This window comes from Marmota flaviventris, chromosome 1 (genome assembly GCF_047511675.1).
Source record: "Marmota flaviventris isolate mMarFla1 chromosome 1, mMarFla1.hap1, whole genome shotgun sequence".
NCBI lineage: Eukaryota > Metazoa > Chordata > Mammalia > Rodentia > Sciuridae > Marmota > Marmota flaviventris.
In genome coordinates, this window is record NC_092498.1 from 45,550,818 (window position 1) to 45,622,906 (window position 72,089).

Genomic DNA, 72,089 nt, shown 5'->3' on the forward strand with positions numbered 1-72,089 from the left:
TCAATTAATTTCCATTTTCTTCTGCTAGTCCTAAATAAAAGTTACATGTTTTGTTTTTCCTCTGCTACAAATGTTCCACTTAAGTCTTAAAACTTTAGCCCTGCCAGGCATTCAAATATTGATTGCAGTTTTTCTTATTTTCCAGGACCTCTGGACCCATCTATATGCTGATCACCCTGAGCTTCATTAGACATTCCAGTGATGAGTGAAATATTCTTTAAAAAAATTAATTTGTTTTCATTAGTTATACATGACAGTAGAATGCATTTATGCACTTTTATATATCATACATAGATGGGATATAATTTCTTATTTTTCTGAGTGTACATGTTGTAGAATCACATTGGCCATGCAGTCTCATTTATACATAAAATAATAATGTCTGTTTCATTCTACTACCCTTTTTATCCCCACATCCTCTTCCCTCCCTTCCCTTCACTTCCCTCTGTCGTATCTAAGTTAAATCTTTTCTTCTCTAGTGCCCCCCTGACCCTGCTTTGTGAATTAGCATCCACGTATTAGAAAAAAAAAAAAAAAACATTTAGCCTTTGGTTTTGGGGGATTGGTTTATTTCACTCAGCATGATCTTCTCCAACTCCATCCATTTACTGGCAAATGCCTTAATTTCATTCTTCTTTAAAGCTGAGTAATGGAAAGCACTATGGAGATTCCTCAGAAAACTTGAAATGGACTTGAAATGGAACCACCATTTGACCCATTTATCCCACTCCTTGATTTATACCAAAAGGACTTAAAATAAGCATACTACAGTAATGCAGCCATGTCAATGTTTATAGCAGCTCAATTCACAATAGCTAAACTATGGAACCAACTTAGGTGACCTTCAGTAGATGAACAGATAAAGAAAATGTGGGGTGTGTGTGTGTGTGTGTGTGTGTGTGTGTGTGTGTGTTTGTGTGCATGCATGCACATGTGTATGTATCCAATGAAATATGACTCAGCTTTTAAGAAGAATGAAATATTCTTACATGGAAATATTTTAGGGTAAAATCTAAGCTCATAAAAATCCTCTTCTTAGTCAGATCTTTAACTATAGGAAACTGATAATGGTACTTCTTTTCATTTGATTTTACTCTATACTTCAACTGGTGTAACCCCTAATCAAACAACTTAGCTTGTAGTGTGCTGAAGCACTGGGATCCACATAACTAGACATAGGATTCTGGGTTTCCCTGCTCACAAATAGAAAGGCAAATATTTGGTTCTCTAACTACCAGACCTGCTCTGAGAATTAAATGTGGTGAGAAAGCAGTTTGTGCATGATATGAATGCAAAAAAATACTAAGTAAGGTGAAAAATTACATAAAAGTCCACAACAAATATTCCTTCAATGATTCTTAATTTTTTTTCAAAAGGGAAATAATTATTCCAAAGGGAAAAGCCATCATCTTTTCTTTGGCCCTACTTAGGTAAAAAGTGCATCCTCTAGTGTTCCAAATCTTAATTTCTAATTCCTTCCTTTTTCAGATTGTGCTCTAAGGTTTTGTGGTGACCTCAGTTCAAAGTTTATGAAATGGAGTCAGAAATGGGAAGGCTGCCCAATACATCTAAATTTCTGGGGGTAGAGGAGAATCTGGGGGACAGCCACCCAGATCAGGAATCACTTCTCTGAAAGGAAAAAGAAATCCTCGTTACAAGTGGGTTCCCCAGAGCAGAGGGTCTTGGTGCAGGGAATCAGGATGCTTTATATTTTCAATAGAATTCCAAAGGACATTGGGTTGTTTGAAGTTTTTGTTTGACCAAAACTTTCTCCACCTTAAGGAAGGAGGGATCGGCAGATCCATTTTGCTACTAGGTCTTTACCACCGAGGAGACCCCCATGGGCAGTGCTGAACTGTGGCTGACATTGTTCACACTTCTTCCTGGGACTAAGTTCATTGTCAGTCCTCAAACATGATGACTAGGGGAACAACATGGCAGGTGCATGACTGAAAATTGTGTACTATTTAGAAATAGATATGAGGGTGGGCAATTCCCATATGTTCATATGTATAATTCTTAGTGGGAAAGATGGATATCTACAAGTATCGATATATACCAAATCATATTTGAACACATTTTGCCTGGACAAATAAAGACTGTATAGAAAATGTAATAGGTAAACTGGCTTTGATATTGAGGAACACAAGTAGCAAAGAACTATGGGAAAACCTCTAGTTCAAGGTTACATAAAGATTGTGATTATGGTACTTTATAGAAGCATGAAGCCCAAAGAATAAAACATGTAAATGAAGAATAGAATAAGTTTATTTTAATACTAGATTCAAAGTATGCTGTCTTAATGCAGAAAGGAAACACAAAACCAAAAAAAGAAATACATATTAACCAAATTGTCAGACTTAAATTTTAAGATGCATGAAAGAAGGCTGGTATGGTTTAGATATGGCTTGATTATGTCCCCTGAATGTTCATCTGCTGTAAGTTTGGTACCAGTGTGGCAACATTGAAAACAAAGGCAATGGAACCTTTAAAAGATGGGACCTACTGCAAGATAACTAGGTCAAGGGGGTGTACCTTTGGAAAGGGTTAATATAGTTTTCATAGAACCTCAGTTGGTTCCCACAAGAGTGGGTTGCTATAAAAAAAAAAAAAAAAAAAAAAAAAAAAAGCATATGGCTTCTGAATTTGTCTGTCTTCCAACACATCCCACCATGTGTTGTTATGCATGCATTACTGCCATTGTGATGCTATCCATCATGATGCCCTCACCAGAAGAAAACAGATGAATTATCAGATCTTGGATGTTCAGCCTCAAAAATTTTGAACTAAATAAACTTCTCTTTTTTAACATATTACCCAGCCTCGTGTATTTTGTTATAGCAATAGAAAATTGGCTAAGTCCAAAAAAAGTGTAGAAATGAAAATTTAAAGGCCCTTTCATCATTAAAGGTCCCTTTTGTCATTTTATATCTATTAACTTCATCAGTATTTTAAGACTGCATAACGTAAACAGTCATAGGGAATGCTACTTTCTCCACATTTTGTAATTACAGATACCATAGGCTCCCATGTCCTCCTCCCCAGTCTACTAAGCAAAGCATCTGGTCAGCATGAGATCATCAGTGCAACTAAATTAAGTTGAAAACATCAAGGAAGCACTTCCCATGTTAGCAAATGGAGTTCACATAAATGTTCTAATTGTAGTACATTTTTAAAAAATATTAAAAAAAAAACTTTAAGGATTCCATGAATCCATATGAAATGCAGGGTTTTCAAACTAAGAACCAGCACTTTAGGATATCTGAAGATGCAGATTTAGAAATCTCTTGGTTACATTGTTTTCTAAATAGTTTTTTGTTAGCTTTTATGTGTTTTCTTAAAAAGAAAATACAAGCTATGTTTTATGGATTATTTATGTTTCTCTTTGGTGAATTTACATGGAACACAATGGTTTCAGTAATAAGAAGCTGGTGAGCATGATAAATATTTTAAAATACACTTCTTCATGAAGTTGAGTATGTAATGCAAAATTTATCTGGTTCAAGTGGTTCTGCATCCTTCATTCCTCCTGCATCATCAGGAGAGAATTTTTCATTTCAAGAGTAGCCTGAGAGGGCTATTAAACAAGGTGACTCAGGAATAAGGTATTGAATATAATCTTAAGTTAATAGTTGAGATAAAAAATGTAAAAATTGTTATTCTGAAATGAGGCTATTTCTCAGAATAACCCCCAAAAGGATAAAGGAACATAGAATTCATTCCACATAAATAATTACAAAAGCCACTCATACATTCATGCAGAGTTGGTGTTGAGATGAACCTTCATTCTTGACTTCTGACATGATTGGTTTCTATGTCTTGCATTTCATGTAAGGACAAGAACCCGGCACAAATATTAATCCATTCTATTGTTAATACTAAGGAGAAAACAATGATACTTATTTGACAATAATAAACACTAGAAAGGATGTGGAAAAAAAAGAACAATTTTAACACTTTTTGATATGATTGTAAATTAGTACGATTACTATGGAAATCAGTGTGGAGATTCCTCAAAAGTCTAGGAATAGAACGAGCCACCCAGCTATTCCACTTCTTGGATTTATCCTAAAGAATTAAAGTTATCCATATGATACATGTGTATCCATATTTATAGCTGCATAATTCACAATAGCCAAACTATGGAACCAGCCTAGGTGTCCATCAATGGATGAATGGATAAAGAAAATGTAATGTATATACACAGTGCAGTTTTATTCAGTCATAAGCTAAAATAAAATTATGTCATCTGCAAGAAAATGGATGGAATTTGAGTGAACTATGTTAAGTGAAATAAGCAAACTCAGAAGGTCAAGGTTATATGTTTTATATGGAAGCTAGAAAGGAAAAAGGAAAAAAAAAAGATGGGGAGAGATCTCAAGTAAATTGAAGGGAGATCAGTAGAGTAGAGGAAGGCAACCAGGGGAGAAAGGAAGGAAAGGAAAGGGAAAAGGGACATACTGGAGAATGATATTGGCCAAATTGTATTGTTGTATTGAGTCCATGTGCAAATATATAACATCAAATCCCTCCTTATGTAAACTATAGTCCACTATTAAAAATAGGAAAAAGTCTATAAGAAAGAATATGGGTTTGATAAAACAGTTCCTATTTTGAATATAAAATCATGTTCCAAATGACTTTCAAATAGAAATATGGATGAGTGTGAGCCTGTTTATTTTGGGGGAGAGCCATACCTTAAGCATTAATGAGCATTAATTTCATAGTGGATGGTGGAATGTGGCAGTATGATTTTAACACAAGACATCAGAATGGTAACACCACTGCAATACAAATACTTATGGTGTTTATTCTCCAACTTATTCTGTAGACCAAACATTTGTAAAGGCAGAGCAGCTAAATATATAGTTAATTTCTTATCAAAGAAATAAACTGTTCTACATTGACCAGCCTGGACAAACACATGGAGAACAAAAGGGTAATAGATAATAAAATGTTCATTATTTTCATAACCATGTGCATTAGTGGTGCACCTACATTACTTGAAATACTTAGTTCAGCTGTTTTAAAGACACTTGATACACTCATGCAGGAGGGCATATAAAACTCATCTAATAAAGTATATAGTATTTGATATTTGAAATATGATTATCAAAAAATGAATAATTGAACTGCCACAAACTTATTGACTACTAATAACCTCTTATCTTTTAAGTTCAGTGTAATATATGTTAAGGAACAATTTTAGTGTCTAGAGAATAAATTCTATAAATTTTTTATAGAATTTTCAAATTCCATTTGGGTATATATACACAGTAGTTTTTTTTTTTTTTTTTCATTTTATGAACTACTGAAAAAAGATTTGAAGCATGTAGCAAGAATTTACCAGAGAATATCAATAAGTTAGAAATTACAAGAATATTGAGCTAAGGGAAAATCAAAACTAAGGACAAATTTTAATTCATGATAAATTTAATAAGACTGTTCTTTGAAGGCAGGTTTTGCTAGCTTAGCAGTTATTAAACATTTTGTTTTAAAAGATATGGTGATTAAGTTTCCTCTCATAAAATGCATAAATTCTTCTTCATAAAATTTGGCTATAATTCAAAAGTGTAATATTTTCTACTGACTTCCTTAATTATTAGGTAAATTAATTCTGTATATTTTAGAGTAGAGAGAAAGCCCATGCTCTCATTTAAGCCCACTCTTTCTTTTATATTCCTCTTATACTCTCTGTTATACAGTGTCACTCTTCTTCCTAAGGAGAAAACAATGATACTTATTTGACAATAATAAACACTAGAAAGGATGTCACTTTTCTTCCTCACTCTTCTTCCTCATCTTCCATATTTGTTATGTCACTCTTCTTCCTCATCTTCCATATTTGTTATGACTTTTTAAAATGAATTTTTCTCTTATGGGTGACTAGGAAAAATATATACACATTCTTCTAGCTGTTCTTTCTGATTGCTAATTCCTTTCCTCTCTTACTGCCTACGTAAGACATGTTTAGTTTTACCAACATTTCTACATATCAATACTATAGATACATTTCTGTTAATTATTATATTCAAAAAAAGTTTTACAAAGGTCACAAAAAATGGTCATTTCTTTCTGAAAGCATTGTCATTTATAAAAGTATATGTATGATGCATGGGATTAGGAGATAGCATGTTAAACAGCAAGAAAACAATTAAAAAAATAAAAGGAAAACCCTACACTTTGATGCTTTGGAAAAGGTTTTGATTATTGTCCTTCAGTAAAATTCTACTTTCTGTTCTGACATGACTATTTTTCATCTAATACAGTAAGACATAAAGCATATAACATAACTTGTAATTTAATTGTTATATAATTTAACAGATTTCAAATGGCTCCATTTTTTTCTTATGTGGATGAGAAATAATCATTAGTTTATTAAACTTGGCTTGGGAATATTCTGGAAAAATATTATTAAGAATAATTAGTATCAAACTGGACTGAATAACATCATATTCATCTTTACTACATAATCTAAGCTAAAGAATACAGATTTGAGTTTAGACATAGTTGAGATCAACTGCAATAAATAGTTTAGCTTTGCAACCATAAATTAAGTCATATGATTAGATGAATATGCTTAATCTGTAGCCTGAAAGTTATAGATAATTGGAGGTGCAATCAATCAATAAAATCTGATAAATACTTTTTTCTCCACATGAGGAAAAAATTGGTATTCAGAATCTCTAGAGTTTCATGGGGTTAGAAGAGATATATTTAATGATGGTACATGGTCAAGGGTTAAGAAATGTTGAGAAATTATGATCTAAAATTTTAATCTAAGCTCACAATTGGAAAATGGTAAGCCCCCTCATCTGCTGGGGATATGTTCCAGGAAGCCCAGTGGATGTCTGAAACCATGGATAGCGCTGAATCCTATGTATACTGTATTTTCCTAAACATACACATCGATTGTTAGCATGATTGCAGCCATCTTCCTTTTCACCACCCCCACTTTATGAATACAGTTCTTATTCCCAAGAAATAGAAAGTAGCGCGAGATAGAACCTATTGGCCTGGAGATGTGCTGGTCTCTCCCTGTTCTCTCATTGAGAGTTAGGAGACAACTTACTGGCCCCTGAGATGGGGACATACTGGTGTTCCTGTTCTCTCCTTGAGAAGATAAAGAGACATGGTGCCAGTTTCCCTGTTTTCCCTTTGAGAGATAGGAAAACTGCCTGTCTCTGTTCCCAAGAAACAAACTTCCCTTCCACAAGATTAGGGGATGCTTACTATGTCAGTAAAGACTAAACCCGCCCCTAGCTGGCTGTGATTCTAGCCTCAAAAAAGATAACTTTCAAGGGGGAGTTGCTACTGCTCTCCCTGCTTGCTGCTGCTGTCCCTCTCTGTGCAGAGCAGTTTATTGTCAGACTCCCCTGACAATAAACCCGCTTCTTATCCCAGGTGTGTGTGTGTGTGTGTGTGTGTGAGCAGTCCTGTGCCACTTTTCTTTCATGATAGAGTTTAATTTATAAATTAAGCTGAATAAGAAGTTAATGACTAATAACAAAATAACAATTAGAATGATATACAGTTATAAAAGCTGTATGAATAATTTCTCTCAGAATATTTTTTTGGGGCTGTCACCTTTTCATTTAAAGTAAATATTTCATAGCTTCTCTTTGGCATATCCAAAATGCCAACCTCACAAATCTTCCACCTTGGGGCCATTATTAAATTAAATAAAGGTTACCTGGGCATGAGCATTTCAATACCATAACAGTCAATCTGATAAATTTAATATTTTCAGACTGTCGTTGCCCTCAGGTAACTGAAACTGCAGAAGACAAAACCATGGATAAGGAGGAACTACTATATTATTTAAACCTGATAACTTAGCTGTCCCTATTAACTCTTCTTAGATGTCCAACCTATGTCCCACTTGCCTTACTACACTCCCAGCCTGATGTACTAGCAAGAACTTCAAGGGTCTCAAAAGAGAACTCAGCATAAAAGTATGGGCGATGATTTGGGTTCCACATAAAGTCCTGAGTGAACTGGGGGGATGTTTCAGGAACAATAGAGCACTTCACTACATACTAAAAGAACTGAGTCTTAGAATGCGAAGTGTGGCTCACTACTCAAGATTGGGAGGGATCTGGGCCCACACTAATGAATAATTTATCCTTTCCTTACTAATTTAAATGTCACAATAATCAGGTACTAATTCTTAATATAGTTGAGTGTGTTTTAGACTTTCTATTCTATTCCATTCATTTGTCTATTCTGCCACCAGTCAAATAACATATAATTATGTTATATGAAATACTTTTTATCAAAACTTTTCTTACTATATTCACAACAGTATATAACAGAACATCATCACAAATAATTATAAAGTCCCAACTTTTTGATTTGGTTTACAGAAATTTGTTAGAATAGTAAGGAAAAAGTTCACATTTTTTCAAGATAAATAAGTCATTTTGTTCAAGAAGGGAAGCATCTCTCTATTCCAATGTGTTTTTTTTGCCTAATACTCATTAGTAAAGTACATATTTGCACATTGACATGTGTGTATAAAATGTCTGTTTATTAAAGCAATACAAAGATTATACACACCAGTTAGAATGGCCCAAATTCAGAACACTCATTGACTGCTGGTGGGAATGCAGTGAATCCCCATTTGGATTTTAACAGCTTCTTAATAAAATTAAACATATTTTAGTATATGATCCTGCAATCACACTCTTTGGTATTTACCTGAAAGAGTGGAAATCTTATATCACCCCCAAACCTGCACAAAGATGTTTTCAGCAGCTTTATTCATAATTGCCAAAACTTGGAAGCAATCAAAAGGTCCTTCAGTAGGTGGAGGATAAGCTGTAGTACATTCAGAAAATGGAACCTATTTAGTGTTAAAAAGAAATGCATTCTCAAGTCATTAAAAATCATGAAGGAATCTTACATGCATATCACTAAGTGAAAGAAGCCAATATAAAAAGTTTCCAAGCTGTGTGTTTCCAACTGTAAAGCATTCTGAAAAAGTCAAAACTCTGGCTACAACATTCTTCTCTCAGCTGTGGCCTCCCACCAGGCTCCCCAGAGGCGCTTCAGTATCCTCAAAATTCTACTTGCTGGACCCACTGAATACCAAACCCGATGGGCTGAAAGTTGGGTTTGGTATTCAGTGGTACCACCTGCTTCCTCTGGTTCTAGCTCATCAAACAACATCATGAAGATGTTTTAGAGTAGAAAAGAAGAAATTATTCAGAATAAACTTTGAATATCAGTATAGTTTATACTTTGTAGCACCAGATTCTTGTCTATTGCTCATTTATGAATTACCAAATGGAAACCACCTGCATTGCTGGACTCCTAGGTAAAGGGGAGAGAGCCTTCTCAGAAGGCAGTGAAGGCTACAGCATGGGAGGCTAGGAGCACCTCTCCCCAAGTCCATGGATCAGCAGAACTTATAAAATTACATCTCACTTTCTTTTTCAGGCAGGTCAATCATAAAGCAAATCAACACCTACCTTAATGAGTGTATAATTCTCTGAAATACTCAATACAGGAGAATATGGAGAATATGCCTTGACATTTTACAATTCTAATTTCCATGTTATAGGTTTTCCATAAATTGATTAAGTGTGGTAGAGCATTTATCACCACTCCTCCATCATACGTTCATGAATTTCTGTTTTCTGTTGATTGAATTTTTTTTTTTAAATTAAGTTTTCTTGGTCAGTTTAAATTCAATGTTAATATTTCCAAGGTATTGCTTCATAAATAAATGTGACAATTGAAAATGATCTCATGCACTAGCTTTCAGAGACATATGTGAGTTGGTTCATAAAAATATCATTTAAACTTGTTTTTTTTCTTTCTTTTTAAAGTTGATCTCGCTCTCTCTCTCTTTTTTTTTTTTAGTTGTTGATAGACCTTTATTTATTTTATGTGGTGCTGAGAATCGAACCCAGTGCCTCACACATGCCAGGCAAATGTGCTACTTCTGAGCCCCAGCCCCAGCCCTAAAGTTGTTTTCTTTCTAATTGACAAGAACTAGATGAAATCAATAGAAGTTTCACTCAGTTTTGCTTGTACTTAAGCTCTTTTTCATCTTGTGAGGCTTGTTCAAGGATGTATATCATTGAAACAAGGCCTAAGCTCTCAGGATTCTTACTCATTCTGTGGTATCTGTTCTCCCAGCATTGTTGTAAAAATGTTTTTTTTTTGTTTGTTTGTTTGTTTGTTTTTTTGCTAATTTTTTTCTTTTCTTTCAATCTCCTCATTGCATTTATAAAATACCTCCCCAAATACTCAGAATACATAATAAATAAATTATAATACATTAAGAGAAGAGGAACAAAATCCCCTCTACTCTGAATAATGTGTGTGTAAAGTTAACTATTTTATTCTAGAGACAACCAATTTAGTGAAGTGACACTAGGAGTAGAAACCTCAGGCCAATGATTCAAGACAGGTAGTGCTAAGACCCTGGTTTGATTTTAGAGCACATATTTGGGGGTAGGCAGATCTTCGTAAATGTTTCAATTAATTCATGGAGATTTTATATAGTACTCCCTAATTGTGTCCACAGATTGGAAACTCAGGCTATCTTCACACCTAATATATATTTTATTTTATTCTCTAATGAGGGTTAATATACCCAGTTGTTATGTTCTCAGCTCAGTTGTTCCAGGGCAGTGTAGTAGGCTGTGGAGAAGCCAAAGAATGTGCCTGGATATGTGATGTGAGGCATATGACTCATTAGGGGAGAAGCTTATGAGAAATCAGTGACTGCTCTAAGAATAGTTTAGTGGAGATAGTTTAGATCTTCTATTGAAATCAGAATGATTTGATGTCACTGAGTTACAATATGATTTTAAGAGCCCATAGAACATGTCCAAAGACATCTGCTATGTCATCTGTTTCTATCAAGTAGAGAAATCTGCTTGATTGACTTATAGTGCAGCAAGTTTAAAAATCAAAACTGAGGAAAATGGCTAAATTGGATGCTTGGCTGCTGAGTGAGGTCTCTATAAGTCCTCAAGAAAGGATCATGTTTGCTCATAGGATTAATACCTTATTTATCTCTCATGGTAACACTTGGCTAAGTTCTTGCTTCCCAACTCCATTTATAAAGTTTTGAGCTATGCATTTAGTTCTCTCCATGTTTTTAATAACTTGGCATATTCAAAAGCAATTGAGCCTGAACTTGTCACTGAAACTGGGGAATAAAGTGCTGGGTTCAATCATTCCTAAAAGACACAGTAAATTTTCGTAAAGCCCCAGAGCCCTGAACACAACTGCATTTCACGTTCTTCTGTATGTGCTGTTCTCAGCATGAAACAGTTCCAAAAGACATTAGAACTGTGATATTCAGGAAAACTTTGGATAAAGTAATTACCATTTTCTTTATTATATATAAATTCAGTATGGCTTCCTTTTGTTTTTCTTGAGTATAAATGGTACTGTAGTTTCTATTTTTTCCCCTAGAAACATTTGGAATGTGTTTCTGTTCAAGGTGATCTGCATCTGCTTACATGACCAAATCTTTCTTTTATTAATTTTTTTCTTGGTTAACAGTTGAAGGTTGTTATTTGGGAGTGAGAAGACATATAAGGTCAGATTATTTTCAAATATTCTGTTCAAGAATGTCAGGTATTCTTTAACATGATTCCACTGAATGTATCTTCTATTTTTCATATACAAGGTTACAGTGATACAGTAAAACATACACGCCCACTCACACATTCACAGATATACACATTGCTCACAGGAACAACAGAACAGAAACCCACATGATTACATGCCATGTTTTACCATGCCTTGATAATTTTTCACCAACATATAAAAATTTTTATAATTTAAGATTTATACAGTTAATAGAATTACATGATCACATGGGATGGAAGTATTATTGCATCTCCCAGTGAGGTAATTGGGAAAGGATATAAAGGATGAAGGCATATTCCTTGCTCTTGAAGATAATGCTACACTGATGTATGAGAAAGATATAAAACACACTAATAACAGTGAGGATAGGAGTCACAGTAGAGACTGTGACCAGCACTATCAGAGCAATCTATACAAACCCAGTGGGCTGTGCTTAGACAAAATTTAAAGGAACATAAAAATCTCTTTCTCCAGCAAGAAGGAGATGAATTTTAGACAGAACCACTGTCACATGTAAAATTCAATGAACATGAAAAATGGACATTTAGGTTACAGCAGGACATTCTTTAGGAACACTAATGAGTAAGTCTCAGAGAATAAAAGGCAAGTGTAATAAACACAGACTGTTTAAGAAAAGATAATAGTATCAACTTTTCTTAAAATAGGAAAACCTTCAGTTGAGTTTTAGAATTAAAAAAAAAATAAGGTTGAGGACCAGACCACAGTAATAAGAACAAAGAGTGTTCCAACCTAGAAGCAGAGTAAAAAAATGTATGGCAGAGGTAATGTTATCATGAGGCTAAAGATGCATAATTTCCCCAATCCTTCATTTGCTGGACTTGTGACAAAATTCAATATGTTAAAATTTTATTATTCTGAATGAATATTCAGTACTTAATTTTGCATTTATAATTTTGTAATTTTTTTTTCTTAGAGAACACCTTCAAATTGCATAAGTTTTGGGCTTACAAATTCTGGAGTCATCATCCTATAAGCTAAGTTCATGTTAGTATAAGAAAGGAATAACTAGAAATGGGTGTGTCAAAGTAATTGATCATTTTTGAGAGTTATGTATATATGAATATATATGTATACATATATAAAATGTATATAAACCTCTCTTTCTCTCTCTCTCTACTTAATGGTAGAGTTAATTTCAGGTCTAGTTTTAGGGTATACATATGTAAGTGAATATATATGAATATATTCATGAATATATATTAAATATGTACATAGATACACACATGAATATATGTGTGCATTTATACATGAATATGATTTCTTTTAGGGGTAGCTTTAGAGCAATGGTTAGGCTTAGATAAGAATATAACACAAGGAGATTCTGGAAGATGGCAGAGTGTTTGAAATTGAGATTACCCAGGGATTATAGTTATCATTAAAGACAAATTAGCATGTAATATGGAATCGAGGATGGGAGGAGGTTGGAGGCAGAAGAAGAAGGTAAATCTTGTAAGAGTTCAAGCCATGAGCTCTATCCTTGAAGAAGAGGCTGTCTGTAAGTCAGTAGGATTTTTTTTTCCCCCAAGGGCTCATGAAGATTGCAGAGGAAACAGGTAGTAAGGCCAAGGTCAGAGGTGAAAATCCGGTCCTGGAACTAGGTCATAACCACGCTGGGCGTTACCAGGCAACGGAGGGCTGAAGCCTGCAGCTCCAAGTCTGCACACACCTGCATTTCTGATGGGGCTGGAGTATCTGGGAGCCAGTGGAGCCACAGGAGGAGGTCAGTTAAAGAGCCCTAGGAACATCCTGATCTGACTAAGGACCTCAACAGCCATGAAGAAGCTTTTCAACTTCTGGAAGAGGAAGGATGAGTTTTCTAGCCGCTCCTCATGCCTGCCCACAGGCCAGGACTACACTCCCCGAACTAGGTACTTAAAGAAACTCCACAAAGCCGCTTCTGATGGGGATTTGGACAAATTGAAGGAGTACCTTCAGCTCAAGAAACATGACGTGAACATGCGGGACAAAGAGCACAGGTGGGCAAAACCGAAGAGCCTCAGGGAAGGGCCATAGTGGTGGGACGCTGGGACCACTGGGCCCTCCATCCCGAAATGAGACGTGCCTGGGCCGTTTTACTCTTGTCACTCTGGGTTTCCCTGGACAGAGAAGTGGTCATGTGCAGGGGCCATGATTCTTATTTAATTTTTTGTGAATGCTTACCTGCATGTTTGAAGGTCTTTCTGCCCTCCCTGATTTCCTCCACAACTCCCTTGGTATTAATTCCTCAGTGCACTCCCTCTGTCCTTGCCCCATTTTGTTGTTTGGCTCTCTGGTATAGGTTGTCCTTAGCCATATAGTCTTTTACTAATGGAAGACTAGGAACAGTGAAGAGGCAACTACCTAGGACAGTATTTTTTAAGATTTTAAGACTTAGAAACATCAACAATTGACATACATTAAAAAGAAACTTGTTATCAAACTTTTTGGACAGAGGATGATTTTTGCTGGTTTTTTTTTTTTTTTTTTTTTTTTTTTTTTTTTTTTTTTGTTGTTGTTGTTTTGGTTTGTTTTTGTTTTAAAGCTTTATGTTATGTGGTGCTGAGGATTGAACTCAGTGCCTCGCATGTATGAGGCAAGTGCTCCACCGCTGAGCTCTAGCCTCAGCCCCGGTTTTTGCCTTTTCTATGTTGCACAATCCTTAGCATTAATTTGCTTAGCTTTGAATTAATTTACTCAACAAATTTATGGGGCAAATATATGTAACCACTATGTAAACAAAGCAGAGTGTTAAATTCGGAGATAAAAATGGTGAATAAGCATGACATATTTTCAGTAACCACATTCATTTCCATGGAATTTAGCACAGAGGCTGTAATAGCCCAAAGGGCCCTTGACCCAATGCATTCAACTAAATACTGTCAGTGACACCATTGACCTTACTTTAGTTACAATGTTTCAAGAAATTTCCATTATCTCCAGACTCAAGGGCTGCTCTTTAGCTTGGTTTGATAAGTAGAAGGACTCCCAGGTAGGTGTATATATACAAGCTTAGCCCTATAAGAAGTAATTTATAGCATCTGTCTTGTACTTCAGAGTGCAATGTTTCAAAACAGGAAGTTCAACTACTTGATCAATAAAAATGTAATCAGCCCCCATCTACAAATTTTATGATGGGCAGCAGAATTTATTTTAGTAAGAACATTTAATATTTGACCTACTCTCTTAATTGATCTTTAAGTGTACAATATATTATTTTCATTATCATGCAATGTTGTACAGCAGATCTCTAGAGTTTATCCTAGAGATAAAGTTTCATCCTGCTTTACTGAAATTTTTTGCCCTTTGATAACTCCACCTTTCTCTATATAAAATTATGTCAATTGCAAAGAGGGCCTGTTTTTCTTCTTTTCTGATGGTGATGCCAGTCTTGAAAATCAGGATTGAGTCCCTGTTCCTTCCGTGTTGAAGATTAAACACCCAAGAAATGCCAAGGCAAGAAAAAATTTTTTTAAGTAACGGAACAGAGAGAGAAGAGGGGTAAAATTCCTTTGGAAAGAAGGAGTTCCAGAGCTGGTGCCTGAGGGAATGGGGGTGTCCTGCTGCTTTATAGATTTTAGGTTTCCTTTTTATTCATGCCTACATGACTAAAAGGCAGGAAGAGAGCCATCCAGGGGGATTGCTTATGTTGGAAAGTGTGACCCTTTCCCCAGAAAGGGAGAAGGAGGGCTGTTAGCAACAGATTGACAGGAAAGTGCTATCTACTGCATTTCCTTTGCCCTGGTCTCAATTGGATGCTTTTTATTTCATTTCTTGTCACTTTCCCCTGACTAGGACTTCCAATATTACATGAAATAGCATATTTGCCTAATTCCTGATCTTGGGGAAAACTTTGAGGGTTGTTGTTTTGTTTAGAAGAAGAGTTTTGCCATGTATAGTATTCTTGATTGGCAGTGTCTCTTTTTTTTTTTTTCAACACTTTGAATACTGTTAAGTTGGGCTTTTATATATTAACCTAATACTAAAGAGGAAGAAATACTTCCAAATTCATTTAAATACTTCCAAATTCATTTATATGCCCTTATTATATTTAGGTAATTTCTCTCTTTTCCTAGTATGTTGTTGTTATCATAAAAGGACTTTCTCAAAAGCTCTTTCTGCATCTAATGAGAAAATCATGATTTTTATTTTTATTCTGATAATGTGGTTGATCACATTAATTGACCCCCCCCTTTTGTTTGTTGAACTATCCTTATATTTCAGGTGTAAATATCAGAATCCTTTTAATGCATTGCTGGATTTGGTTTGCTAGAATTTTGTTGAGGGTTTTAGCATCTATATTCATCAAGGATGTTGGCTCATAGATTTCTTGTAGTTTCTTTGTCTAGCTTTAATATTAGGATAATGCTGGCCTTGGAAAATGAATTTGGAAATATGTCTTCCTCTTTAGTATTAGATAGATATTAATTCTTCTTTAAATATTTGGTATGATTCACCAATGAGGGCTATGGCTTTTGGTTTTTCTTTGTTGGGAAGTTTTGTGATTACTGTTTCAGTATCCATACTAGTTATATAGTTCTGTACAGAATTTTAACTTCTTAATGATTTGGTGTTGGTAGGTTGAATGTTGTTAGGAATTTATTCATTTCTTCTTAGTTACCCCTTTGTGGGTATATAATTGCTCATAGTAGTCTCTCATGGTCATTTTTATATTTTTCATATCAGTTGTAGTTGTAATGACTCTTTCATTTCTGATTTTTAAAAATTTTTTTTATTATCTCCTTTTTTCAGGTCTAAGAGTTTGTCAGTTTTGTTAATGGAAGACCCTTAACTTCACTGATTTTTTATATTAGTTTCTTATTTTCTTCTTATTTATTTCCTATAAACTGTTATTTATTTCCTTCTAGTAACTTTAGGCTTATTTTGTTCTTTTTTTTTTAGTTTTTTTTTTTAAGTGTAAAGTTAGGTTATTATTTGAGATCCTTTAGATTTAGATTTCTGGTTACATATGTTCTGTGAGTTAAGTAACAATATAAATTAAAGTCTTACACTGGATAAATATATATTGATAAAAGTTGAGGATTTTTAGCAAATGGAATAATATTGATTTAAAAGTATTTCTCAGATATCTATTAATGCCTTCTGCATTCAGCTGTTTTTAAAAACATGTAATTTTTTTTTTACTATTTTTAGTTGTAGATGGACATAATACCTTCATTATTTTCTTTTTTAAATTTATTTATGTGGTGCTGTGGATCAAACCCAGTGCCTCTCATTCATGCTAGCCAAGCACTCTACCACTGAGCCACAACCCCAGCCCACATTTTTGTTTTGGATATTGGGTGGAAAACACTCAGCCTCAAAGCATATACATATACAGTATATACATAAACAGTTGGAAAAGAGGCCACAAGAACGTTACATGCTGCGTACTCCACTTGTGCACTCTGAAATTTAAGGATAGTTAAACCTAAAAATTTAAATGAAATGAATGCAAATGTGAAACCCATATGTTATTAAAACATTTTGTCTTTTAAACCAGGATGACTCCTTTGAAAACCTGCCAAATATTCTAAGTAAAAACTCTTTACAAGATTGTCTTGAAGATTTTAATGATATTACAAACACTATAGTCTTCCATATTTGCTCAAAACAGATTAATTCTTGTTTCCAGAGTTTGCGTAAAAGACCACAAAATATATTACTCAGTACTTCTTTAGAAAGCTGGATACTTCATGGCTATTTTATTTGATTGAATTTGTGGCTAATTCCCTAAGTTCGTTGGAGCACATCAAGGATTTAATTGTGAAAGTAGGTTTTAGACTTCAACTAGAAGAGTAAAATTATCCACGGGGGTGCAACATCAACTTTTAGAAGATGCATACGTTCCTGTCACTGATGTGATCAATTAGTTGCTGGGCTACCTCAGTCACTGGGGGTAGAGACGTGGAATCAGCACACCGACTCTGGGAGCTGGTGAGAGAACTGGCAAGAGACAAACCTCAAGTTGTCATCCAGTAGCTCAGTTTATTTTTGGAATGCACACAACTGTTATAGTATTGGAGTGGGGCATGCCCGTCAATCATACATAAGCAAGACAATATCCATAAGCCAATCATCTTCTACTTAATGTAACTGCACTGTGAGGAAACTCTAAATAATGCTGTCATGGTGGAAAGCAATCTGGAAGGGTCTTTGTCCCTAAGGGAGGAGGCTTACTGAGTCAGGGATTTCATGCCCTGAAGCCCCCGACTCTCGGTTTCCTGGCCCACTAGTTTGGCAATGCTAACCACAGGTGTTGAGTATATGGTTTCACCCCATCCTGCAGGCCCTCCTGTCAGGCTTGAAGGAACGTGAATATTTCAAGCACTTCTGAGCTGCTCATAGCTGCTAGCTGCGACTGAAAGTTACTACAACAAGAAGACATATTGGAGATTAGCCAAATACTCTTTTCATTCTCCTTAGAGATAGCAGTATAGCATTATTTTGTTGTTGTTCTTCTTGTTGTTGTTTTGTGTTTAATAAATTAAAAATCAGAGTTTATACAGAAGTAGATCTAATGATAGATAGAAATCACCAAAGTTCCTTGGGACTAAATTCTTAATATATATGTAATTGCTATTACAAGAAGAAGTCTTAGATATGATGAAAGCTGTTTAGCCCTGTATATTTGGAGGAAGACTCTAAAAGCTTACAATTACTTACGGAAGTTCATCCTACTTATGGAAGTTCATCCTTCATCCAAATCATAAATATTGACACCAACTAAAATCAAAACAAAAACAAACAAACAAGAAATCAACCAGCGCTTTCTTGTATCAGGATTGTTGAGAAACCAAATTAGTCACCAGAAATTTGCTTAGTAAGGATGAAATCACAGCGAAGAAAGGTAGGTAGTTTTGAGAGATATTTCATCTAGACGTAATGTTTGAAAAATCATTTTTTTGATTTACAACAAAGCATTCCTTTCTTATAGCTAGGAAGTTTGTGTTCCTTAAACTTAGATTGTCTTTTCCATGAAGGATGTTGATTATTTATGAATAAACTCTGGTTCCATTCTGCCATTCAAACTGATTCCTCTTCTTCCTGTAAAGTCTTTTTTATCTAAAGAATAATGGATTAGAGTTCTGCTTTTTATATTTTCAAAATGTTATAATCTTTCCTTTTGTTCAACTATACTGGACTGAAATATAGCATTCCAAAACTGTTGAAAGTTATTTTCATACTTTCTTAGTTTACTCGCATATGTGGTAAGTTATGTCTTTGTATACTGGTTTTGTTAGTTTAGGTTTTTAAAAATTATCTTATTTTTAAGTCTTTGAGAGGCATCTTTTTGCTACTCCTTTGTGTCAATAACAGGTCAGTTTAGACACCTATGAAGTACTTCTGAGAAATTAAAGTAAAGCAAAAAAAATGACATAAAAATGTCATTTTGGGACCATGGGCCATATATATACTCTTTATTATGAAATTTTATAAATACAAAGATAAAATAATAAATAAATAATAAACCTTAATAAATAAATAAATAAAAGATTAGTAAGGGCCAGTCTGGGCTAAAACTTGCCAAATTCAAATGGGTATAATTTGTATTCTTCATAATTCACAGATATGTGCTTGGTTTCTGGTAGATTATTTATAGTAGGGTTCTTTGAGAAATAGAAATTAGTATAATTATTTAAAATTAGGTTTACATCTAAAGTTTAGAGAGTACTTCAGCTTTTACTGTATTTTTTTTAGATGCAGATGCCAACTTTAATATCTGAACAAAGAGAGAGAAACATACAATTATTAGGGGTAGCTTGCCATTGAATAAATAGTCAATGTCTCTTCTCTCTGTTATCTATTAGTTATATTTGAGGGTTTTGAGATCATTTCTAAATTTTATAGTGATATCCAATCTTATCATATTTCTAAGGTCCATATACTATTTTGGCATTTGAAAGAAACCTATTCTAAACTCAGTAGGGTTCAGTTTACCCTTAAGTGAACATATTAAATATTTGCTCTTCACAGCATTTTCACATAATTTTAAATCCAGTAAAAAGCAATTATAATTAATTTAAATTTTGTATAAATATAAATAAGCACATGAAGCAAATATTCTAACATAAATTTAGCTTTTGGGGGGGTATAATGAGAAACTTTACCAATGAGACTTATATTTAAATTCATGTTTCATTATATTGATATAGAACACCTTTGCATCTGGCCTGTACTAGTGGATATACACATAACAGCTCTCTCTTAACTAAGAAAAAATGCGAAATAAATGTTCAAGATGATGAAAACAAATCTATACTGAAGGTATTTTCTAATTTTTTTCCTTTTCAGTTGTAATATATTTGAGTTCTTTCAGTTAACTATTATTGATTTTCATGCTTTAAAACATAGTATTAAACATTAATTTAATATATCATATCCTGAGTAGTAAATTGATTACTCATCTATTCTTGTTGTATTGATAGGCGGTTCAATTTCGAAAGGAGAATTGTGCTACTATTCTTCTAAGCCATGGTGCAGACCCAAATCTGGTGGATTTTTATTATAATACTGCTCTTCATTATGCTGTGTGTGGTCAAAATGTCTCATTAGTCAGAAAACTACTTGAACACAAAGCAAATCTGGAAGCTAAAAATAAGGTAGTTTTCTATTAAAGAAAAAACTTGCATTTTAAAAAGCAACTAAAGAGAACATTCATTTTAGATAATTCATTTAATAGTGATGCATGTTTTATAGAGAATTAATTTTCCAAACTGAAACTGGGGAGAAGGAGAGATTATTAAAAACTGATAACATTTTTTTCCTTTTTTAAAGTCTCCATTTAATTGCCGACTGAAACTCTGACCAACAAAGTAATATCATATTTAACCATAATTGTTCAAAGGTCCATATCAAATGAGAACTATCTGATTACCATATAAATGAGTGTTGATAAAATCTGAAGCCCCATTTTTTCTATTTTATTCATATACTTGTGAATAACAGGTGTTAGTACACTAAAAGTAATCTAACTCACCTTTGAACTATTTTGAATAACTGATGAATATTTTTTTAAAAAGCCTCTTAGCACTTGAGTTTGCTGATATTTTGTCTGATAGCCCCAAATTAATGCCAGTCTAGAAGTGAAGCTCTAAAGAAATCCAATTATTACATTATGAAATGTGAATTAAATGATAGGTACTCATCACTTAATTACTCCAGGCTGTTCTTACCCACAATTTAAATCAAGCCTAAAATAGAAATTCAGTTTTTAAATGGCTCAACTCTAAGTTGCTCTCTTGATCTTTGAAATCATATTTTGTTCTGTATAAAAATATTTTGAGATTTGAAGTGTATATTCAGAAGTTTCTTATAAGCACTCACTTTTTAATAGAATGAAATTTAAAAGGCACTTGATTCTTACACAATGTTCTAAATAATAACTTTGAAATAATTTTTATAGGATGGATATACCCCACTTCTACTTGCCATTGTTGAAAATAATGAAAATATGGTAAAATTTCTTCTGAAGAAAGGAGCAGATGTGAATGCTTCAGATAAGAATCAAAGGTATAATTACTAAAGCTAAATAATATTGCATATAACTGCAGCTACTTAAGAGAATTATACACACGTACACACACATATTTGGTATTGGGAAAAGATAGATGAGATTATACGACATGATTTTCTGCAAAATACTTAAGATTCTCAGAATCAGTTTTTTTTAATCAATAAAATTCAACAGTTGGACCAGATTGGTAGATTGTTATTACTGATTAATAATATTGGAGATTTATATAGAAGATCAAATGTTGTGTTTTAAAGGGGATAGTAGACCCAGGGTCACAGACATACTCTTTTCTGTGGAATTTTGAGACATCTTGAAAACACTAGCCTTCCAGGGAGCTGACACTTGAAGTCCATGCAGCTGGCTGTTTCTTAGGGATTCTTATCTTTTAGACTCCTTAATCTGTGATAGACAAACCTTTTTTGACGGATCTGCCCTACTTTTTACATTGTTGCCTTGGATTTTCCTAATGGAAATCCTGCATTAGGATGATAAACTCAGAAGACTAAATTTGTTTATCTCTTACTCTAGAACAGCCCTTATGATTGCTCTCAGTGAGGAACCAACAAGTTTAGTAAGTCTTCTTCTTCAGCAAGATGTTGACCTCTCTTGCCAAGATATTTATGGATTCACAGCTGAGGAGTATGCTTCCTTTAATGGTTTTACTACGTAAGTTGTGTTTATGTATTTTCATGTGATGTTTGATCTTAAGGAACAAAGAATGAACCCCAAAGATCAAAGTAGGAATAGGCTCAGCAGCAAGGGTAACCACATACAAACTCTGACCTATGAATCCAGAGATCCTTGATTTCCTACATTTGAAGGTTCCAGTTCATATAAGAAAGACAGGTGAGTTGAGTCAAAATTGAACTCCCAGTGGCATGGGAATTGGCTAAGGACAAAGATTCTCAACACCAGTAACATAAGCCATTAATAAAACATATGGGTAATTGAGTTAGACAAAAGATGATTAGTTCACACAATGTATTTTCATTGTTTTTATACCTTACAAATGTAAAGATTTTAAATATGTTTTGAATATTATTAATATTTTATTAACTAACTTCAGTTTGATAAATTTCCAGAATTCTTAAGTATGTTCTCATTATATATTTACCAGAACATTTTCCTGTATGAACATGCATTTCTAATTTTTAAATCAATGAAAAAATAAGATATAATGGACAGAATTTAATGAAGTCAAGCAATGTACAGAATATTTTTTATAATTTTATTTTAAAGACAATGTTAAATTATGCATAGTTTTTCCCCTTGTTTATTTTTTCTAGTTTACTGCTTTGTTCTTTCACTTACTTTATTTATATTTTAGAAATATCTCTTAATCTATTAGTTCCACATAAAAAGTGTGCATATTCAAAGGTTTTTTTATTTTTTTAAAGAGAGAGAGAGACAGAGAATTTTTTAATATTTATTTTTTTAATTTTGGTGGACACAACATCTTTATTTTTATGTGGTGCTGAGGATCAAACCCAGCGCCACAAGCATGATGCCAGGCGAGTGCGCTACCACTTGAGCCACATCCCCAGCCCCAAAAGATTTATTTTTAAAGTCTTAATTAATTTAATTTAAGACACTAAAAAACTCATATTTTATTAACTATATGAACCCTAATTGAATATAGTATTTTTTCTTTGTAATATTGGACATGAATATCTTGTTTTACCTAGGTTTTTTATACACACATGCATACACACACATTTAAATGAAAATAAAAAGATAAATTATTGGTGAATATGCATATTTTAAAAAGATTCTTCACTTTGTAAAAGAGATCTCTAACTGATCCTTTTAAATATGGACATTCCCCAACACATAAAAAGGTTTTTTAGTATGTGAAACTAGGTGACACATGTGACTTTTTAGTAATGTATCTATTAGTCAAAAATAAATACTTTACTTACATGTACAAGTTTTATGAAACCTTATTGGTTTTTTTATATGGAGGGCTCACAATTTTTCATTTCCTTCAATGTCTTTTTTAAGTTGTTCCATCATTAATTTAAGAATAAATAGAAGCATGCTTACTAGGAAATTTTTAGTCTGTCAATGTTGTTTTCATATTTCCAGTGTTGAAATTCTGAGAAATATACTATATATATATTTCTTTGAAGAAGTAAAAGGGAAGAGAGGTAACTAATAATGACTAAGGATTAACTTTAGGATGTGGGTACCCTCAGCATTTAATAAAAGCTGCAAATAACTTTTCTAAGGGACAGTCTAATTCCCCCTGTCCTTTTTTTTCTCTGTTTTTCTCATTTTAACTAAGTTTTCCACAGTTGTGATTTTATTGCTTGAGTAGCTGTTGCCTATCTAGCATACTTAAACACATGGCCTCCACTTTTTAGCATCATTTGTTAGCACTTCTCCCTGGTTTATAGGTTCTGTGGCTTAGTAAGAGTGGAAGCCTAGACAGTCTTTCTCATGTAGTTTTAAAAAATAAATGGAACTGTCTTAGATGCGAGAATAATATTTATTTTAAAGTTAGATTGAACTCATATACCTATTCTTTCCTGGCACTGAAATTCTGAAACTGTAAGCCTATTATTAAATGACTAAAATGAACATTTTGGGGAGTGGAGGAAAAGTATTCTTTACTGGATGTGTTTAGTCCCTGACCAAGTTAATTTGTTAAACCTAAATCATCACTTTGTTAACAATCTACTGAATTATGCATCCTCGAAATTAATGTTAAAGCACTAACCCCAGTACCTCAGGCTGTGACTTTTTTGGACATGGGCCTTTGAAGAGGTGATCAATTTAAGGCTAGTAGGCTGGACCCTAATCCAATCTGATTTGTGTCTTAAGAAGAGGAGATAAGGACAGAGGGACAACTTATGTGAGGAGAAGCAAGATGACAGGCATCTACATTTAGTAATAGTTGCAAATGAGAGGCCTGGGACAGATCATACCCTTATGGCCCTCAAAGGAAACAGCACCACCAGCACCTTAATTATGAATGTCCAGGCTAGAGAACTGTGAAAAAATAAATTCCTGTTTAAGCCACCCATCCAGACTGGTGTTTTGTTGTGACAGCCCTAGCAAATGAATGCATCAAGTATAACATGAAATCATTTTTTTCTACTTTGTTAGTGGCTCTTAAAATTTATATTCGTGATAGCAGAAAGAGAAGAAATGTCAGAGAATGAGAGTGCATGGGAAAAATGGTGTCTGTCAATAGGGTAGGCTTGCAAGGAAGCTTGAGGGAATATGTGATAGACTAGGAAAAAAATTTGACTTGATGATGATATGAGTTGAATTGAAATTTACGACTGTTGGAATTTTGGCATGTTTTCTCTTTGTGACTAGATATCATCAATTAACTGCTAATTATGAAAAGTAGAAGACAGTTGAACAAACACTCTGAAGATACAACAATGGTCACTACTTGTGGTTCAAGAGAGCTAAAGGAAGGTAAGCTAGTATTTGAGCAAGTAGTTTTTGTTGTTGTTGCTGTCTTTTGATTTTAGGAAGAGAAATAGCTTTCCTAATTAATATTTTTAAATTCAAAAATTAAATTTTTCTCTATTTTGAAATTGCTCTTAAGAACATTTGTGATTAGAAATATTCTAACACTGTATTGACTGAAAACGTAATATAAAGATGTGACTGATTAAGATCCTTTTAAATCCATAGTCTCTTGACTAGTCATAAAAATACCCAAATTTTGCATGAGACATTTCAGATAAATATATTCGATAATATTTAATATAATATGTACCAATTCTTTATGTAAACTTTACAGTTAAGTAACATTATTTGTGCCAGGAGTGGTAGAGCACATCTATAATCTCAGCAATTTCTGAAGCTAAGGCAGGACAATTGCAAGTTTGAGGCCGGCCTCAGCAACTTAGTGAGACCCACCCCTCCCATAGTGAGTCCTTGTCTCAAAATAAAAAAATAAAAAATGCTGGGGATGTAGCTCAGTGGTAAAGCTGTCCTGGGGTTCAATCCCAGGACCACTGACCGACCAACCAACCAACCAACCAACAACACTGTGAAGAATTCAGTTTACCTGCATCTACTAAATTAATTTTTGGTGTTCATTTTCAAAAAATACCCATAACTATTTAAAATGTAGCTTTTAAAAACATTGGTATATGCTGACTTTTTTTGTTGAATGAACAACAATTCTTGCAACTATTTTCTGCATTCCCAGCAACCATAATCCTACCCTAATCTTCACCCACAGCATGAAAAAAAAGACCATGGAAGGAGCATGGTGGCAGTAAATCATACAAATGTTACAATTATTCACACTCTCTATTTCCTCAGATCTATAAAGATAATGCTTACAACAGTTGTCCCTGTTGACTCCAGGAGAGTAAACTTAAGAATTTCCTTGAATTCCTCTTTGCACATACTCTTATTTTTCCTTACTTATATGTCTTTAAAAAAATCACACATCTATAAGAGATAAAGAGTTTCTGTGATAGACACTTCATTTCCTAAGTGAACAAAAGCAGTAGAAACTATATAAAAAATACTCCTATATTTGAGTTGTCTCTGGCAGGTGAACATTTAAAACTACCCCCTATCATTTCTTCTTAGCAATATGTATTTCCAGTTTTCAACAAATGGTTAATCTTTATATATTTTGAAGCATAATAGAAATATTGGGTAAAGAAAATTCCCAATAAGTCTTGCAAAAGGTGAGAAACTTAAAATTTGTATTTCTGTCAGATTGAAAAGGGGGCAACTTAATCATTTCTTAAAATGACTAAATTAGGAGTATTATTGCTAAATTATAATTGTGTTGTAGCTGAAGCATAGGATTTAAGAAATAAGTTTGGAGTGAAACTATTTGGATATAAATGAAGTCATTATCATTATCATTTGTTTTTTCTAGGTGTATAATTTCATTTTCACAAATTTTTTATTTCTTCCTTAAATTAGAACGATCTGTTTTATAAGAGCAGTTAAGTAAACTGTCATAGCTACTCATTTGAAGAGAAGTTTGTTAAATGGAAAACAATTTCTTTAACCTTCCTAGACATGAAGACATTTCTAGAGACAAACTTCTACATTGTGAACCTTCAGTTGAAAAGATTCAATTCATATTCTGAATATAGATGGGGAAGAATTTGTAGTCAAAATGTTAAATAGAATAATCATAAGTGTAAGCTGTGTTAGGCATGTATTAAAATATTGAAGTAAAATAAAAATTCTAACATGTCAGCTACAGAGTAACGGAAAAATCACATGCAATACTTTGTAAATGGGAATTCAATTTTATTTATAACTACTGTCATTGATAAAGCTTTTTTGATTTTTTAGAAATATTACAGTAATACGTATTTAGAAAACTTAGGTATGACAGAAAAAAAAAGAAAATACATCACCCATAGTCTTTTCACCCAAACAATCATGTGTTAAACTTTTTGGAATGTTTTGATAATCATCTGCTTTCTTTCTTTGCCCCTTGAAGAGAATTTACAATTTTACATTTTTCTCTTTAAAAACCACAATATGTTTTGTGCAATTTTCACTGTGCTCCTTGCTATACCTTAAACATGCTAAGCATGGCCTGGCTTCAGGACTGTTCCCCTGGAAGACTCTTCCTTTAGTTGTCACTTAGGAAAGCTTCCTCTTCTCACACAGGACCTCAGTGGCTGCTTTGTCCTGCTGTAACTTAATCGAGTTGCTTTTCATTGCTCTCTCCTTTTTACTTTTTAGAATTAACACTCTGATAGCTTGAATTTTTTGTTTCCTGCCACTTTAAAAATCTCTGGTGTATAGTAGGTATTCAGTCTTCTAAGTGCATAATAATAATTAAAAAGTCAGACACTTTCTAAGAGCTTTACATATCCTAACTTCACACAGTCTTGAGAAGGTAGAAATATTTGTATCCTCATTATAAGATAAGGACGTTGATGTGCAACATAGTTAATGACTTGCTAAAGGTTTATGCTAGTAAGTTGAAAGCTGGATAGAAACCCATATACTTGGATTTAAACTTAGCCAGTCTGATACTAGAATTTGTGTCATTAACCAATATACCACCTCAAATCTCTCTCAGGAATGGATGAATATGTCATCCTTATAAACTCCATGTTTAATGGCTCAGAATGAAAATTTTAGTAATATTTGCAACTTATTTGAACTATTCATTTATTTAAATATATTTGTTGAATTCCTTCCTTCTAGTCCTAGGTGATACTGGAAGAAGTAAAGTGGAGGAAACCTCCTGAAAGTTCCTGACATCACAGCAATAAATATTTAATTTACATTATGATTTTTGTCTGTGTTTCTTTTCTTTTTTTTTAAATCAGGTATATGTGACAGCAGAATGCATTTTGATTCATTATACACAAATGCAGGCCGGCCAACTTTTTATTTCTCTGATTGTACATGATGTAGCATCACACCATATGTGCAGTCATACATGTACCTAGAGTAATAATGTCCATCACAATCCACCATCTTTCCTGCCCCCATGCTGCCTTCCATACCCCCTTTGCCCAATCAAAGTTCCACCATTTTCCCACGCCTCCCCATAATGGATTAGCATCCACTTCGCATGATATTCTCTAACTCCATCCATTTACCTGCAAATGCCATAATTTTATTCTCTTTATTACACTGAGTAATAGTCCATTGTGTGTATATAGCAAAGTTCTTTATCCATTCATCTATTGCAGGGCATCTAGGTTGATTCCACAGTTTAGCTATTGTGAATTGAGCTGCTACAAACATTGATGTGGCTGCAACTCTGTAGTGTGCTGTTTTTAGGTTCTTTGGGTATTAACTGAGGAGTGGGATACCTGAGTCAAATGGTGGTTCCATTCCCAGTTTTCCAAGGAATCTCCATACTGCTTTCCTGAGTGGTTGCATCAGTTTGCAGTCCCACCAGCAATGTTATGAGTGTGCCTTTCCCCCCACATCCTTGCCAATACTTATTGTTGTTTATATTTTTGATAACTACAATTCTAACTGGAGTGAGATGAAATCTTAGAGTAGTTTTGATTTGCATTTCTCTAATTACTAGAGATGTTGAACATTTTTTTTTTATACTGTGTTTCTTATTGGGAAAAGTTTGCCTCCCCCTCCCCCAGGATACATTTGGTAATGTCTGGAGAGATTTTTGTTTGTCAAGACTGGGGAGAAATATTGCTAAACACCTTACAATATATAGGACAGCCCCCCATGATGAGTAATTGGCCCAAAGTGCCATAGTACAGAGACTGAGAACTCTGATTTGGATTCCATATTATATTCTGGGGAGCCAAGATGAAAAATATTTCCTATATTTTCTGTCCTCAATGAGTTTGCAAATGGTTAGTCTGCTCCAGGTTTTTCAACTATGTAAGTGAATTTTACCTCTGCCAAAAGTGGATAAGAAGGAGTGGTAAACTACCTACTGTAGGTTAGGAAGGGTGGGGGATAATTTCAAATAAAAAGGAAAAAAAAATTTAACCTAGCCTGAGAGAAGAGTTTCTTTGGGTCTTCCAATCATAACTTGCTCAAATATAACAAAATTTTATAATAGAGACATCAGTACAACACTGAAAAATCAGAGGGAGATATGATTTATGGGCTCACCTTCAGGTTAATATTGGTGAGGTAGAGGAGATTTGAAGAAGGCTGTGAAGACTGGATGCAGTTTTGACATAGGACATCTAATAAAACAATTAGATGGGACAGAAAAAGAATCTTGTGTATTATTTAGTTTGTGTTGACTATCCATTTGGGGAAACTATGTACTCCATTTGTTATAGTGCAGGTATAGTGCAGATACTTGACTTGAGTTTAAATTGTTAGCTTTGTTTCTCCATTATTGTAATACCTCTGTACACAGTTCTTTGTAAATTATCTCAAGTATTTACATTGAATATTGTCAAAAGGTAAATTACTTTTTAGTGTGAATGGCAATATCTAAAATAAAGCATATTTACTTTTCCTTCAGAAGTTTAATAATAGAAAATAACTAATACATATCCAACTTTACATGAATATTCATATTTCCTTTTAACAGCCGTGTAAATAGATTGCTTTTCCCACTCATGTGGACAGCTTGAAGAAATGTACTTTTACATAATTGAAGTCCTCAAACTTTAACTCCCCCTCTTCTCTTAGCCAACTAGAATTATAAATTTGTGCAGATTTAGAACACTTTTGTAGAGGGAGCAGATGGGGTTGGTTAAACCACGTGCCGTGACACAGGTCTGTCAAAGGAAGAAAGGGCAATCTTTTTTTCTCATTTTCAAAGGCATTCTATGAACATGGTGGCGACCCTGTCCAGCTCCATCACACAAATGTACAGAAAATTTTTCTCTTTTTGGTATCTCACTGAAGCCTCCATAGGCTGACACCAGCTTATCTCTGGGTAAGTTGCTACACTGCTCTCTTTTTTGGAGGGTGGAGGGGTACCAGGGATTAAACTCAGGGCACTCAAAACACTGAGCCGTATCCCTAACCCTTTTTTGTATTTGATTTACAGACAGGGTCTCACTGAGTTGCTTAGTATATCGCCATTGCTGAGGCTGTCTTTGAACTTGCCCTCCTCCTGCCTCAGCCTCCCAAACTGCTGGGATTACTGCTGTCTTCCAGAAACCCTGGGACCATAGTTTTACCTGGGTTACAATGGTAGCTTGTTTTAATTACATTTTCACCCAGAATAAGTCCCTCCAATTTTGATAAAGATTACCATCTTGTGTTGTCCTGGTGTCTCCTATTTGCCACTTTCTGTGCTAACTGGTTCTACTCTGAGTCCCTTTCCTTAGTGTTATGGAATTATAATAAATTGGAATATTGTTCAGCAAGTACTCACTCTCCCCTCCCTGATCCTTTTCTCCTTCTTACTGACTTAGTTGGCCCATGTGACTTGCCATGACACAAAGCAATACAGGTGGAAGTGACAGTTTGCCTTTTCTAACAGGAGCCCCTACCTTCTTGTGTTCTTACCATTTTCCCTGAGATGAGTGTGCATAGATAGCATCTGCTTCTTAAGCCTGAGTCGCAGTGGACATATATGGTACAGATACGAGTTCAAACCTAGGTGGTACCAGAAACCCAGCTGGGTCCTATCACAATCCACATGACATTTACTCAGTTTCCCTTGAACAACTTGGACAGTAAGTCAGATTAGAAATATTAAAGGTATAAGAAATTTAATGAATAAAGACAAAACACAGAAATAAGTGAAAAGCAGGGGCACAATGAGATGATCCAGCAATGAAGACTGGAACTAACAACAAAATGGAACCGGCATTTTATTTAAATGGGTAGGAACACCAATGGGATTCAGAGTGAAGGACTTCCTGAGGGAAACAGGAAGAAGATGGCAAAGACAACTTGGTGGGGCTTAGCAGGTTATGGCCCACCTCCTCTACTTCCTGGTTGCTGCATTTGAACCTAGGGCTGTCTGAGCCAATGGGCAGGGTGTCAGCATAGTCTGAGCAGTCTCCAGTCGGTGGAATATCACCGAGAGTTCTCAGAAAAGTAACCCCCCTCCCTTGAGATGGCTCAAACAAACCCATAATTCATTCACAGTCCCTGAAAGGTTCAGAAGAGCCATAGTATATGGCTCTTACTATTAATAAGAAATATTTGTTGTTTAAGTCACTGAAATTTTGAGAGTATTGACTCAACAAAAAGCTGATGAATTAACAAATTATTCTGTATTGACAGAAACCGTGGGCGATTTCAACATGGGTCTTCTGGCATTTCATTCATACAGTACCCAGGAAATGGTCTCTTTGCCTCATACCCCTATTCCTTGATACCAGATCCTTCCCCTCTCCTAACTGTCCCTCTCAGCTCAGTCGTGTAATCCTCACTGGTCTCTTTTTTATGAAGGAAAACAGTTGTTCTCTTCTTGCCAGTGAAACTTGCAGGAGACTTGTCATTGCCCCAGTGTGCATCTCATTTGCAATGCACTTAACCAAGCACATTCTCAAAGTCCCAAATCAGCACTTTCACCACAAAAGATTCTTTTCCCAGGTGCCAGGGGAACAAAATCCCTTATGTGCTACATAAGATTAAAGCTCTATTCTGCAGTCCTTTTCAAAAAGTAAATGAATCTTTCTCAGGTTGAGGGCATTACCTTGCTTTAAAAGAAGTACCAGATATTTGTGTTCATACGAATTATATTAGTTTGCTAATGTTGCTTAAACAAATTGCCACAAATTTAGTGACTTAAAACAACACACACTGATTATATCACAATTCTGGAGTTTAGAAATAAGACATTGATCTCAGGTGGCTAAAACCAAAATGTTGGCAGGATACGTTTCTTTCTGGATATTTAGGTAGTGTGTGGGAGGCGGGGCGTGTGAATCTGTTTTCTTGCCTTTTCTGGTATCTAGATACTGCCCTGCCCACATCCTTTGCTCCTGGCTTGTGGCCGTCACCACCTTGACCTTCTGCTTCAGTCCTCAGATCTCTTACTCTATTACCTCCCGCTTTCACTTGTAAGGACCCTTGAAATAACATTGAACCCTCTTGGATAATCCAGGATTATCTGTCATCCCAACATTCTTAGTCTGATCACAGCTTGAAGTCCCTTTTTCTATAAATATAGGTTCTGGGTATTAGGATATAGATATCCTTATGGGCCATTAGTCTGCCTACCACAGGAGTGGTAGTTAAGAGGTGAAGAAGTGGAGTGGGTATTACTTACTGATTGTTTATTTAAAATTTCAAAACAATATCAAGTTTAGAGAAAGAGTTGTCTTCATATTATGAAGAATTTTGTTTTCTTAAACTATTTTTCAGAGTAGCTGACCTTATGTTGTATCAGTTCTAAGAATTTTGTGTGTATTTTCCCCAAACAATATTTTCCTGCTTAATCATAATTTAACCATCTAAATTAGAGAATTGGTACAGAGGTGCCATGTGATTCTCAGATTTCATTTACATTTTCCTAAATGTTCCAGTAATGTTCTTGATAGCAAAAGGATCAAATGTTGCCCCTGTTTATTCCTTTTGTTTATTCCTCACTTGCCAGTGCATCCTTGTTCTTTCATTCATTTTTATGATGTTGGCACTTTTGATGAATTTCAGGCCTGTTTTTTTTTTAATATTTATTTTTTAGTTTTCGGCAGACACAACATCTTTGTTTGTATGTGGTGCTGAGGATCGAACCCGTGTCGCACGCATGCCAGGGGAGCGCGCTACCACTGGAGCCACATCCCCAGCCCTCAGGCCTGTTTTATTAAAAAATATCTGAGTTGAGTTTGATTGTTCCTTATGATTGGATCCATGTTGTGTGTCTTGGTGGTATTATTCCAGAAGTGTAGCATTCTTCTCCCTGTATCTTCTTCTGTGGCACCTCATTTCAATTTACTGTTTACTTGGATCACTTGATTAAGGTGTGAATATCTTTTAGGCTTCTTCGATATAAAGCTATTCCTTGTTTTTTCCCCTTTGTAATAAATGTATCTGGTTGAAAATTACTCTGAAACAATATGAAGTTTCCATTCCTCATCAAACTTTTTACTTCTTTATTTATGTAAGTTTGAACCCACAGTTTCCTATTTCATTTAATGGGCTATAAAACTTATTTATTTGATGCTGAAGTTTTCTAAGAATTTGGTGTCTAATTATTTTTGATTAACAACTGGACATTTAGACATTAGGGTTGAACAGTAAGGTGGTTTTAGTGGCTTGCCTGAACTTAAACTGCAGAATTTATCTTTAATACAGTGTGTAGCTACTTATGTGTCTATGAAGTCCCTTTTTTTTATCATTAGTTAATTGGTTATCTGTTTTTGCTTGACTTTAGGTTCTCCCTTTGTTTAAAAAATAAAGTGATCAGTCAACAGTTTAGGCAGTGGTTGTGCTCAGACACAGCTTATAAGGATTCCAGACAACCAAATGACTATCTGTGGGCTGAGGTACACATTTGAGGCTTTAGCCAGTCCTCAAGTCTTAATTTTAGCTTGCTGGGTTCCATCTGTTCTCCCATGCACTTTGGCATTAAGTGAGGTTTATGGAAAGAACTTAAGTTGACTCTTTCATGGGGCCTTGTTGTATTTCTATTTGATCCATGTCCAGTCCTGAACCATAACCAAAGCCTTATACTAGCAAAATTTCAGGCTTTCCCCATGCATTTCAAACAGGGTTTACAACTTTTCAATGGCAAGTATCCCTACTTCTTTCCAAATCAAGACTGACGTCTTTGGCAGCAAAGATACTGGTGTGCAGTGACAGTTCCAAGCCAGTGAAGTTAGTTTTCATCAAGAAAATTTGGGAGCCATTGGAGCAGCTAAGAAAAGTATTTTTGTGCTTTGCTTCTATAAAAATATGAAAACAGATAAAAATGAAACCACTGGAATCACATGATGATGTTAGGTGTTAGATGCACAATATCCTTTTGGGGTTGAAAAGAATTAAACAATTATTTCTTCTAGAAAATGTCTAAAATTCTAAAAATGTCATTGAGAAGAGATTTAGGGACTTAGGAATCTGGCTTAGATTTTACTTTTATCATACATATGTGAAGCATTTTTGAACCTAGAAATTTTAGAAGATGAAAAGGATATTCACACTAATTTAATACTTTAGGAAAATTCACTATACTTTTTAGAACATAATAAATTTTAACATTTTGAGATAATATTTCAGAAATAATTCTAAGGATGCACATGTGCAAAAAATCCATTTTTAGAAAGATTAATTTTTCGTTGGTTTGAATAAAGAGTTTTCACTTATAGGACTACTCTAGATCACAAACTATAATATTCAATGTGTATCTTCATTCTTTGGTTATTCTACAACTTGGAATATGCTTAAATGAAATTACGAGAAAATAAGGCAAAGATTTATATGCACTGATGTACATCACAGATCTATATTAGCATAATTTAGAAATATATTATTTGTATCCATATATATGACTTATGTCTACATAGTATATATGTATGGATATATATATATATCCATACACACATATTTATATGTAGTATGGCTATGTGTAATAATGAGATCATATTTGTTTTGGAAATTTTTTCATTTAGCAATTTTTTATAAGTAGGTTTCCAAGTTATGGATTATTCTTTTATAACAAAATTATAATGATTGCATGATATTTTATGGTATGAATGGATATGGCCTTGTTTAGTTTTAATTCTTATGTGGTAAACTTTTAGGTAATTTCCAATTTGGGGTATAACAAATAACATTATGGTGAGCCTTTTAACAGATGATTTTGTATATTTATCTAATTATTTTCTTAGAGTATAATTCTAGAAGTGGGTTTTCTGAGTAAATGATGAATGGTTTAAAGGTACATGTTCCCAGATGATCTCAGTAGGCTTGGGTCTAATTTATATTCTTATAAATAAAGGGAAAATTTACTTATCCATCTACCCTGTGCTTCTCTTATGCTTCTACCAGCATGCTATTTGATTTCTTTGGGAGGGGGGTATTAAATGTTTGCTCAATTTTTTTGCTCCTTTCCCACTTTTTCTTATTTGTTTACATGAATATTCAGAATATTGACTATAAATATGTTTATTGCATATAATAGAGCAATTGATTTAGCTTTGGTTCACAAAACTTTAAATTGGTGATTTCTTGTAGTAATCAGCTCCACCACCAACATTTTATTTATCTTTCACTGAACTACTACATATTTGAATATGCGTTCTTCATGTGTTCATATAGCTTTTCTAGGTGGAGCTATTGTTTGTAAGAGATTAGAGTACTTTATAATCTAGATAAGTTTACTGTCAGAGCTACTTATGCCATATATTTATATTATTCATGTTAGTGGTGAATAATTACAAGCCTCTTATTTAATCCCTATAATGAAGAAGAATTTTCTTCATGTAACATTTCATTTTTCTTCCTCTATTTTTCCTTCTCCGTTGCTTCTTTCCCTTCTTTCTTTCATCATGGTTCTCTCATACCTAATTGCAAGGTAATAGGAATTTGAAAAGGTTTTTATTTTCTGGATAAAGTTTTATGGTGTTTTAGGATTTTTTGGTATTTGTTTTATTTGTAAAACAAACTCTGCCTTCTCTTTCTAACAAAATCTATAATACTAGAAAATATTTTTTACTATTACTGTTTCCCTGTGTAATTGTTTGCCATCTAGTGGCCAATCCTAGTGCTGCTTCATTTTGTAAAATAGAGGGTTCTATGCAAGATATTTGAAGATGAAGATTGAAACTAAGGAGAGACATGCTGTGGCAATCTGTGTTTTGTATTAGTGTGCACCAGACCAGATTATATAACATAAAATACTTAATCTCTCTTTTGTTTAGTCCTTATGGACTGATATAGAGATATGCAGCTTTATTACACATAAAACATGTTCGTACAATAGATGCAGGATTCAGAAACTGAGTTGAAAAACCAATTTATACAGATGCTACTTGACCTTTGTGAAGTTATGTCCTGATAAAAACATCATAAATAGTGAGTGTGGTTGTGCTGCTTTTACTAAAAGCTGTTGTTTCACTCGGTGTTTGTTTTATATTTATTTATTTATTATGTTTATTTATTTTTAGTTGTACACGACAGTATATAACTCGCAGGAACTTACACATGGAATCTGTCACTGAGGATGTAAGGTAGTTGAGAGTGCTGGAAAACAGGGTTATAATCAATGTATGCTTTAAAGGTCTTATTTGGAAAAGTCAAATGTTCCAATTGACAAATACTTTGGAGATGTTACACATGGAAAATCTTTTACCTTCTTTGAGAAATTGTTTATACTTATATGAGTCCCTATGTTTTGTGTGATAAGCAGAATTATAAGATAATGCCCAGTGACTCATGCCTTTGTACAATTTCCCTGTGAATATGATGAGATATACTCTTGGCATCATGTTAAATGGCAAAAGGGGGACTATTTGTTTGGGCCTGATCTAATAATATGAGCCTTTTAAGTCTAGATATAGAAGTCACACACAAAGAAAAAGTCAGAGATACAAATATTAGAGATATCTGAGATGAGGGGGATTCTGCTGGCTTTGAAGATGAAGAGGGCCATGTAGCACAACCTGAGAGAGACTTCCAGGGGCTGAGAATATCCTCTAGCCAACAACCAGTAAGAAAAGCAACCTCTGTCCTGAAGACACAAGCTCATTTTTTTTTAGCACCTGTATGAGCTTGGGAGAGAACTCTAAGCAGCAGATGTGAAAACAGCTTGGGATATCTTGATTTGAGACCCTGAACAGAGAAAGCCCAACCATCCTGTGCCAGGACTTCTCATTTACAGAGCAGACTTCATCCATCTCTTACAGTTTATACTATACATGTCTTTCACCTGTCCAGTTAAGTTTATTCTTATTTTTTATGCTATTGTAAATGAAAACTTTTTTTCTAATTTCCTTTTCAGATAATTCATTATTGGTATATAAATGGAACCAATATTTGTGCATTGATTTTGTGTCCCCCAAATTAGTTTATCAGTTTCAAGGTTTTTTGGTGGAGTCTTCAGTGTTTTCTTGCTTATATGATCAGGTCAGGTCATCTGGAAAGAGAAAATTGTATTTTTTTGCTTTATGATTTGGATGTATTTTGTATCTTTTTCTTGTCTAATTCTTTTGGTTCAAACGTCTAGTTCTTTTTTTTTATTAAAGAGAAATGATAAAAGAGAGCATCCTTGCTTTGTTCATGTCTTAGAGGAAAAGCTTTCGGTTTTGAGTAGGGTAGCTGTGTGAACCTCTCAGCTGTGACCATTATTATATCTATGTAATTTTCTTTTATTCCTAGGTTGTTGAGTTTTTATCATAAAAGTTTGTTGAATTTTTCTCAAATGGTTTTCTCTATGTAATGTGAGGATAGTATGGTTTTAAGCCTTCATTCCATTAAATGGTGTATTACATTAATTGATAGTTGTATGTTGAACCATCCTTGCATCTCAGGAATAAATTCTACTTGATCATGGTATATTAATTCTATTTTCTAGTATTTTATTGAGGATTTTTGTGTTTATGTTAACCAGGAATACTTGCTTATAGTTTTCTTGTGGAATCTGTTTGACTTTGTATCAGGGGAATGAGTTTAAAAGTACACCCTCCTTGTCAAATTTTGAAAGAGTTTGAGAAGGTTTGATATTATTTCTTCTTTAAATATTTTGTAAAATTCACCAATGAATCCGTGTGGATCTGGACTTTTCTTTTTTGAGAAATTTTGAATTACTGATTCAATCCTCATATTAGAACAGGTTTGCCTTTATTATTAAAATAACCTTGTCAGTTGTCAAAGGAAAAGGTTTCTGGAATTTCCATTCCTATTTTTTTTTTTTTTTGGTGTAATTATGTTTCTGATGATTTAGGCATAAGAAGGGAAAATAACAACATTGCATCTGTAAAAGTTATATAATTTATTTAACTTAAAATACTTGATGAATTCTGGATTTTGAGGATGTATAGATTATGGAGGTTCTTGGGAAAATGAGACTAAGCTCAATATAAAGGGGAAAGTATTTTTTTCTAGTTAGAAGCATGAGATTTACATGTATCATGATTTTCTATTATGAGTAAGATATACTAAAGTTTGTATTGTACCCTCTTCTCAAAACAATGAGGAAGAGAAACATGTTTACAAATAATCCTTGGTTATTTTTATAGTTTTTAAAAGTCAATGCTAAACTTCTCCGTTTGTATGTAAATATGACATGTTAAATTTGTGATAGAATATCACCATGGGTTCCTAATTTCTGCTCCTGTTTAGGATCTGCACCCTACTCACTTTGGTTATACACTCCTTCCCTTTTACTACAAGAATCCACAAGCTTTTTTTTTTTTTTTTTTTTTTTCAATGAGACTTGGCTGTACAAGAGAGCTTTCGTAACCAAGGGAGCCACACCTACCCCAGAACTCAATGTTTTGGTATCTTGAAGAATTTTAACTTCAGTAGAGAACCTGAAAGATTGTGGGTAATATCACAGTCTTCTGATATTCCTGACATATTTCTATTATTTTTTTATTATTATTAGGGGGCTATGTTATAATCTATCATGGAATATCAAAAATTCCTAAGAAAAAACAATGACTTTGATAATTGTTTTAGTCAGTTTTTTTTTTTTTTTTTTTTTTAAATCACTGTGACCAAAAGACCTGGCAAGAACAATTTTAGAAGAGGAAAAGTTTTTTTGTTTTTTTTTTCCGCTCAAAGTCATGTCCCCAGTGGGACCTACCTCTTCCAGCAACACCCTACCTGCCTACAGTCACCATCCAGTTAATCCATTCAAATGGAGTGATATACTAATTAAGCTAAAGCTTACATAACCCATTCTCCTACAAACTCTGTTGTTTGGTCTTACACATGAGCTATTGGGGGACATCTCATGTCTAAATCATGACAGTAATATCCCTGTAAAGGAAAATAACAACCCTTTCTTTAGCTTCTCTTTCAATGTTTTGATCTATATATTAAAAATATTGCATTGTTATAGTGGTAGGAGGGGCTGATTTAGAAGGAAATTGAATCAGATATTATAGAATATTTCTTTATCCTTCAAAGCTTGTGAAAGTTTCCCCCTGTGGGTAAGGCATAGATGCTTTGTGATCTGATAAATACTCTGAGATCAAGAAAATATGTTGTGATCTGCCAGCTAAATTGGTCTTAGTTTTGTTTATATTTTTTCAGGACTTCAAAAGCTACAATGGAGGATCCTACTACTAGTAACACTTATTTGAGTGTTTATATATTTATATATGTAAGAGTATATGTGTACATATGTGTGAATATGAACAAAATATATCAAACTTCACAAAGTTAGCAGCATGTCTTAAATTCCTATAACAAGGTAATAAGAATGATTGCCATGCTATGAATTCTATAAAGTCAACAGCCTTTGGAAAACTATGAAAGATGGAGAAATGGTGGATGCATGTTTTACATAGTAATCAGTGATACTGGAATGGCATGTACACTCAGATTTTTCTGGCTACTGACACTCTCCCCCTAGGTTTTAACAATTACTGATTCATAAGTAATAAGAAAAAAACTGTAAATTCTACTCTCTTAGAAAAAGGACAAACTGAAGAAGAAAAAATACTGTGATCCTTATAAAAGTAAAAAGTATATTACTGTATTCTTATATTAAATACTTAGTTTTGAATTGAATAGGAAAGATTAAATGCTTAACTTGACATTGTCTAATATTTCTATGGTTTAAATATACCATTTACTTTACCATCTTTTAAAAAAACTTTTAAATTTTTAATTTATTTTGTAGCTGGGATTGAACCCAGAGGTACTTAGACATTGAAGAACATCTCAAGCCAATTTTTTAATTTTAATTTTTTTTTTTTAATTTTGAGACAGGATTTTGTTAAACTGCTTAGGGCCACACTAAGTTACAGAGGCTGGCTTTGAACTTGCAGTCCTCCTACCTCAGCCTCCCAAGCAGTTGAGATCATAGGCATGTGCCACAGCTTCCCGCTACTTTACTATCTTCACAGAGGTCTGTGATGCCATCAGGAATCAAAACACATGCGTAATTGCAAATTTTCAGTTTAGATGATAGTCTCGACAGCTGTTATTCTGACATACATTTCCTGGAGTTTCTGAAAAGTATTCAGCTTAATTAATTTGAGGTTTTTTTTTTTAATTATCTCTACCTTGTTGTCATGTGATAAAAGATTAGGCAATAACAAATTGCAGGGGATTATATTTAAAGAGTCAGTCTTGAGCAGATAAATTTTTGTATATAAATAAATTTAACTGAAGTAACTGGGTTATATTTCAGAACTGTGTTGCCACCTCTTTGATGTTAGACTTGGTATTGTCAGTTGCTCTGGTTTGGGATTGTGGAATTTATGATATAGAGTAGATGGTCAGCCAACCTGCAGTGGACATCCAGCATGATCATAAGTAAATCTTTGTTTTTAAGCCACTGAGTTAAAAAAAAAAAAAACGGCAAAACATATTCAATTTTTACTTACACATAGCTTCAGCCTTGTATGTTTAAGATCAAGGGTATGACTATATTATAAGAATAAATTTATTAATTCCTCCTTATTTTTAGAGGTATATACATTCAATGAGAAAATAAAAATTGATACTATCAAAGGAATCAGTTTCCATCACTTTTAAACAACTAATATAATTGATACTCAAATAAGTATCTTAAAAATAGTCAGGAATCTCAGTGATATTTTCTTTGTGAATTCAACTGGAATTGCTAATTAGAAATATTGAAATTAATAGTGTATCATATTGAAAGATGTAGAACAAGTCTGTCACATTTGTAATTATCACATTTATGTACATTTTTGTGGTAAGTAATTTATTTTAAGAGTGCTTTTGTACTACATGAAGATCAAAACTACTTATGAATGACTGTGATTAAGTATATTTGTGAAAATTTAGAGATCACAAATATTTTTGAAATTGGTCATTATCTGTAATACAAGGCAGTTTGAGAGTAAAGAAAGTTTACTTAGAAGGTTAGCAAAGAAAAAATAATTATAGCAGACTTCTTTTTAGAAACTACATACACATGAAGACAATAGAGGGAATTGTCTTAAAAATCCTTAAAGAATCAATCTAGAATTATATACACATTTAATGTTTTTCAAAAATGAAGGCATAATGATTTTTATTACATAAGGAAAAGAGTCTTCTTTTATACAAAGAAAAGCAGAAAAATTCCAGTGACTGTAAAATGTTTAAGGATATTCTTTAGGCAGAAGGAATATGATAACAGATGAGAAAATTAAATATAAGCAAAAACAGAAGGGTAAAAAGGTCAAATGTGAGTAGATAAGTTTTACAGTTTGAGGAATTGATAGCATATGCAAATATGTAAAAATCATATAAGTGATGAATGATAAAGCAGGGAAGAAAGGTCATAGAAGTATACTTTTATAAAATTATTATGCTACATGTAGAGTGGTTTAAAATTATTAGAAGATAAACTGTGATAAGATATCCATCCAATCCAAACTAGCTACAATTTTTTAAAAAAATGTTGTAGTCAAAAGATGAATTCATTAAAAAATATGTAGCTCTTGCAAAAGAATAGAGAAAAAGAGAAAAGGTCAAAGAAGTGTGAAGATGAACAGAAAATAAGCAAAATAATTGTAGTTTTAAATGCAAATATATCAATGATTATGTTAAATGTAAATTATATTAAATGTATCTCAACACTCTAGTTTTATTAAAAGATAGAAAATGTTTACATTATATACAAGAGCAAGAACTGATTCTATATTGTCTATAAAACATTCCCTTAGAATAAAGAGAAATCAGTTAAAAGCAAGAAAATTGAAATAAAAAATACATCAGGCACATACTAATTAAAATTAGTTATGTTAATATTCATGAGGTACATTCCAAACAAGAAATATTACCAAGAATAACCAGTAGTATTGCATAATGATATAGTCTTGTTTAATGCAGAAGACATTTGTCATGGTTTGAGTTATCCCTCCAGAAGCTCATGTTGGACAATGTAGGAGGTGAATTAATTAGATCTTGAGAACTGTAACTTAATCAGTAGATAAATCCATTTGATGAATTAATAATTTGAATTGAGTAGTAAGTACTAACTGTCACAAGTGGGATGTGGCTAGCGGAAGTAGTTCACTGTGGGGGGAACCCCTTGGGGATTATATTTTGTCCTTGGCTGCTCTTTCTCTCTGCTTCTTTGATGCCATGAGCTGAGTAGCTTTCCTCTACCACGCCATTCCACCCTGATGTTCTCTCTCACCTCAAGCCCAGAACAATGGAGTCATGGACTGAAACCTATGAACCATGAGTCCCAAATAAATTTTTCTCCTCTAAGTTGTTCTTCTCAGGTATTTTGATTTCAGTAAAAAAAATACTAACACAATATCCAACCATAAATATATGTTTATTAGCAAGAAATGTTTAAAATATATTAACTAAAACATAGAATTGAAAATACAAACTGTGATTTTAGTTTTCAAATTTTTTTTCAGTAATTGATAGAACAAGCCCACAACAATATCAGTACATATACAGACATCTTTAAATCACTATCACCCAAAGTACCATATCTGACATTAGTGAACACTATACCCAGCAATAGCAGAAGATATTTTTCTTTTCCCAAAGGGCATACAAAATATTCACCAGTGCTATAGTGTATATATCCCCCCAAACTCTGAACTAAATGCTTGTTCCCCAGCTTGGCTGTTGAAAATTTTTAAGAGGTGGGACCTAGTGGGAAGTCTTTGGGTCATTAAGCCACTGAAAGGGAGTGTAGGACCTCAAATATCTCCTCTTCCTCTCTTTTACTTTTCATCTTGAGGTGAACAGTTTTACTCAGCCATGCTGCTTCATAACAAGTCCCAAATCAACAAAGCCAATCATAGAATTAAACCTTAAAAACTGTGAGCAAAAATAAACCTTTGCTTTGTATAAGTTGATTATCTGTTATTTGATATGGTGATGGAAAACTAACATAACCATGATAGACCATATTATGAGTCAAATCATAAATCTCAACAAATTTTAAAAGATCAAAATATCACAGATATATTCTGTGACAACAATGAAATTAATCTTGAAATTAATGAAAAGGTATCTGGAAAATCAATATTTGGAAACCAAACAACATTATTTTTAGCTATATGTCAAAGGAATTACAAAGTAAATTAAAGAACAAATTCAATTAAAAGAAGAAGAAAACAATGCTTTAAATTTGTGGGATGCTTCTGAAGCAGCTACATAAAAGGACCACGTAAATAGTGTTTAGAGGGACAGTTATATCTTTAGTGCTTATATCTTTTAAGAAGAACTGTCTCAGAGGAACAGTTTATGATTTTATCTTAACCCATTTTTGTCACATCATCCCAAATGTGAAACACTTATAAAAACTTAAATGGGGCAAGAAATAAACTGCTTATGTTAACTTTGAATGATTATACTTTGAAAGCTCTATTCTTTTGAAAAAAGTAATAAATGAATGATAAGAGTATTTGAAAATATATTTTCATATATACATGGAAATAAATAAAAATATATATTTAACATATATGGGAAAATATAAAATTAAGAGTTCTAAATTATGATTTCCAATTTCTTAATGCACCTGTTTCAACCTGTGAAATATTCACAGAATTGGAATTTTGGGACCTAATGAGTTAAAAAACTGCATGAAAAAGGCACAAAGGAAAACTGAAGAAAGAAGTGATGAGCAAATATCAATAAAACAGTAGCAAGAAAGTGAAAAATCAATGAAATTAAGATTACTAAATGTATAGTCAGAATGATCAAGGAAATAGAAAACACAAAAATATTAGAAAAAATGAAGCATTATTACTAAAGATTATACAGACATTAAATGGATTATAAGGAAACAATATCACCAATTTTATACCAATAAATTTGATTTATAGATGAAATTTATAAATTCATTTAAAAAATATAAACTGCTAAAGCTCATTCAAGAATAAATATGCAGTATCTATAGCCCTCCACCTATTAAAGATATGTTGCTAAATGCCTTCAAAAAGCAAACAAATTTCAGATTTAGCTGGCTTCACTTGTTCAGCATAGTGTTAAAGTTTCTATCCAGTGTAATAAAAACAAGAAAGGGGACTAAGAACCATATAGATTGGGGGGGTTGATAAAAGTCTTTATTTGCAATTATATTCTACATTTAAATTCCCAGAGAATCTGAAAAAAAACTTTACCAGATAAATGAGTTTGTCAACAAGATAAATGAGATAAACCTAAAAATCAATTTTATTTGTATATACTAGCAGTGAACATGTGGGTCAAAATTTAAAATACTATTTCAGAAATGAAATGCTTGAAATACTTATAAGTGAAAACATGTATGGGATTTGTATGCAGTAAACTACAAAATAATGAGTCATAAAAACTTGCAATAAATGGAGAAACATTTGTACATTGAAATATTCATCATGGCAATTCTCATAAAATAGGTATATGGGTTTAATGCAATCTTACCAATATCTCAGAAAGAACTTTTTGGTAGCTATAGACAAGATTTCTCTATAATTCATATGGAAAGGCAGAGGAAATAGAATAGCTATAAAATGGGAGGACTCATTTACCTTATTTAAAGATTCACTATATTGTTGCTCTAGTCCATGAGTAGTATTGGTGTAGGGATAGATACATAAGCCAGTGGAAACAATGAGAGAACTCAAAAATAGACCCACACCAATATGCCTGGCCTTTGTCAAAGGTAAAAAGGGCTTTCAAAAATGGTGATTGAACAATTGTATATCTGTTGACCAAAAAGTATGACCTTTGATCCGATTCTCACACTTCGTATGGAAATGAATTCAGAATGGATCATGGACTTAAACATATAAAATATAACCATAAACTTTATATAAAAATTTAGGAGAAAGTCTTTAGTCTCTAGGGTTAGGAAAAGAGTTCTTAGATTTGATAACAAAAGAATGGTTTATTAAAGGAAAATTTGACAAATTAAACTTATCAAAAGTTCTCTATCTTGACTGTATCAATGTCATTATCCTGGGTATTTTACATGGGGAAGATCAGGTAGAGGGTAAATGAGATTTCTCTGTTTTATTTTTTTCAATTGCATGTTAATTCACAACGACTTAAAATTAGAAGTTTAAATAAACAGTGTATACATATTTTAAAAATCACTAGAGCAAAACACACTTCATTCTTCTGAAAGTACAAGTACTGAAGAATAGTTTACTTTTTCCAACCTAATATTAATTTTAGAAAGCTTCATTCAATAGTTTTATGTCTTTGAAATAGCTTAACTATTCTGTATACTTGTAAAGCCAGTCGCTATTCTATGTGTACAAAATTTTATTTATCTAAAGACATGAAAATTTTTATTAAAAATAGAACTCTAAAAGATGATGTACTTATTTTTCTAAACAATAGGTGGCATCTGAGCTTCACAAATAAAATTGATGATTCATGCCTCATGTATCAAGAATAATATTTTTCAAATTAATTTAAAAATTAATTTATATATTATTTATCATAGTTTATAGGTATTGATCAAGTAATACTTTTTTCTAAAATTAACATTGGAGAGTTTTCTCCTTTTGGTGAAAAATATGAAGATGAACTACCGATTTCATAATGTAGTTTTATGTCCTTCTGAATATATTATAATTTATACATTATAGAAGAATACTCTTTTCTTCTCAAGCCTATATTAGATGTATTAACTAAAATTGAGTAAATTGTAATTGCATATGAAATGTTCATTTTCCGATTTTACTTAATATTATTGAGATGTGTAAAAAAATCAAATGTAAGTATGGAATATATGAATGAAATGTAACTTTATTTTCTAATAAAACTTACATTATTTGGATTGCACTTTTTTGTTGTTGTTGTTCTGGTGATTGATTCCAGGAGCTCTTTACCATTGAACTACATCCTCAGTACTTTTTAGTTTTTATTTTGAGACAGAGTTGTGCTGGATCTCACTAATTACTGAGACTGACCTTGAACTTGTAATCCTCTTACTTCAGCCTCCACAGTCTCTGGGATTAAAGGTCTGTACCAGTGGACCAGGCAAAACTTACATTATTTGGAAGTACTAGCATTTGAACTATGAAGATTGAGTACTTCCAACCAGAATTTGAAACTTATGGGGATTATTTAGGCCTGAAGAATTACCCTAGGCAAGACTAATCACTATCTATTGTTTTCAGGTGTTCAGTACCTATTTCTCCGAGTTTAAAAAACAACAAAAAACTTAACAACAACAATGAGAGAGAGAGAGAGAGAGAGAGAGAGAGAGAGAGAGAGAGAGAGAGAGAGAGAGAGAGAGAGAGAGAGCGCTAGATCCTTCTGTGTATTTTCTCTAATTTGTAAGACCATAAACTCTCATACATGTTTAGAGAGGTTGACTTAATTCTTTCCTAAGAGCCACTGGGCTATATTGGTTCTGAATATGTTTGTATTTATGTTGTCATTCTGTCATGGTTCTCATCAGCACATAGACCTTCAGGAAAAGGCCATGAAGAAAGCCAACTACCAGTCTTGGAAAAGCCTGAACCCTGACTAAAGACTGGTAGGAGCAATCCAATTTTTCATTTAGAGAATTGAGTTGAATTCATGTCCTGCCATTTCTGAGCTCTGAAATCACTTAAGTTTTTAAATCTGAGACTCAGTTTCATTTACAATGTGATCTGCTGCGAGAATTGATTTAAGTTAAACAATAGATGGGTAAGCTATTCTATAACAGGGTTTTTCCTTCTGTCTTTAATTACTAGAAAATAAGATTTTAAAATTAATTTCAATTTATAAGTTCAAGCTGTAATTAAAGGATTACTCAATATAAATTTATAGTGATATATAGCCAGCCATTGTAAAAAGAAATTAATAAAAAGAAGAAAGGAAAGAAAATGAACTAAAAGCTTGAAGAAAATTTATTTTCACTTTGAAAGTTAGTGTTCAGTGTAGAAATATGATTTTGTCACAGTCTCATCCTGCTTCATCAAGGTATTACTGTAAGATATTTTCACTGAAAGTTTGGAAAAACAGAAGCTGTTGTGAAGAGGGCTTATTTTCACTGGAGAATGTGATGACAGACATCAGGAAATATGAACAATGCTGGAGGGGCTCTGGCAGTCTGGAAAGTGTGTAGAGGGTGGAGAGCAGCTATTTATACTGAATCAAGAGTGTGAATGCCTGGTTGAAAGCCTAAACTTGAATATCATCTCGCAGCAACATACTATTATATCATAGTCACATACTATCACATATTTAATAATTTTATAAGAATATATCTTATATATGTAAGAACATATTTTTGAGTAGTGATGCTTTATTTTTTGTGTCCCTTAGGGTGTCTAGTAGTATAATATATAACCTGATTATGTAGTAATCAGTAAATAATGATTTAAATTAGCCTTTCTATCTGTAAAAATAAATCTTTGTACTATACATATAGATTATAAGATAGTTTTATTTAAATTTGAAGCTCATATTTTATTTCAGTTTCTGTTTCTATATGCTTCAAAGATATAATGTACCTAAATCTCCTTAATCAACAGTTTTTTAAATATATATATAACATTATAATAAAAAGATAGAGAGGGCCTTAGTTATATTTTCTACTTTGAAATGGCTGAAATATTTAAAATACATTTGTAGATCCAAGTCTAGGTAAAAGGTGTATTGCCTAAGATCCTGAATCTACAATTAGCATATAAGGGAAAAATTCCTTTAGAAGTGGAGGTAACATGATCACTTATTTGAGCAATCTCTCAGACTTCAATATCAATTTGACTTATAGGGAATTCAGGGTAAATTTTAGAAGCCTTAGTCATGCCTCAACAACTTTTGTTTTCCTTTTACTTACAAGTTTATTCTCTTTACAAATTCTCAAAGCATTTAAAATTTTTTTTATCTATCCAGATTTTTAAAAATAAATAAGCTGTAGTGTTGTATTTTAAGTTTGGATTCCATACCAAAGGAGTTCTATAACTCTTCTGGTGCACCGACTATAACTAAACTTTTTACAGAGGAGAATACAGTTGGGTATAGTCCGAGAAGGGGAATAGCTGGGTCAAATGGTGGTTCCATTTCCAGCTTTCCAAGGAATCTCCATACTGCTTTCCAAATTGACTGCACCAATTTGCAGTCCCATCAGCAATGTATGAGGGTACCTTTTTCCCTGCATCCTTGCCAACACTTGTTGTTGTTTGACTTCATAATGACTGCCATTCTTACTGGAGTGAGATGGTATCTTAGAGTAGTTTTAATTTGCATTTCTCTGATTGCTAGAGATGGTGAGCACTTTTTCATGTATTTGTTGATTGATTGTATATCCTCTTCTGAGAAGTGTCTGTTCAGGTCCTTGGCCCATTTGTTGATTGGGTTATTTATTTATTTTTTTTTGTTGTTTTAACTTTTTGAGTTCTTTGTACACTCTAGAGATTAGAGCTCTATCTGATGTGTGAGGGGTAAAAATTTGTTCCCAGGATGTAGGCTCCCTAGTTACCTCACATATTATTTCTCTTGCTGAGAAAAAACTTTTTAGTTTGAATTCCTCCCATTTGTTGATTCTTGGTTTTAACTCTTGTGCTATAGGTGTCTTATTAAGGAATTTGGGGCCTGCCCCCATGTGATGGAGATTAGGGCCAACTTTTTTCTTTTATTAGACACAGAGTCTCTGGTTTGATTCCTAGCTCCTTGATCCATTTTGAGTTTACCTTGTGCATGGTGAGAGACAGTGATTCAAAAGACCTAAAAAGAGCATACTACAGGGACACAGCCACATCAATGTTTATAGCAGCACAATTCACAATAGCTAGACTGTGGAACCAACCTAGATACCCTTCAATAGATGAATGGATAAAAAAATGTGGCATTTATACACAATGGAAATTACTCAGCACTAAAAAATAATAAGATCATGGCATTTGCAGGGAAATGGATGGCATTAGAGCAGATTATGCTAAGTGAAGCTAGCCAATCCCTAAAAAACAAATGCCGAATGTCTTCTCTGATATAAGGGGGGTGACTCAAAATGGGATACGGAGGAAGAGCATGAGAAGAAGATTACCACTAAATAGGGAAGAGAGGTGGGAGGGAAAGGGAGGGAGAAGGGGGATTGCACGGAAGATGGAAGGAGACCTCCCTCATCGTTATACAGAATATATGTATGATGTTGGGAGGGGAGAAAATAAAAACAAGTGTGTCACATTAGATTGGGTAGAGAGAAGTGATGGGAGGGGAGGGGAGAGGAAGGGGGGATAGGAAGGGCAGCAGAATAAAAGAGACATTATTATTGCTGTATGTATATACGTGACTGTATGACCAATGTGATTCTGCAACCTGTACAATCAAAAAAATGAGAAATTATACCCTATTTGATTCAAATGTATGATATGCCAAGATCATTGTACTGTCATGTGTAACTAATAAAAAAAAAGAATACAGTTGGAAAAATGTATAGTATTGGGGTTGCTTTTAACGTGTTTTTCTTCTCAGCCAATTAATTTTGTGGTTTCTATAACTAACTGGCAACCTGAAGTTAAACTTTCTGAATTTAGAAGAATATGGTTTTGGTGTTCTGTGCTGAAACATTTCATCACCAAACTGGCCATCAGCAAATTCCATCAATATTCCATTCCACTGCTTAGTATGAAGCAGAACTTTATACCTCCACATATACACTCATGGGGAAAGGCATTAAAAAGGAAAGCAAGTACATGGTCCGTTGCTTTTTATTTATGTAAACATGGTTCTCATCTTGTCTGCACTGGGTGGGAATGAAGGAGCACATTCCAAGCACTGTTACAGTTCACTTATGTGTAGAAAATGGTTTCGGCGAACAAATTTAAACAGGAGGGAAATATGCTTAGATTTTTGTGTAAAGAGCAAATGCTGCCTTCATATTTCTTTTTGCTTACCAGCACTGCTGAGCTCAGCATAACCTGTTGGTCCTGTAAACTGTCTCATAAATCTCCAGTCCTATTATATATTGAAAATAACACAGTGATGTGACAGACATACCAGCTGCAGGAATGATTGTTCATGGAAAATGATATAATGCTAAGATTAATTTTATTGGCATTAGTGAACATCCTATATTGTAGAAAGTTTTTAGAGATTTCATTATTAATGTTCTCTATTAATCTTGGTAACATAGAAGCTAATCCTTTAACTGCTAAATTATGGCTGCTTTAATGGTAGTGGGTAGTATAGTGAGTTGTCTTTCTGATTGGTTCTTTTTGGATAGGCACTGTTTATAGAGAATTTCACCTACGAGTGTAGCTTGAGAAAACTAAATTACTATATGAATGAAAAGATTAAAAACACATGTAATGTGTAAAATGTCCAATATCCATTATAAAAATCAGAGTTCTAGAAGGAAATAAAATTAAACTCAGATAATATATGAGACTTTAATAAAGATGGGACTCAGAGAGGAATGGCAGGATTAAGGAAATCAACATGGGACTTGAGGAATTCAGAGACTAGGAACATTTAGATGCCATTACTAGTCCAATGAGAGATGGAGTCTTTTTAGATGAAGCATGCAGGACAGGAATTGTAGTAATGGAGAGATGAAAATACTGTCAGGAAACACTTTTTAGATAGTGGCGAATAGACAAACATATTTCTCCTTGCACTTTCTGATATACTCATGTCTCCAATTGGCTGAAATAGGATTCAGGATTGTGGAGCATAGGGCAGGGCACAGAATAGCCAAAACAAACCTGGAACAGGTAGATAGACAAAAGGTAAATGATCAGCAAATTCCTTTATGAAAATTTTGGTTACACTAGCCTTCTGTAATGGCTATTTCCAGTTAATTACCAATTACAGTCTTAATTGTAAGGCATCCCCATTTAACAATACTTGAAGGGGCACATTGAATCAGAATGTGCTGTAGTTCAGCAGCTTCTTGTCTGCAGATTTATAGTGGGGACTAGATGCTTCTAGTAAGTGGGCTTGTGGGTGCCCCAATGTCAAATATACATTTGCATATCTTAATGTACATGGAAGTCATGAAGCCCAGGAAAATAAATTATTTGACCTTCACGCACCAATTGGATTCAGACAATTTAATGGTTAAAGAACTGCTCTAGTAAAATGACATTTTGTGGAGATAAGGGAGAAAACAATCTGTCAACTCGGCAATAAAGCTTGAATTAGCAGGGATGAATAGGTTACAACAATTTGGATGATTCTGAACAATTTTACTACTTGTCACCTCATTACTTGGGAAATTTTCCTGGAACAGTGTTGTGTTGTTGGTGATGATATTGGAACCAGAGAAAGTAGTTTCCCTTTCAGGAGCAGGAGTGCCTCTCTATAAATTGTCTGAAACTTACTTCTGAAAACCCACCTTGGTTTATTCGGGGTGACAAATCAAAGGGCCGTTATCACTAATCACTAGAATATTTTACATTTCAAGCAACATAGTCCCTTTCCTGTTTATGTCAGATGTATCAGAAGACTCATTATCTTTTCAAAAGAAATAACGGTAGATTTTATATTTATTAACTACCTCTTTGTGATCTGAAAGGTAACATTACTTTTGTCAACTTCGATGATGTGAATTTTCAAGGCTTCACTTGAAATCAGATCCTCTAGTGTTGCAGCAAAGATGATGGTTGACAGTGAAATTGCAGAATTGGACTAGCCTTTTGGAGCTCAATTGTCACTATATCAGACAGTGAAATAAATACAGTTTTAATGAAGGTCCACTCATAACTTGAGGATCTGTAACAAGGCAGCAATTCCCATAGCCTGACAATTGGGTGACTGGAGCACTGAGATTTGAATATTAATGTTACTGTATCTGCATTTACCACCTGGTGGAGCTCACATACTAAAGTTACAGCTTAAGCAATAAACACATAGTTCAGTATGTTTATAAATGAATGATGCATAAAAGGATAACCTATGAAATTATTGCATGTGTATTCTCCCTAGTTTTCTTGGTTCCCAGACTAAGTAAGTTACTGGGCATAGTGATATCTTGCCTGAAGAACTGGGAAAGGAGGAAGGCAGAAGAGACTGAACCCCAAAGCTGTATTTTTTTCTTAAACCTTTTATAGAGGAAATCTTAGAGGGTGAAGGATGTTGACCACAGTGAGATAGGAAAACTTCCCCAAAAGGAAGTTTGTAAAGAGGGCAGTTGTCTATAGATTCTGGGAATGATTCATATATATATTTTTTTCTTTTTGGTATTCCAGAGAGGCACTAGTCCCTTTAAATTGGGATTCCTATTCTTCCTAAAGGTTCCTGTGTCCTAGGTGCAGCATCAGCAGAGGACAGAAGAACAGGTAAACTGAAATGATTGTGATTGCAGATTGCCAGTAACTGAGGGCTTAGCTGTGTGGCCTCCCAGAGGGGGAAGGAGCCCCAAAGTGATTGGTTGAATTTACTATCAGCATGATCAAAGGGGGTCCAGAGTTGTAATTAAATTATTTTTATTTAAGGTGTCGAAAAATTTCTTACACTGCTGTGTGTATAGACTGAGCTTCCTTACCAATGACTACTATTACAATGGGGGTTTTCACTTTCCTCAAATCATTTTTAATTAGAATGTGGTTAAAAACTTTAGGTAATGTGTACAGGACATCATCTTTTTTTTCTAGTCCAAATTGAATTCCTCTTTTTATCCCCTATAAATCACAGGAATCCTCTTGACATTGTTCAGGACCTTTGTTCAAAGTTCCTACATATGTACAAGCCCAGTGATTTCATTAAGCAAATTCTTTAGTGATTCTTATGAAATCTTTTTTACTTAGTATGCTATGGAAGAATTCTGGGTATCTGCCCTATTTGTTTATTTGCTGTTCAGTCTATTCTCTCTCTTAAATTCCTCAAGAAATTTTTACTTATGTGGCTGTAGAACCATGTAAAATATCATTAATGCTATTTTAAATTTGTTTCAGGGACCTCTCTTCCCACTTTCCATGTCACACCTCTTTTTCCATTACTCTCTAATCCTCATCTCACCCATGGCTCTTAATTATGTTTGCTCTGCTTATTGGTTGAGTCTTCTCATTTTCCACTTGCTTGCATTGGGTATGCCAAGTTTAGCTTTTTTTTAAATCTAAGGTAAAAGATAATAGGAATTTCCCCAGGCTTCATAACAAAACCCTTGACTGAATATAGCAAGACCCTTTTAACACCATTTAAAAAAAATTCTTTATTTTTTATTTTTAAATTTGTTCTAATTAGTTATACATGACAGTGGAATGCATTTTGACATTGTATACAAATGGAGCACAACTTTTCCTTCCTCTGGCTGTACATGGTACAGAGTCACACTGGTAGTACAATCATACATGTATATAGAGTAATAAGGTCCATCTCATTCCACTATCTTTCCGCTCCCTGCAGCCCCTCCCCTCCCCTTACTCCCCTCTACACAATCCAAATTTACTTCATTCTTCCGTACCCCACCCTCCATTATGGATCAGCATGCACTTATGCACTTATCAGATAAATTATTTGGCCTTTTTTTTTTTTGGAGAGGGATGTTGGCTTATTTTGACGAGCATGATATTCTCCAGTTTCATCCATTTATTGGCAAATGCCATAGTTTCATTCTTCTTTAAGGCTGAGTGGTATTCTGTTGTGCATATATACCACATTTTCTTTATTCGTTCATCTGTTCAAGGGCATCTAGGTTGGTTCTATAGTTTAGCTATTGTGAATTGAGCTGCTATAAATATTGGTGTGGCTGTGTCACTATAGTATGCTGATTTTAAGTCCTTTGGGTGTAAGCCAAGGAATGGAATTTTGACTGGCTCCCTTTCCTCCATCTCTTCATCTCCTTACTTAATTCAGAGAAGGTGATGAACATAGGGAAAGTCTTTTATTTTTTATTTTGGGAACTGCCTAATAACTGGTAGCCTATAGAAACACAGATGAGCTCAAAAAGCCTTCCTGTCTGGATAGACACAACCCCTAGGTGACCTTTGCTCTGTCTGCATACAGCTTTATAAGTGGAATCAAGTGGAAAATGAACTGGGTTTATTCTCTCCTAGCCCCTCAGTCAAGTACATTTGTGCCCAAACTCTGGCAAGTTCTATGGAATAGCCCTATTTCTCTCTTCTTTGGTGAGAAAAGTTAATTCTTAATGTGGGCATTGAGCATTAGTACTTGTTTATTCTTCTTATTATGACCTTTTGATTTCATAAGCTGTATGTCATCCCCACTAGGAAGTGTACTAACATTTTCTCTATACAACATGACTTGACTCCTTGTTGTGTCAGCCTGGGATGTCTACAAATTGAAGAGAAGCTGGGGAATAATGTCCCCAGCTTTTTGCAACCTCCAAATTCACTTTTAATGTGTAGGTTATTTAGTATTATCACCTCCATCAATTGTTTTATTTTTCTATTGGAATAAATAAGTTTTGGAATATGATTTTTATTCCTCTTCCCTTAGTCATAGCAACCAAATATGTCTCTAGATAATTGCCAGCTGTTGAATGGAGGCAAAAAAAAAAATATCACCTCTGGTTTAGATTTCTAAAGGAACATGGTAGTTAACGTGCACATATTAAAACATATATAAAGTTTTGTATTGCTTCATTTCTTTATCATGGTTACATGGAGAATCATTTAGCATTGGAAAAGTACTTTCGTGGTATTCTTTATAATAACAATTTCTCTTAGCTTTTACAGAAAGTATCTTGGGGGAAGGATCTTTTAAGAGGGCAATCTTCAGATTAAGCAAAAATACTTACAAACTATCATTTATTTATGTGTATTTTCTATGTGAATATGTTTGTATGTAAATTTATTGTTCTATTTTATCTGAGCAGTTCAAATGAATTAGTGCAGCTTAGTTTAGAGAACAAGACTGAAGGGGTGGTGCTTTAGTTTTTCAGCACACACACACACAAAGATAAAATTGTAGTAAAATTCAAAATGTCAGCATTTTGAAATAGTTTGTTCAAATATAGGGAAATCAAATTTCCTCCAAAGTAATATTTTAAAAGATGTGCCCAAGCAGCTTTTCCTGTGTTAGAAGACAATAAACTTTATATCCAACACATTTAATTTGCTAATAAAAGCTATTTATTCTTAAGAATTTCTAAAAGGCATACTATAAAAAAGTACTTAGTTATTTCCCAAAAGGCTTTATTCCAAAAGATAAGCAAACTCAAATTTAAGCCTCCTTTATGACTGTGTTAAGTACATCTAGTACATTACTTTTTGCTATAAAATCTCTTCAAATAGAAAGTAGTAAAAATTAAATCTGTGTTCTGCATGCCAAATCTTCACAATATTTCCCAGCTGTGTTGGCATTTTAAGCTAGGCTCTTACTCTTTAGAGTCAGTGTAATGAGCTATAATTGATGGTGGCAATGATGATGAAACATGAAGTGAGTGTTCTCATGTAAGCTTATTCAAAGGAGTTTTGAGCAATCACTTATGTCAGTCGTTTAAGTTTTTATAGTGAATGAACAAAATTATATTAAAAAAATTCCCACTTTGAACCTGATTTTTTTTTTTTTTTTTTTGCTGGCCATTAGATCAGGTTTTTTTTCTTTGTTGTTTGGGGGTTAAGTGTGGATTTATTTTCCAGAACTTAAGCTTCCTACATTCAATTATTTTTTCTTTAAAATACATATAATAAAGTAGCCATGAGAAGAAAATTTATAAATTAAGTACAGGATTAGTAGATATTCTTGCTTGGTTCTTTTAGGAGTTGGTGTAATTTTGCTGTGAATATTCAAAGTAGCATTCGGCATTTTATATCAATCATTAACAAGTGGACTACTTATATAACACTGAATTCAATAATGGCTTGGTGAGTTATCTTCATATGTTCAATACTTAAGTATACATATTAACAACTAGAGTTTAATATTTTAAGGCAATATTTATACACAACAAAATGTTTAAATCTTAAATGGTAAAAAAGTAAATACAAAAGAACTTATATAGAAAATATGAAAAATTTGGTTAGGAATCACTGACTTGTCCAAACACAAAATCCTAGAAAGATACTGTTATAGATACTAAAATTCAAATATGCTAACTCAATACAAAAATACTTCCTCAAAGCATGGTGCTGTCTAGAATGAACATAATAAGAAATGATGTTACTGAAGGATGAGTTTCCTCTCCTGGTTAAATATCTTTGTAAATCTGTGGCCCAAGTGTTTATTGTCATTTATAGAACAGAAAGCCACAGTGTAGGAACACGAATAATTTGCTTCTAGGCTTACAGGTGGAAAGTAGTCCTGTTGGCACTTTTACTTCAGTTCTTCCAGACAAACTGCTGTCCACTCTTATATATATATATATATATATATATATATATATATATATATATATATATATATATATATATAACACTTCACTAATTTGCATGTCATCCTCATGCAAGGGCCATGATAATCTTCTCTGTATTGTTCCAATTTTAGTACATGTGCTGCTGAAGTGAGCACCACATTAAGGTTTAAGTTATAATTATTAGTAGTTATTAATTGTATATAACAATGGATTTATCTGTGATATTTTCATATGTGCATATAACATACTTTGATTGTGCAACCCTTCCTGTTGCACTTTGTTAATCAGCTTTAAATTGCAGTGACCAAAGCACCTGACATAAACAACTTAGAGGAGGAAATATTCATTTTGGCTCATGGTTTCAGAAGATTCAGTCTGTGGGCAGCCAGTTGTATTGCTCTGGGCCTGAGGTCAGGCAGAAAATTATGGCAGAAGAGTGTGGTAGACAAATATGTTTAGCTCATTTCAGCCAGGAAACAGAATGAGGAAGGAAGGGCATGTGTTTCTGCAAGCAAAATGCTCTCAGTTTCTGATGTTCCCTGAGGTTTTTAGGCTCCATTAAATCATTGCTAGGCTCAGATAGGTTCACACAGACCTAACCACAAACTCAGGGATCTGGGTTTCAAGTTCCTGTTGGAACCATTTGCACTGTAGTCCCAAGATGGCTCCTGGTTGGGTTCTGGCTCCTGGTTGCCCTGTATTGATAAATTCAGAGCAACATTTTTTTAGACCTCTTTAATGAGTCAAACATGTTTAATGGTTCAGATAAAGTAGACTTCTAGTCTCTGGAATTTCTGCTCTTAGCATCAGGGAGAACCAGTATTCATATTACTTGCATCCTGGGTAGCTGAGGTAGGAGAAATGCTGCCTCACTTTGATCTACCATCTTGCCCACCTCTTCTACTTTTTTTTTTTTTGTACTGGGAATTGAACCCCAAAGCATTTTACCACTGAACTACATCCCCAGTTATTTTTATATTTTATTTTGAGACAGGTGTTGCAGAGCAGCTGAGAGTCTCACTTAGTTGTTGAGGCTGGCCTTGAACTTGCAACCATCCTGCTTCGGCCTCATGAGTTGCTAGGATCACAGCTGTGCTCCACTGGGCCTGGAAAGTTACACTTTTCCTATGTCATCAACTTGAGCTGAAACTATTATCTACAGCTATTTTTTTTTAATTTTTCCAAGATATTTTTGTTTGATAATGGCTACTTTTATGCTCCATTATCTCTTATTATGATACTACCATACATTGATAAATAATGTAGTTAGAAACTGAGTAGTTAATGCAAAAAAATTATGATACTTTACTAATTATGGTTAGTTATTCATCTGTTGCTCAATACCTAAATGTTCCAGTAAACATTTGATTAAAATCAACATTTATACATGAGTACTGATCACTTATTAATTTAGTGTGCCACTTCTCTTATATTTAATAGAAAAATATTAAAATAATTAAAAATATTAAAATATAATAGAAAAATAAAAATATATAAAATATAAATAAAATCAACATTTATACATGAGTACTGATCATTTATTAATTAATTTAATGTACCACTTCTCTTATATATAATATAAAAATATTAAAATATGGGAGATACTAAGCTGTCAATTTGAGTTTACATAATGGGAACATGTAAAAACAAAGAAAAGACTAAAACAAAGAGAACCCTCATAGATATTTTGAGAAAAAACAAGATGTACTCTGCATTATCCAGTGTCAATAAATAGACAGTAAACAACAAATAGCAAACATTTACTGAGCCCTTTCATTGTGATAAGAATTTACTTTTGTTCTTTGCATCACTAGAACTAAAGTACACAATAAGAATAACTTAAAGGAGGAAAAATTTGTTTCAAGCTTGTAGTTCTAGAGCTTCAATCTGTCTTCAGAGAAATCATAACAGAATATTTCCAAAAACAACAACAAAAAAAAAAAAACCAGGATAACTTCATTCCTCCTAAAGTTCATAAATTATCAGCAATGGTCTAACCCAGAGAATAAGCATAGAATTTTAAGTCTAAAGAGAAAATGTCAGCTCACTTTTAGAGGCAAGTCAGGTATAACTTGTGCTGATTTCTCAGCACAAACTCCAAAATTCAGGAGAGTTTGGAATGATGTATAGAAAATAGTTGTCAATCAATATTGCTATATCCAGCAAAGCTGTCTTTCAAAATTGAAGAGAAATAAATACCTTCCAAGGCAAGCAGAAACTAAAAGAATTCATGAGTACTAAGTCAGCATTATAGACAATATAAGGAAATACTATACACCCCAAAAATCAAAATCAAACTCAAAAGTTCAGGAATGAACAAATCTCATTCTATGATTAGTTAAGCAAATGTGAAACAAGACCAAATTAAATATTAGAAAGAAATCAAGATGGCAGGAATTGATAAAAATTTCTCTATACTTACATTTTAAATGGTCTTAACTCTCCAATTAAAAGGCAGAGGCCAGCAGAATGAATTTTAAAATAAAACCTAATTATATGTTGCTTGCAAAAGGCAAAGACAGCTGAAAGTGAAAAGATGGAAATTGGTATACTACGAAATGGAACTCCAAAACAAGCAAGAGTAGCTACTATCATCTGACAAAGCAGACTTCAAAGCAAAATTGATAAGAAGAGACAAATAAGGTCACTTTATACTGGTAAAAATGAGTAATCTAACAAGAAAATATAATGATTTTAAATATTTATGCTCCTAATGTTGATGCACTGGTTACACAAAAGAGACACTACTTGAATTAAAGCCTCAGATAGACCCCTGTACAATAATATTGGGTGATTTCTGCAATAAATAGGTCATTCAGACATAAACTCAGCAAAGACTTTTCAGACTAAAAAATATATGAAATTTATTAACCAATATCTGTAGAATATTTCATCCAACAACAGATAAAACCACTTTCTTCTCAGCTACTCACAGAATCTTCTCCAAAACATAACATACTTTAGATTACAAAGCAACTTATAGAATACACAAAAAAGTATAATCCTTGCATTTTATCAGATCATGAGGATTTATATTATAAATCAACACAAAGAAAAATAAACCCACATAGAAACTATATCACTATGGAGTTTCCACACAAAAGATGAGGCATGGAAGCACTGTATGACCCAGCTATACCACTCTTGGTACCTATCCTAAAGAATTAAAGTCAACACACTGTAGTATTATATGCATATCTGTGTTTATAGCATCTCAATTTACAATAACCAAATTAGGGAACCAGTTAGGTGTCCATCAATGGATAAGTGGATAAAGAATGTGAGATAGATATATAGACAATGGCATTTTATTCAACCATAAAGAAGACTGAAATTATATCATTTGTAGGAAAAAGAATGGAACTTGAGAACATTCTGTGAAGTGAAATTAGCAAAAATCAGATGATTAGGGGTTGTATATTTTTTCTCACTTATGTGGAAGAAAGGTGGGAGTAGGATCTCACGAATATTGGAGGAAGATCAGTATAGTAGACAAAAGGAAGTAGGGGTAAGGAATAGAGGAGAGAAAGGGGAAATACTAGGGAGTTACATTGGCCAAATTATATTGTTATAGTCTGTGAAGTTACATATATGTAACAACAAATTCCAGTATTATGAACAATTATGATGCGCCAGTAAAAAAACATGAAAAAATATAAATCCATCAAATGGATTAATTCACTGATTAGGTTCTGGTTCTCATAATTTAGTCATTTTGACTCTTAGTTTAACAAAGGAGCTTTTGGGGGACACCTCATATGGAAACCATAATGCTATGTACAAAAAAAGGGATTTATTAATTTGTGACTTAGTGTAAAGAAATAATATAAATAAAAGTTATTGAATTGGAAAATAAATCCAGGCATAACAGCCTAGAAAAGAGAAGTTAGTCAAAGATGCGGAACTTTAACAGACAAAGGCCAACAACATTAGGTAAATGAGATGATTTGTGTGGATTCCATTCTAAAGAAAAAGTGATATTGTTTCTAAACCGTATTTTACATGATTATTATAATGATAATGAACATATTTTTAATTCAAATATTTTTTTGTAGTTAATTTAAGCATAATTGCAATTGTCAGGATATTTGATTTGAGCAGAAGATACACAAATTGTTTACGTGATATTTATTTTTTAGAAGACATTGCATTATTTCTTAGAATTTACTACCATATGGAGGAGACATTGATGGTTATCATCATTCTGTGATTAAAGTTGATTTCCTGTCACCTTAGTGTCTATTTTTTTAATTTTAACACACACACTCACACACACACACATACACACAAAAAGTATGTTCACTGTTTTTGGCATAGAATATTTTGAGTTTATACATTGATAGAGTTTTATAATCAACATTCCACCTGGATATAGAACAATTGCAGTATACCAGAGAATTGCCTCATACTGACCCTTTGCATCAGAACCTTCCCCCATCCTTAGTAACTACTGATTTATTCTTCATTTAATGTTTTTGTTTGTATTTTTCCAGAACATCATATTAATAGAAATATATAGTGTGTAAACTTTTGAGATTTCTTTCACTCACAAAATGCCTTTAAGTTTCAATTTGTCACTATAGTAAAATTTAATTCATTTTTATTGATGAATAGAATCCCCCAGTATGGATGTACCACAGTTTGCTTGTCCATTAATTCATTGATTAGGGTTAAATATTTAGATTATTTATATTTTAGGGAATTGTAAATATTGTTGTTGTAAACATTCATGTGTGTGGTAGGAATTTTCTATGAAAAGAATAGTTCAGAGAATGAAAGGATGAACTACTGACTAGGAGAAAATACTGCAAAGCACATTGTATCCAGAATATAGAAAGCTGACTCTTGAATTAGAAACAGTTTGCCTGAAGCATAGAAAAGAATATTAGGGGAAATGGATGGTAATTTTGTAAAACAAGCAGGATTTTATTTGTTCTGAATTGAAACAAAAGTAGGAATATTAAAATATGGTTATATTAGTAAAGTAAAATAATATGGAACCTAGAAGGATGTCTAAATATGGACAGGCTAGATGCTGGTAGATATATATCTATGAAAAAATAGGAGTAAGATATTTAATTCAGAATTTTATCCTGGAAAGAAAGAGGTCACTGCATACATAGGGACGCTGCACACATTTAAAATATGAGCACGTCTGGTGATAAGCACTGGCATTTGAAGAGCTTTAGATGTGGAAAGCCAGGTCACAGGAGTGATCAACCAAAATGCCGTTATTCATAAAATATGAGGGCCACATGATTTCCTGGTTGTCTTAAGATCTAATGCATATTAATGGGGACCAGAGAAATGAACGGAAATTTGAACAGTGTTGAATCATAAATCAACTGGAACTCACACATGTAGTTGATAATAAAGGCTTTGGGAAACAGCATAAAAGAATCTGTAGGGGGCGGTGGTTAAAGAGAAAGTGTTTATGAAAGATCTAGAGAAAAAGACATCTAGGTGGTAAAAAAAAAAAGTAATAGAAATGAAAGTGTGCAATTGGCAGATTATGGCTGGGGTATTTCAGGAGATGGCAGTGTCATTTCTGTGTGCTGTCCCAAGGACAAAAATAGTTGCTTCAAGGTTACTGGCAGCTGTACATGCAGATATAAACTTATGTCACTTTTGGAAAGAACGGTCTTCAAGAAATTTAATTCTGATGATCACATTTTTTTCCAGAAATTAATCTATGTTCATTTCTTGCTCTTTTTACCTTTTTATACTTTTAGAAACTGTCATGTGAAACACATGCAGCAGAGACTTCAAGGAGGACAGTATTTCCCTTTAAGAAATTTTGTTGTCATTACAGATATCAAACAACTCATGTATATCAGACAATGTCTAGTAATATAAAAATGGTGGCAAGTGATAGACAATGAAATTTAATAAGCATCTATCTATGCTGTTATGGGGCTGAATACTTTGTAAATTTGAGATATAATTTCCAAAGTAAAATATGTTCCAATGGAAGTTAATGATAGAATGAAGCAATTATCTGTAATGTTCTGTGGCTTAAATTACAAATCAATTAACTTTAAAATAATTGAATAGAAAAATAATTTTTATTTACTAAACTATATGTCCATATATTTATTATTTTATTTACATATGGATTTTAAACAGCAAATTTAAAAAAAAAAGGAGAAAAAGAACTTGAGTTTAGAGTTTACCAAGTTCATACTTGATTTCCTGGTTGAATACTACTGAATTCAGGGGCACTCAACTACTGAGCCACATTCCCAGCCCTATTTTATATTTTTTATTTAGAGATAGGTTCTGAGTTGCATAGAGCCTTGCTTTTGCTGATGCTGGCTTTGCCTCCTGCCTTAGCCTCCTGAGCAGCTGTTATTACAGGCATGGGCCTCTCCACCCAATTTGAGTTTAGAGTTTTTAAAATAAAAAGGCTGGTGGAAAAAACATTAGTAGTTTGAAAGAATATCAGACGGACCTGTGTTTGACTTTAGCATTAATGAAATACATTTTACAGAGCCTAGTAGATGTGGTACACATAGTAGTTTCTTGAAAAATTGCCGATGTACTTTCCTGGCTTGGATAGTATCACTCTTGCACTACAGTGGAAGCCCTGCTTCTAGATCTTAGAAACTATAACTTCTAATACTGTAGTTCAATTCATTGAACCACGCTTCTTTTTAAATTTAAATTGAAGTATTTGGCAGAAATACTCATCCTCCACTAATCATGGGACACTCTTGCAAAAGGAGTGCCCACTAAATTTTGATCTTATACTGCCATGCCATTGAGAAATCAACCAAAACACCAAAGATTTAAAATTTAATAAAGGGCATTACTATCCAATGAACTTGCCATGGTCATTCATGTCTCTGAGGCTTTAATCTCCATGTAGAATTCATTTGGAAAGCCTTTCTGTTCTTCTACTTCTCTATGCATCATGTCATTTCCGCCTGATCAAGAGTTTTCACCATGAAGTATTCACTTATCACACGGAGAACTTCTTGGAATTCCTACTACTTTTCTGCCATGTTGTCAGTACAACACAGTCTGACATAGGCATATTGATTATTTGTGTAGCTGGATCCAGAGGAAGGTTGCATGGACTTTATTAATTTTTTGTGTGGCTCTTCTCCAGTGAAACTGATACAGATCTCCGAATAGATAAAGCAATAGTGGTCCATTTAATCATACATCCAGATGGTTGGATAAAGGTAAAGAGACTGTTTATTATACAAAGGCCCTGAGAATGTGCAAGAGCAGTTTTAGCTGCCAAGACTGAAGGCAAATACAGCATCTCAGATCTACTGGCCTAGCCTTGCATTGTTTTGTCAACCTCTCTGCATTCTAGTTAGATCTTCTCATTTTATTAATATGTTATTGTTCCAAAATTACATCCAGAATAAAACTATAATTCCTTCTCTCTATTATGTGAAATGGTCCAACTCGTACCAGATATTCCAGGATTATCACAATATCTTTCTACTGTCTTCTGCTTTCATTTCAGTTTACTGAAGTAATCACTACAAAGGTGAAGTACTAAGGAAATGATGGGGCATAGGTAAGAGAGTAAGAGCTAAGAAAGAATTTTTTTCTAATTAACTTTCAGTTCTCTGTGACATACAGATGTAACTAACTGCATTTGTTGTCTTTAATTGCTAATGATTTTGAGTCTTTATTACAGGCTATAAAATTTAGTTATTTGTAAAGAAATCTTTTCGATTTTTTTTTTAGAAAAAAAGTTTGGGGAGAAAATAGTATTCCTCAGATGTTTTCTAATAAATTTTTCAACATATAAAATATTGTGAATAACACATATTTAATATGCCCACTACCACTATCAGTTACCATATTGGTCGATGTTTGGTGAACATCTAAAATATGTCTGAACACTGAGGAATTAAAAAGTCCATAATCTTATTCAGGAAAATTATATCTCTAAGTAGAAATTGTGTACACTATATCTTTACATGATATGTTTGCTTTTATCATAACAATAATGGAAGTATATGTTGTTTTTGTAAGTAAAAGTGAACAAAACCCAGATTCATACTGGAAAGATTAAATGACTTTAACAAACTAGTGGCAGAGACTGAATTCAAGATCATATATTCTGATTCTAAGTTTAGTACTCTTTCCATGATTTTAAAATTTTGCTCAATAAAATGAGGAAAATAAATTACTCAGGTTGTTGCAAATTACCCATCTTTAAAAGAAAGGTTAAGTCCTCCATGGAGAAAAGAGCTTCTGACTGCTTTGTTTTTTAGAGAACAGAACCATTAGGGAAGATTTTCTTTCCCAACTTAATTAATATTTTATAGGAAAAAAAATCTTTTTAAGGTTTTAGATTGTAAATCAATTCCAAATAGAGCTGAATGTGACTCCAGAGAGAATGCAAAAGAAAAAATAAAATATGACAAAATAAAATGTCCGACTCTTAGGTGACCAGGAAGAAAATCATTATGAGGGAAATGAGAGGCTAAGTCTGACTAGCTGATCATGTTAGAGAATAAGCATCTTTTGTTAAGTGTAATGGTCACCCTGACATACCTGATTAGGATGCTTCAATCTTAGGAGATGTTTAGTAATGCGGAAATGATAATTTTAGACACTTTTACCTTAAAAAATCAGGACTGGATACAGATATTTTAATGAATTCAGGAGAATATGGTTCCCTAGGAGGTGACTTTTGTCACATCATTTCAAAATATACCAGAGCAGGTTCTAAAATTTCATTTTAGATGCACCTACATTAACTCATGCTCATCAAACAACAACAACAACAACAAAAAAATAGATAGAATTTTTAAGACTACAGTGTGGTGTTGCTGGTATATAAATTACCATATCAAGTTCTTCAGGTTCTCTACTTTAAGGACCTTCCTCTTGCTTCCCAGGCATCAGACTGTGTGTCAGCCAGGATTCCATCTGAGCCCTCTCTGCAGACATAGTTTTATGGCTCTAATGGACCTGCCAATTCCCTGTTGGAAAGGAATGGAAAAGCTGGTGAAAATTGTATCATTTTCAATCTTTCAAATGGCCTTTCAGGTCTATGCAAATAAATTTTGAATCCATAGCTCATAATTTTTAGTTCAACCACATAATTCTTAGTTTGTTTACAGTCTCAAGAGTCCTAGCATAAAATGCTACTTTCATCATTGTAGACACTTAAGAAAAATTATCTGCCAACTTGAATTAAGGTAGTTTCTTTTTAAAATATTATAAGAAAAATCTTGTTCTTAAGAAGCATTAAACAAGTCCCACACCTTTGTTCAGTTATTTTTAAAAAGTACACATGAGAATGAAAACAATAACAGAAAACAATTGAACAATAGAGTATATGCATAAAATTATTTTGTAGTTGAATTCTATGTACCATAAGGATAATTATATTTGTTATAAATTATACTATAATGGATAACATATGGGAAGGCAGCATGTACAGTGAGAAGTGTAGCACACTGGATTTGTATAATTCTCTCCACCCTGAAAAATGCACTATCATTTATCCAAGGGTAATACTTCATATTTTTCTTATTAAATTTAATCTTAAAAATACATAGTATATTATATTAGAATTCTGAAATTTGATGAAATCTTGGTTTTATTATCTAATATATTATAACTATTTGGCTGCATGAGTAAAAGTGATAAAATTTGTATCATTATTCACAATAGGAATTAAAATGTTGACTGGGAAAAGACTGAAGACTGAACCACGTGATATATGACTAAAAAGATCCAGAATGACACATAACACATTATTCAGTACCTTTAAATAATGTGAACATTTTATTAAATGTGAACATTTAACAGTCTACTTGATTATTCCTAAGTATAATAAATATTGGTGCCTTTGATTATATATGTGTGTGTGCACATGTACATGTGTGTGTGAAAATGTCAGAAAAGGTTTTGTGAAATGTCCTACTGAAGACTAGTTTACCTAGTTTTGAGATAACTTCATGTGAAGCATGATGCTCTGTGCTTGCTGTAGCTCATAGCAGTGGATACAGAGAATAAAGGAGAGAAAATGCCTTTGTTTCTTCTTTCTAGAGGTGAACATAAATAGATCTGACCAAAATGGTTAGCTTCTCAAAAGAGCAAGGACAGACAGCTTTATTGTCCAAGGAAAATAATAGTGATTGCGGAAAGAATATGGTTGTATCCAAATATTTAAGTGACTGTAATAACTTTTGCAATGAATAATCAGCAGAATTTCTGAAGAAAAACTAAATGAGCCATTAAGAAACAAATTTTTACCAAACTGAGATTAGAAAACAGAATATGAGGAATTTGTCAATGCCAAAACAAACAAATGTTAGTTCTGTTAACAAAGATACATGTCTAAAATGAGTGTGGTCTGTCCACTTAAAAGAAAATAGAAAAAGTGTGATATAATTTTCTTGTGATCTCTGAAGATATATGGGTACTTGAATAGAAGATCATCCTATGAATCTCTCCTTATATTTGTGTTCAATCCGTTGAGAAAATTTCAGTGATATGTCAGTGGCAAGTAAAAGATGTAAAAAATAAACTTATCCCAAATGAGGATTACATTGAAACACACTGTAATGGGGACCAGATGAGAGGACAGTTATCTATGCAAATGAAGCATTACTTGGCTCTAGCCAGCTTTTATTAAAATTTTGGCTAATGTTACTTTAGAAGAGCCAGACTTACATAAAAATGTGCTGTAGGTCAATTAGCCAAAAAACAATTCACCAAAATGACCAATTTGCCAAATTATTTTGTTTCTTTTGACTGTATTAATTTTAGTTAATCAGTTTTCATTTTGTCTTCATAATAGATGTTTAAGTCATGATCAATTTGTTTTTCTTCCAATTTACTAAATAATGTTATTTTTGTTTCTCCTGCAGCTGAAGACCAAGGGCCAGAGAGATAGAAATACTGACAGGGAAAAGACATATTATTGATTATAAAAATTCTTGTTAATATATTGTTCATGAATCAATTCTTTATGCATGTATTAGTCACACATATAATTCACTAAAGTTTGTATTTGTTAACAAAATTTATCTATAGGAAAATGGATCATTATGAATATATTTTTCTTCAGAATAGGAATATGTAATTGATCTTATGAGTATTTTAGAATATCAGGAATAGCATATAATAAATTTTAATTTTATTCTTAAATATAATCTTTCCCTACATGTACTCAATTACTCCTTTTTCTTATATCCAATTACTAGCTCTTTAAAATGGTGTCATGAAAACAAAATAAGAACTAGTTAATGTAGTTAGATGACATAATAAAATACATAAATTAGTTAATTGTCCATCCTCTATGGTTGTATGTAAACTTGCTGAAGGAAGGTTAATTTCTATTATTTCCTAAGGATATATAAAGATGATACTTTGCTAAAAAGAGTAGAATACATTAAATCACCAATTTTTAGTAAAAATGTTGGGAATAAGCAATTTATAAGTATTCCATTTCATTTCGGTATTGGTTGCATCTTTGTCAGGATTTATGTTTTTTAATACAAGATTGATTTAGATCTATATGACTGTTATGCAAGATTTGTAATTCTTCAGTGAATTTGTCACCTCATTCTATAACAAATGTGTGTATGTGTGTATAGGGGGATAATTTTATGCATTATGTCCTTTATATGTATATTTTTTAAAAACTATTTCCCTGAGTATGATGGAATGCAGTGGGCTAAAAATAGTAAACAAATTATATCATGATGTGCATATTTGATGTGTGTCACTGATATACATTCAAATAATGCTATTAAATGAACAAATACTGAAGTTAAAGAAGTAGGGTTTTTTTTTTTTTTTTTTTAGTTTACTGTCTCTTTGAGAGATTTAAGTAAACCTACAGTAAGAATATACACGAAAAGCAATGTATACCCACCTAGTTTTAATAGAACCTCTCACCCATCTGGTGATCCCCAGTACGCTGCTATGCTGGGATCCAGTCAGTTACAGCCATGTCCAATTATCCCATCAAGCAGTACAAATGTGATTTCTTTTTCCTATGTGTGCCATGATGTAAGGAAGGTGGTGGAATATTAATTTTTTTTTTCGTTTCACACTTTACGAATTATGTGATTGACCCTTTACACTGATGACCCCCAGGAAAAACACAAAATGAAACCTAAAGTCAATGAATCAATCTTTTCCCACTTTGCCTAAAAGTTGACTTGAAAAGATCTCAGACACATTTTTTTTAATTTATCAACTTCACAGAGAAAGAAGGTGACAGGCTACCATGAAAGAATGACCCCCTGACTTCCATGACATCAAGTTAGGCTTAATAAGTAGAAAACCTGAACACAGAGAAAAGTTGAACAAGTTATCCTGAGAGGTTCATTTGGTTACTGAAGCAGAGATTTGTAGGGTGATTTACATGATGATTAAGACAAAAATGAAATAGTTTTAGAAAGATAAGTAGGTGATAGCCTTCTGCTGTGATTTCTAGATCTGTATTATATAGAAACTTATCTGAAAGTCAAGAGTAAAGAGTTAAAGCAACAGAGATCATTTGACTAGAAAAAAAAAGTGTCTCAAAACTGAAAATATTCATAGAGCCTTACTAACATGAATAATTGGTAGAACACTGTTCTAAATGAAAGAAAACATGGGCTTGCAAAATTTATTCCAAGAAAGAAAGGTGAACTCATATTCACATAGTACTCAACTAAGCTTAATAAAATTTGTATTTATTTAATGCCTCCATAAATACTATGAAAATGATTCCAGGTATTAATTTTCCAGCACTCATATAACAAAGAACTATAAGCTGGGTGGCTTGACATAGCAAAAACCCATCACCTTACAGTTCTAGAGGCTAGAAGTCTGGAGTCAAGATGACTGCAGGTTGGTTCCTTCTGAAGGCCTTTAGAGAGAATTTGTTTTTACATCATGGTACATATAGGAAAAAACAAAACAAAACCAGCCTCTTGTAGCTTCTGGTGGGTGCCAGCAACTCTTGGCACTCATGACCTATAAGTATCACTCCAATCTCTGCTTTCCTCTTCATATGACATCCTCCTTTTGGTATGTCTCATGTACAAATTTTCCTCTTCCCTCAATTGATAAGGCCAGTAATCTTGGTTAAGCTCCACCCTCATCCAGAATGGCTTCATATTAACGAATTATGTCTGTGAAGACCCTATTTCCGAATGAAGTAACTGTTAGGTTTGGATGTGAGGTGTCCCCCAAAAACTCATGTATGAGACAATGCATAAAGGTTCAGAGAATAAATGATTGGGTTACAAAAGCCTCAACTCAATCAGTGAATTGATCCCCTGATAGGAATTAACTGAGTGGTAACTGAAGTGGTAGGATGTGGCTGGAGAAGGTGGGAATTGGGGCGTGGCTTTGGTGTATATATTTGTATCTGGAGTGTGGAGTCCCTCTCTGTTTCCTGATCACTGTGATGTGAGCTGCTTCCCTTGGCCACCCTCTCCAGCCATAATGTTCTCCTTCAACTCAACTCGAGCCATGAGAAATGGAACCAGCCTTCTATGGACTAAGCCCTCTGAAACCGTGAGCCTCAAATAAACCTTTCCTTCTTTACAGTTGTTGTGGTCAGGTCCTTTAGTCCTAGCAGCGAAAAAGCAGACTAAAACAGTCACATTCTGAGGTTCAGCATAAAACTGAATTTGTTAATGGTGGTATGTTAAACTACCAGCATAGATAATTAGCTTGTTACTCTCTTCTTATTTTTGAAGTATTTAGAGTATTATTTTAATCAGACACGTGTAAAATAGGAATATGTAGATAATAAGTCAGTTTAGGTGAAGTAACATGTCATGCATTGAGATTAATGGTAGTACTTAATCTTGCCAAACCAAGGAGAATATCACAGTAAGACATGGCAGGAGAATAACCTGCAACTTAATGGATAAAAAGTGTAAGTTGTCTGTCATCAAATAAAAATGTCTACAGTAACTATTACCTCAAGTTTCTCTTGTAAACATAAACTGTTGCAAAATATCTTCAGTTGAGTGAGAAAAATTGTCTCCTTTGGTCATGATGTAAGAGCACTTAAATAGGGTAACATACATAAGGCCCCCTGAACAATTTTTGGAGGTTAGTAAAGGCAAAATAAACTGAAAGTTTTCTCTTACTATTGCTTATGAAGTTTTTATACAGGCAACAAAATAAAGCATTTTATGAGAATTTCAGAAAACAATGCATATGCAAACTTTAGATTTTCATGGTATTTTTCAGCCACTTTTAGTGAGCATTTTTTTGCCAGGTTAGTTGGTTTTACTGTCTTTTCTACATTAATCAGCTGACACTAAATATGTTATCTACTGAGTTACTATTTTTTTCACCTTTTAGATACATATATGAGTAACATGTTAAATTTGGCATACATTTCCTTAAGGGACTTGTTGGGTGGGTGGGAGACTCCCCACTGAAGTTAAGTTTCAGTCTCGTGAGAACATCACAAAATCCCTTACCCCTCACTCTCCTCTCCGAAGGGCCCCAAGTGGAAAAGGGCCAAATTCAAAAGTTTTCTCCACCAATCCCCTGGACACAGTGTCCCCTCACCATTCCTGAGTCACCCTGCCAATCAGCACCTGCCACATCGCCTACACAACCTTTCTTAAGCTGAAGCTTATAAGCTAACGCTCTCTGCTCTCTTCCTCTTCTTTCTCTCCTCTCTCTACTTTCTCTCTGCTCTCTTCCTCTGCTCTCTGCTCTCTTTCTCTCTGCCCTTTTCCTCTTCTGTCTGCTCTCTGCCTCTCCTTTTCTTCCCCTTCGGGCAGCCCCCCAATAAAATCTCTTGGTTGAATCTCCGGCTCAGGTGAGTCACTCGCCTTTCAGGACTAATACGCAATAATTTTATAAAAAGACTGGGGCAGGAAATCCAAAAGTTCAACCTCTCAGAATGTTTTGCCATGAGTCCTACCAGCTAGATGAAGTATTTGTCTCTGAGTAAGCATTGTCCTTGCTAGTGTGGCTGACTTTCTTTTTCACTCTACCATCTGCTTGACATTGCCACTAGAGTTCCTTCATATACTCTTGGTCTTGGAAGAATTTTTCCAGCTATTTCATTGCTTTCCTTGACTTCCTTTCTGCTTATCTTCCAATCCACAACCCAGTTCTTTATTTTGACTTTGAGTTGCTGCATTTTCTGGCTTTGTTACATATTCAGATTCACTTTAAAGTCATATTTAGTGGTTTTTAGGTTCTAAAATCTGGTTTTCTCCCAGCTTCAATTTCCATGCAGGGTTGTGGCCTTGTGTCAGGAAGCTGCTGCACATGGTGAGTGTTCAATAAACTGTTGTAGATTTGATTTCTTGACTCTATAGGTCCTTGATGCTTATTGTTTTTTGACTGTCAGTTCTGTGATTTGGCTGGTTGTATTTAAGCAATTAGTAATAAACACACAAAAATGACAGGAAATTGTATGGTGCTTCACTGTATCTGACTGTCTATTCATTTTTGTAGAGGCCATCCTTGACCTTCATTTAGAGACAGAAAATATGTTGTACATAAATATGAAGGAACATTTTTAACTAGAGAATAAAAAACAGCCCAGTCAGTAGATATTTTATCCCAAATATCTAGATAGTTTCCAATATAAATATGCTTTGGTGTCAAACATTAGATATAATCTATATTGTTAACCATGTGGAAACTTTAAACTCATAGATATTTTGCTTGTCATGGTTATTATCCAATGACATTCAATGTTAAAGGAGATAATATAGAGGGGTAGTAGGAATAGTAATTTAAGGTAATAAAGTTATACATTAAAATAGCTGTCTCAGTTTAGTTGGAAAATCATATACAAATACCCTAGGTTGAGTAATTTATAAATAACAGAAATTTATTGCTCATAGTTCTGGAGGCTGGGAAGTCCATGATCAAGATGCCAGCAGATTCCATGTCTGACGATGACATGCTTTCTGCAACAATAAATAAGGTGGTATCTTCTAGTTGTGACCTCATATAGCAAAAGGAACAAGGGGGCTCACTCATGACTTTCTTAAAAGGGCACTAATATTATTCATAGGGTAGAGCCCTCACTAGTTAATTAATCCTCAAAGGTCCACATTGATATTAGGTTTCAACATATAAATTTGGGGGGACACTAACATTTACACCATAGAATTATCTAAAATGAAGTCATTGTGGTAATTACTTTTTTGTTTGTTTGTTTGAGTACCAGGGGTTAAACTTAGGTTACTGGGCCACTGAGCCACATCCCCAGCCCTATTTTGTATTTTATTTGGAGATAGGGTCTTACTGACTTGCTTAGTGCCTTACTTTTCCTGAGGCTGGCTTTAAACTCAAAATCCTCTTGCCTTAGCCTCCAGAGCCACTGGGATTATAGGCCTGCGT

At 33.6% G+C, this 72,089-nt stretch overlaps 2 protein-coding genes and 1 non-coding gene across 7 annotated transcripts in view; 2 read left to right on the forward strand and 1 right to left on the reverse strand.

The window, feature by feature from the left end:
* Window positions 1-2,813, forward strand: part of Lsm8 (LSM8 homolog, U6 small nuclear RNA associated) — a 23,410-nt gene extending 20,597 nt beyond the window's left edge. For all 5 annotated transcript variants that reach the window (XR_011707650.1, XR_011707648.1, XR_011707651.1 and 2 more), the window contains one exon: window positions 146-2,813. The gene's annotated coding sequence lies outside the window, so the exon portion shown is untranslated. The remainder of the gene's footprint in view (window positions 1-145) is intronic.
* A 10,473-nt stretch (window positions 2,814-13,286) lies between these two features.
* On the forward strand, window positions 13,287-27,377 carry Ankrd7 (ankyrin repeat domain 7). Its single transcript, XM_027926300.3, has 7 exons — window positions 13,287-13,613; window positions 19,770-19,881; window positions 20,043-20,216; window positions 21,020-21,126; window positions 21,659-21,796; window positions 24,455-24,559; window positions 27,293-27,377. Exons 1-6 carry the CDS (start codon window positions 13,411-13,413, stop codon window positions 24,486-24,488), a joined length of 768 nt encoding a protein of 255 aa, XP_027782101.2. The 5' UTR covers window positions 13,287-13,410; the 3' UTR covers window positions 24,489-24,559; window positions 27,293-27,377.
* A 28,446-nt stretch (window positions 27,378-55,823) lies between these two features.
* Window positions 55,824-55,930, reverse strand: LOC114085363 (U6 spliceosomal RNA). The gene has a single exon (XR_003581464.2). It is a non-coding gene; the product is annotated as a U6 spliceosomal RNA (small nuclear RNA).
* Between the last annotated feature and the right edge of the window lie 16,159 nt (window positions 55,931-72,089).

Coding starts and splice junctions, on each gene's coding strand:
- Ankrd7 (XM_027926300.3), top strand. CDS start 13,411: ATGAAGAAGCTTTTCAACTTCTGGAAGAGGAAGGATGAGTTTTCTAGC. Junction 13,614..19,769: donor ATGCGGGACAAAGAGCACAG/GTGGGCAAAACC, acceptor ATATTGATATAG/AACACCTTTGCATCTGGCCT. Junction 21,797..24,454: donor TCCTTTAATGGTTTTACTAC/GTAAGTTGTGTT, acceptor CTTTGTGACTAG/ATATCATCAATTAACTGCTA.